This window comes from Coptis chinensis, unplaced genomic scaffold (genome assembly GCF_015680905.1).
Source record: "Coptis chinensis isolate HL-2020 unplaced genomic scaffold, ASM1568090v1 utg8721_pilon_pilon, whole genome shotgun sequence".
NCBI classification, from domain to species: domain Eukaryota; kingdom Viridiplantae; phylum Streptophyta; class Magnoliopsida; order Ranunculales; family Ranunculaceae; genus Coptis; species Coptis chinensis.
The window spans coordinates 1-69898 of record NW_028238186.1 but is presented as its reverse complement, the minus strand read 5'-3'; the positions used below and the strand labels follow the sequence as shown (position 1 = coordinate 69898).

General features: G+C 36.3%; 7 protein-coding genes and 1 pseudogene across 12 annotated transcripts; 5 read left to right on the top strand and 3 right to left on the bottom strand.

Moving 5' to 3' along the window:
* The first annotated feature begins 9247 nt into the window (after positions 1-9247).
* MOD1 (NAD(P)-binding Rossmann-fold superfamily protein) lies at positions 9248-11980 on the top strand. The gene is made up of 12 exons (XM_086588304.1): positions 9248-9448; positions 9540-9649; positions 9731-9786; positions 9874-9958; positions 10051-10098; positions 10285-10359; positions 10431-10542; positions 10649-10700; positions 10775-10826; positions 10926-10983; positions 11382-11480; positions 11601-11980. Exons 1-12 carry the CDS (start codon positions 9268-9270, stop codon positions 11756-11758), a joined length of 1086 nt encoding a protein of 361 aa, XP_086444430.1. The 5' UTR covers positions 9248-9267; the 3' UTR covers positions 11759-11980.
* Positions 11981-12597: 617 nt separating this feature from the next.
* On the bottom strand, positions 12598-15259 carry LOC147472749 (Nse4, component of Smc5/6 DNA repair complex). The gene is made up of 7 exons (XM_086588303.1): positions 14812-15259; positions 14625-14702; positions 14064-14313; positions 13858-13951; positions 13356-13569; positions 13158-13249; positions 12598-13021 (listed from the first exon to the last, which is right to left on the bottom strand). The coding sequence occupies exons 1-7, from the start codon at positions 15026-15028 to the stop codon at positions 12770-12772; spliced, it is 1197 nt and encodes a 398-aa protein (XP_086444429.1). The 5' UTR covers positions 15029-15259; the 3' UTR covers positions 12598-12769.
* A 3803-nt stretch (positions 15260-19062) lies between these two features.
* Positions 19063-23011, top strand: POLD2 (DNA polymerase delta small subunit). 3 transcript variants are annotated; one of them, XM_086588307.1, is made up of 13 exons: positions 19063-19465; positions 19556-19662; positions 19730-19856; positions 20074-20181; positions 20767-20882; positions 20961-21044; positions 21503-21571; positions 21655-21726; positions 21812-21903; positions 21981-22108; positions 22322-22423; positions 22498-22565; positions 22661-23011. In XM_086588307.1, the coding sequence occupies exons 1-13, from the start codon at positions 19285-19287 to the stop codon at positions 22718-22720; spliced, it is 1314 nt and encodes a 437-aa protein (XP_086444433.1). In that variant the 5' UTR covers positions 19063-19284; the 3' UTR covers positions 22721-23011. The 3 variants fall into 3 exon arrangements, with proteins under 3 accessions (XP_086444433.1, XP_086444436.1, XP_086444434.1); XM_086588308.1 differs by having other exon boundaries at positions 19151-19465; positions 19730-19820; XM_086588310.1 differs by lacking the exon at positions 22661-23011 and having other exon boundaries at positions 19098-19465; positions 22498-22583.
* A 414-nt stretch (positions 23012-23425) lies between these two features.
* Positions 23426-28061, top strand: LOC147472747 (uncharacterized). The gene is made up of 9 exons (XM_086588306.1): positions 23426-23528; positions 23653-23862; positions 24355-24483; positions 24584-24623; positions 24728-24810; positions 25331-25408; positions 25607-25660; positions 25792-25926; positions 26018-28061. Exons 2-9 carry the CDS (start codon positions 23653-23655, stop codon positions 27890-27892), a joined length of 2604 nt encoding a protein of 867 aa, XP_086444432.1. The 5' UTR covers positions 23426-23528; the 3' UTR covers positions 27893-28061.
* A 4056-nt stretch (positions 28062-32117) lies between these two features.
* Positions 32118-46948, top strand: LOC147472746 (E3 ubiquitin-protein ligase BRE1-like 2). 2 transcript variants are annotated; one of them, XM_086588312.1, is made up of 19 exons: positions 32118-32349; positions 32414-32575; positions 32818-32905; positions 32981-33205; positions 33375-33542; positions 34311-34504; positions 34629-34712; positions 34815-34934; positions 35013-35199; positions 35268-35428; positions 37597-37668; positions 38534-38610; positions 39764-39958; positions 41217-41289; positions 41387-41473; positions 44617-44754; positions 44815-45017; positions 46145-46307; positions 46548-46948. In XM_086588312.1, the coding sequence occupies exons 1-19, from the start codon at positions 32224-32226 to the stop codon at positions 46677-46679; spliced, it is 2655 nt and encodes an 884-aa protein (XP_086444438.1). In that variant the 5' UTR covers positions 32118-32223; the 3' UTR covers positions 46680-46948. The 2 variants fall into 2 exon arrangements, with proteins under 2 accessions (XP_086444438.1, XP_086444437.1); XM_086588311.1 differs by having other exon boundaries at positions 41193-41289.
* A 151-nt stretch (positions 46949-47099) lies between these two features.
* On the top strand, positions 47100-50233 carry LOC147472745 (uncharacterized). Of its 2 annotated transcripts, XM_086588314.1 has the most exons (4): positions 47100-47540; positions 47623-47688; positions 48170-48261; positions 49695-49869. In XM_086588314.1, exons 1-3 carry the CDS (start codon positions 47249-47251, stop codon positions 48259-48261), a joined length of 450 nt encoding a protein of 149 aa, XP_086444440.1. In that variant the 5' UTR covers positions 47100-47248; the 3' UTR covers positions 49695-49869. The 2 variants fall into 2 exon arrangements, with proteins under 2 accessions (XP_086444440.1, XP_086444439.1); XM_086588313.1 differs by lacking the exon at positions 48170-48261 and having other exon boundaries at positions 49695-50233.
* Positions 50234-51073: 840 nt separating this feature from the next.
* LOC147472744 (dirigent protein 22 pseudogene) lies at positions 51074-51947 on the bottom strand (annotated as a pseudogene). Its single transcript, XR_015210703.1, has one exon. The product of XR_015210703.1 is annotated as a dirigent protein 22 pseudogene (transcript).
* Positions 51948-55799: 3852 nt separating this feature from the next.
* Positions 55800-56393, bottom strand: LOC147472743 (uncharacterized). Its single transcript, XM_086588305.1, has one exon. The coding sequence runs from the start codon at positions 56391-56393 to the stop codon at positions 55800-55802; it is 594 nt and encodes a 197-aa protein (XP_086444431.1).
* Positions 56394-69898: the final 13505 nt, after the last annotated feature.

Below are 69898 nucleotides of genomic sequence, written 5' to 3'. Positions count from 1 at the left end.
AGCTAGTGGGCTTTGTGTATCTACTTGTGCACGTAAGGTGACGCTTTGCCCGAAGAGTGCAATTTGTTCGTTCATGGTTCCTAGCTGGCCGGCCAAAGAGTTGAATTGAGCTTCGAGGCTTGCCATGCTTCGTGGGCTTGAGAATCTTTCTGGTTTGGTTTTTTGCTAATGATTAGTGTGAAAGTGGTTTGGTTTCTCAAGTAATCGAGACCACAGACGGCGCCAATGTAAAGGTGTGATATGATATTCCCTTACAAACAGTCTCTGGGGACTGGTATGAATGGATAGGTGAGACCGAGTTCGGCTTTTGGAGCGAACTGCCTACGTATCTTGCTCTGGGGGCTGGGCTCAGAGTAGAATCAGGTCTGGCGTAGTTCATAGGAGTGGTATTTATAGAGATTCGGAGTGTATCCTCACCTCCACGCAGAGGATATCACCAACGCGGGGGTGGATCATGGGAGCATGTGAGAAATATCTACATAGGTCCGCTGTGATGATGAGGAGTGATACCGAGAGCAAGTAGCTTGCGGCCGTGTCGGATGATCGATCGATACCGATTAGTGCAAGTACTCCGTCACCATGATTGCTTATGGATAGGGAGTATGTGTCACCGCCTCGATGTAGTTCGCGGATGATGCGATCTGTCTTGTGGCGCGTTGTTGGCTCGTGGATGCGACCTGATATCACAGGTCGGTGCCTTAGTTCCACTATGCTAAGCGCGTGCTGTATAGAGAATATCACTCCCCTACAATCATGTAAGAGCCCTACTGATTTCACTTGCGAACTTGTGGATATATATGCAAGGCAGTCAATACATGCCTTCATTCATTGACCACAGTCCACACAAATGACCAAATGTAAACTTTAGTACCAAGCGCAAAACATTGCTAGGTATAAGTAGTTGATTATAATATAATGCACATATATACATAAATCTTCAACTGCCAAGTTGTTTTTCTCATTTCTCATTTTGTTTGTTTCAACTGCTGAATGTCCTGTTGGTTCTGGTTGCTTATAAATTATGAAAGGAATTTGGTTAAAATGCTTAATTGTGTGTCGAATCTTAAATGTTGAATGAAAGAAGGAAATTCACAGTTGCAGTAATTTGTAACTTACATGTGCTCTCTGCTCTTATTTCGAATTCACCTTTCGTACCCTAGTTTATAGTTGCTTCAGGCAAAGTTTATAGTTTGATGTACGTACTACATGCTCTTACAATCTGATACAGGTATCAGCACTTCCCTATTTCATTTTCTCCTCCAAAGTGTATACCTGGTATCCTACTACCCCAGAGAAAACCACCATAACCTCTCAAGATTTCAGTATTACTTTGTCCTTAGTGATTGCAACTAACTCTTGGAAAGCCGGGATATGCTTTCTCACAAAGTATAAGTATAAACCCTCACCCTCTCTTTCACAAAGTTTCCTACATTTGTTAATCTAGCAAAAAAAATTGATCATTATAGTTTTTCGTACTTCTCATTCTTCCAATTCTCTTTAAGTGATTATTAAGCCTATACTTGTATTTGTGAGTGACCACTTAGCTTTGGCACACTTATAATTATAAAGATGTTCATTTCAATAGCAACAAAAGAGAAGTTGCCAACGGAATCAAAGATCGACCAAATTGTTTCAGTACGTGGCGAAGGTTTATATAGAGCGTGCGTGTCCTACAATTCAAACAGGAAAAGAAAATTGCATGCCGGGACTTCTTACTCCAATCTTTCAACTCCATAAATTCCTCGGGATGTTAGTTTCCTTATTGTTAGTGATACGGCTACTATACTGAACGTCTCTATCTGCTTGCAAATAATCTTTTTTGGTATGCATGTGGCACTGTTGTTTACTTCCTGATCGCGGGCAACTAATGTCTTATGTAATAACCAAGACTTCATCAATAAGTTAAGCTATAGTTGTGTTTCTCTTCACATTCTTCACATTCTACATATTGACTTTTTTTGTTCGATCAACTAAATTGTTCTTTGCCCAATTTTGCGGCTGGGATCTCATCTACAGCTCCCTAATCCCTTGCCTTAAGTATGCACAAATGACAATGACCTTAATCAAGCAATCAATGATCCAATGAAATATTTAGCTAGGAGCACAACTAAGTACTTTCTAGGAATAGATCAGGACAGTGTATGGTCGCATAAAAGATCGATTATAGTACCTGCGGTTACTTGAAATAATTTGTTCTTTCAATTCAATGGAAATTAAACAAGAAATTTGACAATTAAGTAGTACTACTTCAACCATAAAAATAAGTTATCTGTATCAAAAGCAAGCTGTGTGAAGAAAAAAAAGGGGTTGTAGGTATTATATACCTGCAGTGAAGGATCAACACAAATGTCCTTAGTGTACATGTTTGATTGTAAAGTCATGTCGCTGCTCATTGAACTTGATCCGGGTTGATCACAAGACACCCCCAACTTCAACGTACAATCTACTTCAGGATCATGATTCTGTCCAGGAAAGTTCTCATCAAGTTTACTGATGAGATCTTGTTCCTTGATTTCAGTACTGCTTCCATCACTCCAATAAAGATTGTTGATTGCGCTTGGGTCCATCGATCACTAAGCACTTTTCCTGCAAGAATGAAGGTGGTGAGCCTATTCTGTTGCCATGCAAAAGCAGATAAAGAACAGAAATGATTCCAAATTTGAATATATGAGAGAGAAGAGGAAAGAATAAAATGTAAACTGTCCACATGTTTATACATAGGCTAGAGTAACTGAAGTAATCGATTATCATGTCAGAATGAACAAACAATTTGACAAACTGTCACCACTAAAGACAATTTTTCAACCATGTATGAGACTGGGAGCTCATCTAAATGATGATTTTACTAAGAAACCCACCTTCATGCATGGACATTAGAGACAGGTTAATAAATGCTTAGATTCTTCTCTACCTAGCTGCATTCTTGTTTAATAGCTAAAAAAATTAAACACAAAAGTCCCAACGAAGGAAAGAGTAAAAACAACACAAATGGCCCCTATTTTCTTGCAATTTTTCTTTGTAGAACTTAGAATTTTGTTCTGATTGTATGTACTCAAACAGTCATTGACTAAAAATTCAATGAAAATAGCATAGAGGGAAAGACTTCATAACCTTCATTCTATAATTATTTTTCTATTTATAAAGAGGCGAGGTCTGGAACCCGCCGCCACTGGTGGTAACGCGCGCTACAATATGGTATACTGATTTAGCTATGTAGGTATGGTATATTTGAACTAGTACTGACTTTTATTCACATTTGAATTTTGCGCTAAAATTTGTACTGTTGGAGAGGTCATTGTATTATTATCTAAATATTTCCCCTCTCAATATGTTCATATATTTGATTATATATTGATAATGACACATAATGCTGCCCAAAGTAAAAACGTACAGTTTATCTGAAGAACAGAGCTGAGTATCAAAAAATGTTTTCATCAAATTAAACATTAAAATTGCTTTCTTCCGCTCAAAAGTAAAAATATGATAGAATTCTAGTTCAGATGTTTACAACATCAAGAAGAAATGGAATCATGAATTTTCTTACTCTCCAGACTCCATAGCACATAATCTGCAAACGCAGAAGGCCAAAACGTGTGACAGCAAGTTACATGAACTGTTACAGGACAAGTGGAACTTGGAAGCATGTGCTCCGGCAGGGCGACTGTTATACAGTCTCTTGCACATCCTCCACACTGGCTGGGACTAGGGATAGATACACCTTGCTTCACAATAGAATCAGAACTTCGAACAGTACCACTCTCTTTAGCAAACCAAAGTTTTCCTGATTGGAAGAACATCATTGAACATATATTCTCGATAATTAAAATTGAACTTAAAATGGTTATAATTAAGTTTCGCTAATCAATATTTAAAACTTAGTAACCTTCCTACTTTTCTTGCAATCAATGAGCCAATGGTCCAACTCATAATACTTATGATGCAATGTAAAGATGTCCATCCTGATATGGAATACGTAGAATTAATTCAGTCCTCATTTACAAATATTACTAATCAAAACCTGATAGGCTGATATTCTCAATGATCCAGAAAAATACTAACAACGTGACAGCCCCCATGCATACTGTTGATTGCGCATCGAGATGCAGAGCAGTATCTTACAACTTGAGATATATGACCGGCGTGCATTGGGCTGTAATCTAGATCATGAAAGTCTATGTACATTAGTACGACAGCTCATGAGATTATCTTGCATTGAGTCAATTTAATGGTCCAACTCAAAAGGGATATATTAGGACATGTAGTAATAAGTACAGTATAGAATGTACTGCCATGTATACACGAAAGATTTGATCTTGATGAATTATTTTGTTATATAGGTAGTCATCTTCTAAATGTTCTAAACACCCAAGTTCAATCGAATGGCAAAAAGGTTGTTAAACTCTTCAATGGAAGCCAAAATCAGAAATGGTTTTCTTTCACCAAAGTCTGCAGATGTTGTAACCAATAAAAAAAAATCAAGGAAAAAGCTCAAGTATGAGACAGAGTCTGCACCCACGATGCCAGCCCAACCGATTGTTGAACAGGATGGACCTAGATATTTCTCCTGCAGACAGTGTCCTGAGATGTTCTATAATGAGCATTCTCTTCGTGAGCACCAAAATACTCATAGACAGGAGCAAATGGAGGAGTGGAGAAAGCTAATGATATGCCATTGCACCAACCAGTACCATCACGAAAGTCTTCCAACTAAAGTTCCTATAGGTGATGTTGATCTGGCCTTAAAGTTGGGATTGCCTGGTAGTAGTCCTGCAGCTGCTGTACCATCTAATACTGTGGCTAGTAATACTGGTGGTTTTCGACCTTGGGAGGAATTTTGCCGTGAAACTAATCGAAACTAAGGTGTCAGCTAGTGCTGTAAGCAAGCCAAGAGCCAAACCCCAAAATTGAGTCTGTGGAGCTTGGGCTCTAAATAGTCTGTTATCACCCTGCTTATTTTATTTTCTTGTTTTCTATTTTCATGACTTTCATCAATCTATTTTCTTTAGTTATGCCTGTCTGCTGGTGTCATTGTTACTTTGTTAACTTTACATGATTTATTTTTCGTCAAGTACATTAGCGACCAGTGGACTTTGGTCTCACTGTCTCAGTTTTTTCTTGTGTTATTTGATTTAGTTTTAGCAAATTAAAAATCTATCGAATATAGTCACGCCTAATTATTCGAATGGCTAGTGACAAAACAATTATGTACATTTAATATGGAAAATATATAAAATATATGATTCCTTTGATTTATTTATTAAGGGAATAGGATCTATACGATCCGACATGATGATAATTTATCGTAATTAATTAGACTTTATGTTGATCTACGTAAGCGCCTTAACGACCATTTTCATGAAACCCTAACATTCTATGTCCTTTCATAGGAGTGTGAATCACTGCATATTCACATAGATGAAGTTCATCCTAGGGTTTTGTATTTTAATAAAAGTATTGTCCTGGCTATTTCTTACAATCATATCATTGTCGTATAATAAGCTTGCAAAGCCTCAGTTTCCCAGATATTAACAAGTATTGGATTATCAGATTCAGAACGCCAGCCCATATGTACCAGTATGTAGAGTTCAACTATTAACATATCTGACAAGTTCAACTATCCTTTAGGCATGATGCTGGACATAAATTGAGCACATTAAGCCAGAACTTGTGTTCCTATCTAATATCAGATTTGATTTTGAGCATGTTAGTTGATCGATCAATTGGCTTTTCCTATCTAATATCAGTTGGTAGCTGCTAGTCTCATAGCACTGAATGTTATGGATGCATAGCCTAGTTTTTGTAGGTAATTTCAATAGCAACTCTGTGAAGCACGGAATTTTGGCTGGAAGTAGTTATCGAGGCTAAACTAATATCAATTTGCACCAAAACCTTTATGTTCCACACTTAAAGAGTACTCCCTTTATCCTCATGGCACTGCATTGTCTGTTGCCATAACGCAAAAATGCGATATTAACATAGCTAATATCGCTCAGTATGTTTTTTTCAGTGTTTGTGCCTGATTGCACAGCTAGTATGTTGTTTTTTTCTAGCCCGCCCTCCTGCTTTCAGTACTGGGCCTCTCCAAGACAGTCGAGTCAGTGTGTGTTTTTTCAGGTTGCTTTCTTTCCAGTACGTGTTTGTGCCGTGTCTGATTAAGCAGCTAGTATGTTTTTTTTCCCCAGGTTTTACTATTTCCGATGTTTTGCGTCTGTTAAACGTGTCTTGACAGAATTTGTTAGAAATTAAGTTTCCAAGCTAGTTCTATACGAGTATACGTACAAGAGTATTGGATGTTTACATTACATTGTTTAAGAATGGTTTTGCTGAAGGGAACTGTCAGCACAATCTTAATTTGTGCCTACTAACCTACCCCTCCCCTGCCGAATTGAAATTATGAAGAAGAAATTCACCATCATGTTGTCATGATAAAATCAATAGGCAATTTTCCACATAAACACGAAAAAGCTAGCTTGGTTCACTTCTGGATAAAATAGGGAAGAAAGGACCCTGACATCAGACACTGGCAATGTGAGACAAAATCACACTGCAAGACACCTACTACGACTTGAGATCACGGAAAGAAAAATGAAGACACAGTTTCCCTGGCGGGTAACACAATGACAGACTAACAACTGAACTGAAGAATGACTCCTAGGAATAAATAAAACTAAACTGATGGATATAAGGAGAGATAACATGGAAGTGAACCCTTAGAATCAAATCATTATCCTCGGACTCAATACCTTTCTAATCCTGGTCCTGACTTTCGCTCCCTCCGACTATATCACGCCAACTTGCCCCCTTTGGATCTTTTTCATTATGTCCTGGCTCAATTGGATTATTTTCAGGACCACCTGGTGCCACAGAATAACCAGCAACTCCTTTAGATGGTTCTGCTGCTACAGCAGTAGGTAGATGCAAAGTTAGGGACAGATCAAGATCAACATAGCCTTCTGCAACCACGGAAACATCAGTAGTACGCTCTCCCAACTTTAGGGACAGATCAATACCATTTCTTCGGGATGAAGAGTTCCCAAAAGTGTGGCGTGAGGCATCACGGTTGAACCTAATGGTCACTGTTGGCTGTTCCAGGACTTCTGATGTTGTTGAAATTGAACCATCTCTAGGCTGAACCGCTGCATTAGAGTTGCCCTGTGAAATGCCGGTTGTAGGGAGAACTGTTGTTTTCAGGCTGACTCGTGGAGTGGCTTTAGCGACTCCTGATGGAGCTGAAGAATCACCAAAAGTGCAGGGTATATCCCTAACCACTCTTGGTGATCCTATGCTATTATAATGACCACTGGAAGGTAGAGAGAGGCGCGGGATGTTGAACCCTTCAGTGGACTGTCCCCGCGGAGCATGGGTAGCGAGAGTTCTTGGATGTTGATCTGATGGACGGAGATTAGATAGGCTCGGGATGTTGAACCCTTCATTGGACTGTCCCCTCGGAGCATGGGTAGAGAGAGTTCTTGGAAGTCGATATGGTGGACGAGCTAGTCCAGATTGCCTCGGGATATTGAACCCTTCAGTGGACGGTCCCCGCAGAGCACGGGTAGAGAGAGTTCTCGGTTGTTGATACAGTCGACGATACACTCTAGACATCCTTGACCCTGTGTACCTCCCTCTTCCACCAGAAAGCCCATTAAATACTGATCGATAGGTATGGAACTCGGGTTCATAGGGCTCATTCAAGTCGTAAAGCATCTCCCCACCAAGCATCCTCTGCGTTGCTTGTTCTGGCACACGCTCATTTTGGGGGCCACTAAGCGGTACTGAATTGAAGAAATCTGGAAAATGAAGTGTGTAGTTATCAGTGTTGGTCATGGGGGACTGAGCTTCAATCAGCCCAGGTGAGGTAGCCAAAGGAACAGCTGATGGCTGGAGTCCAGGCATCAATGTATTAGTCTCACCATCAAGGAATGGTAAGATAGGATCAGCATCTGCATTTTGTGTCTCCATTGAAGAATTATTATTGGTGATCAGCATTGTGTGTGGCAGCGAAATAATGTATGTATGTGATGAGATTTGGTGATTTGTAAGAGTTGAAGATGACTATTTAATACTAGTGAATGATTAAGACAGAATCTTCAAGTTTGGAAATACATTCATTTCTGTAAAATTATTACATATACTCTTGCCACTTAAAGTCACACAATTAATTGACTGAATTCAGATCATTTAGACTATCAGGTAAATCCTTTGTCTATCTTTTTCCTTTTCAAAAACATAATAAATGGTAACGAAATTATTAATGATTTCAAAAATCAAAATTCAAAACAAATTTTGCCTTGGGCCTCCACGAAATGGGTCCAAGTCTTGTTCGACCCATTTGGAAGTTAATTGCACCCACTTGAGTGATTACTTCTAGGGGTGGAATTCGCGGGTTGAGGTATAACCTGAGTTACAAATGCTTCAACCCGAGTCCGGGACCAAGCCCTAGTCGGTCCTTAAATTTTCAGCCTAAGCCCTAGCCCAACCAATTCGTGTTGGGTCGGGTTAGTCAAATTTTTCGGGTTTTTTTTTTGGAATTATGAGATAAAAAACACCAAAATTAAAATCTTCTAATTAAATAAAAAAGATTTGATTGTTTGAAAGGGAAACTAACCTTGTTGATTACATTATTCTCTCTAAAATAAAAAATTTCAACCTTATTTTTATAAAAATAGAATGTTTACACAAGAGCTTCTAGCTCAATTGGTTGTGTACTCCTCCTCTCATGAGAGATGTTGCAAGTTCGAATCTCACCAAGTGTTGCTGCTACGATGGGTGGATCAAGGAGCGAAAGCAAGTCTTCATGGACAAGGTGGAGGCGGTTGGGTCTACTAAAAACTGGCGCATTAGCGAGAGCCTTCGGGTTAGATTCCCTTCGGGCAATGTAATCTTTCGGGCTAGGGTATTTCAATGTAACCGGTTATGTACATATATGCACACGGGCTTGGGTTTTTTGGTTTTTTGATATTCTAACCTAAGCCCGCCCAATACAAAACCGAGTCGGGTTTTCATTTTACAAAACCAAGCCCGACTACAAATATGATATGTTAGCCCAGGCCCTATGACCAACAAAAGTCGGGTTTTAATCCATCGGGCTTGGGCTAACCCGACCCAAGTTCCACCCCTAATTACTTGTCTCATCTCCCCTAACAAAACCCTTCTTCTTCTTCTTCTTCTTCTTCTGCATATAACATTACAGGAGAGAGAGATGGCGGCATCTGGCTTGCAAATGGCGACAGTGAGACCATGTGTTTCATTTTCTGCAAAGAGTTTTTAATGACAAAAGCTGCATATTGTGGGCTTCGGAATGATGGAACATCGTGGGCTAGGCTTACATTGCAACCTTTCATCCGTAGCTTTACATCCACTCCCGTCAAATCTGATAAATTTTCCACAAAGGCAATGTCTGAAACTAGTGAAACCAAGTCTTCTCCAGGGCTGCCTATTGATCTCAGAGGTTTGTCAGCTTTATATCAAATAGATCAAAATATATGTTTCTGTTAAGCAAAGTTGAATGATATAAACATGTTGTAGATTTTGGTTTGTAGGTAAGAGGGCATTTATTGCTGGAATAGCTGATGACAATGGATATGGTTGGGCTATAGCAAAATCTCTAGCTGCTGCTGGTGCTGAAATCCTTGTTGGCACATGGGTGCCTGTACGCTACATATCCCGTCCTCCTTCTAATTTTATAGCAATGTGCCAATGTGTATATCCTGATACAGTTTTTTCGCTTCAGGCACTCAACATCTTCGAGAGTAGTTTACGTCGTGGAAAGTTTGATGCGTCACGCGTGTAAGAATGTGGAATTATTTCTTAATTACTCTTTGGTAGGTTGATGCTTGAAGAGCTATATTTGATGGAGATTTTGATATTTCACAGGTTGCCAGATGGTTCTCTCATGGAGATCACCAAAGTATATCCATTGGATGCTGTTTATGACACCTTAGAGGATGTGCCGGAAGATGTAAAGTTCAACTGCTTAAATACAGTACTGTAGATGATTGAGAGATGCTTCAATCATATCCCTTTTGACCATGAATATTTGATGATGTGCAGGTTAAAGCAAATAAACGCTATGCAGGGTCCTCGAAATGGACAGTTCAGGTATTACATTTGCTCCTTTTTTTATCTTGACATTGATGCTATATAGAAGAGTTGGTAATTATTTTTACTTGTTTATGCCATATCTTCGGTAAAAGATTTGTCATCATTGAAATATCAATTATAGTTTATCCCACAACAGCAAATGAACCAATGTATCTATTCACATGGTTTCTGAACTGCTCGCAGGAAGTGGCTGAATCTGTAAAACAGGATTTCGGAACTATTGACATCCTCGTGCATTCGCTTGCCAATGGACCAGAGGTACGACTGACTTCTTCTGTTCAGTTTGCTATCTATTTTGGGGATTATACTTCAGGATGTGTTTAAAACAGGTCACGAAACCTCTGCTGGAGACATCTAGGAAGGGCTATCTTGCAGCAATATCTGCATCAAGTTACTCTTATGTTTCTTTGCTCAAGCATTTCATTCCAATAATGAATCCAGGTATGCTTTTCGTTTGGAAATTTCAGTACGTTACTCATCTCCATTTGCATTTTATTATACTTATGAGTCATGACTTCTGAAATACACTCTGCTGTCACTGTTGCAGGTGGCGCATCAATCTCGCTTACGTATATTGCTTCCGAAAGGATCATCCCAGGGTATGTATGCTCTGCCTTATCTACTAAGTGGTTGTGTTGCTGGGATAGATCTTGATTCAACTGTTTATGAGCAGATATGGTGGTGGAATGAGTTCGGCTAAAGCCGCATTAGAGAGTGATACTCGAGTTAGTTATTTGTTTCTCATTTCCATACTTACCTTTTACTTGTGGTTTGTTTTTTTAATAAGTTCAAGACACTTATACAATGGTTCCTGCTTAATGCAGGTTCTTGCTTTTGAAGCTGGGAGACGCCACAAAATCAGAGTTAATACAATATCAGCCGGTACACTCTCATTTTATAACGCTGTATTCACCACGAGTGAAACCTTTTAGTACCTATAGAGTATACACACTTACATAAACCTGTATGAAATTCCATGTCATCTCTGTAAATGCCATTCCTGTTCGTAATATTGATGGTAGGGAATATCATTAATAACATTAATCACATTCGTAAGTGGTTGACATGGAAGTTTTATTTCCTCAAACGTATAAAGTTGCTCAGATACTAGACCTCCCTTTGACTTCTAAAATCACTTGGGTTATGCAGTTGATCCAGTTTGTATTCTGATTTTTATTTGGTTGTGATTCTATCTGAAAATAGTACATTCATTCAGTTAATCCATTTGTATTCTGAGGTTTATTTGTTGTGATTCTATCTTAAAATAAATCAATACTCAGGACCACTGGGAAGTCGTGCTGCAAAAGCCATTGGATTCATTGATAAAATGATTGATTACTCACTAGCCAATGCTCCCTTGCAGAAAGAACTGTCTGCAGGTGAGTTCACTGAGAACACATTGTTAAGGATACAAATCTGATCACTCTTTTTTCTCAGTCCCAAATTCCTCTTGCTTCTTGTTTCACTTTTCACCAAACTTGGAACTCAAAATGGTACAGATGAGGTGGGAAATACTGCTGCCTTCTTGGTGTCCCCATTGGCTTCAGCGATTACAGGTGCTGTTGTTTATGTTGACAATGGTCTCAATGGCATGGGAGTTGGAGTTGACAGCCCAATATTTGGTGAACTTAACATTCCGAAGGGCAACCAGAGCTAAAAGGGGCTCACTGATGAAGCTGTTGATTTAGGGTAGAGTTTCGTCTGGGTGTTAATTTTGAGGGAGGGGTTTTTTCCCTTCTTTTTCTTTTTGTAGAGTGTTAAGAAGAAAGCTCGGCCACTACCTCCTTTTTCATATGAGAATCTTCAACTTCTTTTCGGCACATTTGCTTCTTTGATGTATCAATGCTAAAGAATTCAAAGGTATTGATTTCTCTGATAAGCGTAAAATGTGTTGAATAGATACTCCCCCTTTTCCAACTGAATGAAAGAAATCAGTACAGAAAAAGGAATTTACTCGGAATGTGAACTCTGGAGGGAGGGTAGAGTGTTGTTCAGTCAGTAAAGATTGATCCAAAGAATATAAAAACAAATACAAAAAATGAAAATAGAAAAACCATGTTCTGGCTTGTACTGGAGATAAGTCTGGAGGCAACTATGAGAAGATATCATAGGTTTTCTAATTTTCCTAGTTTAAGCATTTGGTATTTGCTATTAGCTACTTTGTCCATGGTAAAGAGAGAGTTATGTCCTTGTGACAGAAAAGTTAACAATTTCAATCTGGATGGTGGCAACAGAACCAGAGTGGTAGAAGACCTTAGATCTATTGGTTTGTTCTTAATGTAGAGAAACTTTGGTAAGGGATGGCATTTGCAGGCGTCTTGATTTCCGACTTGCAAGGTAGTTTGTGCGCTCATTGAAGATGGATAATTGGTACCTTTTGTAATACGGCTTGCAGGCCCATTCTGCAGCAATACCTGTTTAGCGTAATGACATCCTTTATTTTTTGGTAACTTACCGTAATGACATCCGTTAGCTATAACTGTGCAAGATAGTAGATGAATCAATGATGATGAATGTAACGCCAGCAACGATTTCAATTGGAAGAACCAAATGAAATAAGTTTGAAATCTACCAAAATCTATATACATCAACTAGAGATGGCCATAACTTAATAAGACCCAGCTAAAAACTAAGCAAAACCCATCTAACTGTTCTTTACTACATCAATCTATTGAAGCTTGCGCTTTCCCTTTCGTATGGCATAAGCTTTATCCGCAGCACTGTTGCTTTCAGGTGAGTCTTCTACTACTGACTCTTCTTGTACGACCAAACCACGGTTCCTACACAACTTTCTGATTGGAGTTGTAGGAGCAGCAGTCTGAGAGTCAGGTATTGGCTCCCTTTGAAAATCATTTGTGATTTCTGCTTGAGCACGATGAGGCATCAACTCCTCCCCATTCCGCACAGAGTCCATCATCAACTACAAACAATGAGCCCGATTAAAAGAAGAATACCTTTAAGGTAAACCTTTACTTAAGTTGGTTATATTATATCAATATAAAGGATACATAATCAGAGTGAGAAATGAAAGTTATTTTCAGGCATTGGTTCCTTACCTTCCAATCCTTAAAATCTAATCTGAAAGTAAAATGGCTATAAGAAACTTCCCCTGAAGCCACTGCAGCGGCAGCTGGGGCATTCTTTGGCGCTGACAAATAACAAAAACTATAGGTAAATAAAACCAAAATAAGCAGAAATGAGATAAAATGCGGGCATAATATATACTATTCAAAAGTGTGCCTGAGAAATCTTACAAACTAAGTGATGACCATTGTCCTTCACTGTGATTTCAACCCTTCCATCTTTAACCAAAAATGATAGAGCAAATAAATTCTCCACCGTCTGTGCAAAGGATAGCCTGTTCAAAAGCAAATGTTCTAGCCTCACACTTCTCTTCTTTCTCAAGATATTAAACATAGTTGACATGTTCTTATCGGTGTCAGTTTTTTCTTCTGCATCATTGTCAAGCTGCACACATAACAAAGAAAACCATGTAAAAGAATGATAAAAGACAAAATCAAGGAATTCCTTCCTACATAGACTCATTAGAAGAAAATACAAAGTCAGCTCTATACCAAATTGACTGCATCAAGTTGGCGTTAACAATTTGGAGTTCAACCTAATACATAGAAGGCAAACTAATGCACATAACAGACTACAGTCTGATTTTGATTCAACAGGTATCAGGTGTATATGCCTTTTCCCAAGAATAAGCGGTACTATTAAGTACAACAAGAACACTAAAAACTAACTAACCTCCTCAGGATGACAAGAGCTTTCAGCAGGAGGTCTCGCACGCTTTCTCTGAACAACCTTCCGCTGCTTTATTTCCATATCCATAGGCCCAAGCCTAAATTACATTAGAAACACATATTTAAATGAAGATTTATTGAATTAAGGAGGGAAAAACTTGAAAATTATTTCTATTTCAAAAAGATAATAAAAAAAAGTAAAGCACTGACATGGTTGAGCATCCACCGGCCCTTCTTATAATGTGACAGACAGCAAAACCAAAATTACCCCAAGCCATTGAGTCCCTTGGATTCTCAGTGCTCAGTTCACCATTTTGATGTGCAAACTTACTAAGCAATGAAGTAATGAAATCAGATGGAGTAATTCCATCACTGTTTTGTGATTTGACAGAAGCTACAATGGTGTTGGCAATATCTAACAAAGCTTCGGCATCTGCAACTTGTTCCCTGGGATTCTGAACTGAACCCAAAAAGCAAAGAGAGAACATATAAGTGGAAGAAAAAGCGCGGTGTTTTCTCCATATTATATTCATAAGCAATATCGAGTGTGGTCATACATACGCCAAAACATCATAGTGTTTTACTAAGCTTAATAAAGTCCTACTTACGTTGTACTTCAAGACAAGCGGGTGCCAGGAGCATTGTAACAATGAAATCAAGTATGCTAGGTACATCAAAATCTGTAACTAATTCAATGATACATTTTTGTTTTATATTGCAAGCTAGCCACTGAAATCGACATAATAATAAAAACAAGAGGGGGAAAAGTACCTTGACTATGTAGGCTTTCAACTTGGTCGATAACAGATTTGAACTTATCACTCTCAGCAGAAATATTATCTCTCTCATCTGAAAAAATAATGAAATACACAAAATTAAACACCCTTAATATAATATAATATAATATAATATAAAAAAAAAAAAAAAAAAAAAAAAAAAAAAAGGAAGATAATAATACCATTAATCATATTCTTAACAGCGAGATACTTGTACCGTAAAACACGACGTGCAACGACATCTTGGCGACCGACACCACCGTCGTGGTCAGGTCTTCCTTTATCCCCCCTGGTGCTTCTTCTTCTAGTTCCTGGATTTGCTTCTTCTTCTTCTTCTTCTCTTCTGGTGGTCCTATTATTATTAATAGATCGAGACTCACGTTTCACCATTGTTTCCATTGTTATTAGTAAAACCCTAATTCATTATTCAAATAAAATGTCAAATTGAAAAACCCTAATTATTTGTTTTCTGATTTTTTTGTTTCCCGCCTGCCTCAATTTTTTCGTTTCTCTCTCTTCTTTTTTGGCTGTTGGTCCATAAAAATTTGAAAAGCTTGCCAGGGAAGATTTGTGGGGGATGGACGGCTCTGATTGGTCTACTTTTACATTTTGAACTGTCCACGTTAACCCCTAATTTTTTTGAGTTGAATATTTTTTTTACAAATTTTATAAAATATTTTTACACAAAATATGTTAATTAATAAGCAATAATTATAATGCATAATTACTTAGAAACCAATTGATCAAATTGAGATAGTCTCTTCACTTTGTGGTTTATGATATTAATCCATAATTTTCAAATTATAATTATCTTAAAGTCGATTTAGCTTGTATAATATTTTTCTTATATTTATGGTGATTTAGTGGTAAATTTTCAAATCAAAATATATTTTTGTTTAAAGTAAACCGAAATATGTTAATAAACAATGATTATGGTGCATAAGTACTTGGAAACTAAGGGATCAAATTGAGATAGTCTATTCACTTTGTGGTTTAGGATATTAATTCGTAATTTTCAAATAAGATTATCTTAAACTCGATCTAGTTTGTATAATAGTTTTATTATATTTATAGTGATTTAGCGGTAAATCATCACCGCTCAACTTACGTACTAATGTGTACAAATCACTAAAACAAATTGATATATTGTTTCCATATCCGACCTCAAATAATACACTACTCCCATTTGAAAATATTTATCACATTAACGTGTCCTACAAACGGATGTCGTTATATTAAATTATTCTAAAAAAATATTAGCAACTATACATAGCTATGATATAAGAAAATTATATTAATTATTTATTTAAATTTCTTACACCACTCTCTATAAAAAAGAAACATCAAACCTTTATAAAACTCATCGACTTATTTTTATTGTTGGGTTTAACAATAGAAATTTGATTGAAGTTTTGTGAGAATGCCCAATGTGGCAAATATAATATTGAAGTTATTTGAATAGCAATGCATTCTCAATCATAATAAAAAAATTATAATAAACACTACTTAAAATGTAAAACTACATTTGTTAAGACATTTATTCCCCCTACATATAATACAAATATGATTTCTCGTTTTAGGGTTATTATAGCTCGATCAATGCATTTGCATAAAGTTTATGATTTCCCATTAATTATTCTTTGAGGTTATTTTAATGTAGTACGCGTAGTTTCCAAATTCTCATTAATTATTATTTGATGTTAGTTTAATGCAATTGCATCAAGTTTCCAATTTTCCGTTAATTATTATTTGAGGTTAGTTCAGTGTAATTACATCCACTTTATTATTTCTCTTTAGTTATTCATTAAGGTTAATTCAGTATAATTACATCCAATTTTTGATATTTCGTTAATTAGTATTTGAAATTAGTTCATTGCATTTGCATTCAGATTCCAATATCATGTTAATTACTCTTTGAGGTTAGTTCAATACATCTGCATCCAGTTTCTGATTTCCCGTTAATTGTTTTTCTAACTTAGTTCGATAGTTTACAATTTCTATACAGTCTGCATACATGTAAGAGTCTGTTTTTATAAACTCACTTTCGTTTTGGTTTCTTAATTACTTATGTGAGAAGGCTACAAAAGTGGACATTTATGATTTGAGGTCAGTGCAATATAGTTACATCCAACTTCCGATTTCCAGTTAATTATTTTTTTAGGTTATTTCAATGTATTTGCATCCAATTTTTGATTTCCCGTTAGTTAATATATGATTTTAGTTTAATATAGTTGCATCCAGTTTTTGGTTTTCCATTAATTATTATTTAAGGTTAGTTCAATGTAGTTGCATCCAATTTATGATTTTATGTTAATTGTTATTTGAGGTTAGCTAAATGCATTTGCATCAAGTTTTCAATTTTTAAGTTTCCAATTGTTTGTTAATTATTTTTTGAGGTTAATATAGTTACATCAAATTTATAATTTCCCGTTAATTATTCATTTATGTTAGTTCAGTGCAGTTTCATCCATTTTTTAATGTTTAGTTAATTAGTCTTTGAGACTAGTTCATTGCATTTGGATATAGTTTTTGATTTACCGTTAATAACTCTTTAAGGTTAGTTTAATACATATGCATTTAGTTTATGATTATTTATGCTTTGAGGTTAGTTCAATGTAATTATATTCGGTTTTTATTTTCCGTTAATTATTCTTTTAGCTTATTTCAATGGATTTGTATTTAGTTTCCGATTTCCCACCAATTATTCTACGAGGTTAATTCAATACAATTGCATTTGGTTTTTTATTTAATGTTAATTATTTTTTAGTTTAGTTCAATGTATTTGTATCTAGTTTCTGATTTCCCATTAATTATTATATGAGGTTTGTTTGATGTATTTGCATACCGTTTTCCGATTTATCGTTAAGATTTGCATCCAATTTATAATTTCCTTTAGTTATTATCTGACGTTAGTTTAATGCAATTGCACCCATTTTACGATTTATAGTTAATTACTTTTTGAGTTAAATTTATTACATTTGCATAAAATTTCCGATTTATAGTTAATTAATTTTTGAGTTTAGTTTATTACAAAACCTAACTATATTTTGAAATTAAAATCTTAATTATTCAACATAGTGGTGGACATAGTGGTAGTTGATGAAATTGTGAAATGGGCAAAAAAAATATAATGGGGATGAAGTTGATAAGTAGTGGTGGGTGTTATTATAGACTTATAAAGAGAAGTACCCATTAAAAAAAATAAAAATAAAAAACCTTTTAGTGATAATACATTGATACTAGAGGTCTTGGGCTCATAAATGCCATCAAAGTTTTTTACTTTGAAAGAGTTATCTTAATCCCATTTAAAACATGAAGCAAATTTTGTACATTTGCGACATAAAAAATTTATTCAAATTTGAAGTCTCCAACATAGAGATGCTCTTATTATAGACTTACAAAGATAAGTACCCATTAAAAATAAAATAAAATAAAAAACCTTTTAGTGATTACATTTAGGGTTTGAACTTTAAAAAAATATAAAGTTATTTCATTTAAAACATGAAGCAAATTTTGTACATGACATAATTACTCTAAGTCTCTAACGATATGGCCACACCGTTTGGACTAAGTCCCCAACGATATGATCATACTATTTGGGATTTGAACTTTGAAAAAATATAAAGTTACTTTTTTGCCCTCATATCGTTGGAGACTTTGGGACTTAGTCCAAACAAATGGTGTCTAATATCATGGCCATATTGTTTGGTTTTATGATGAAAAACAACCCAAGCCGGTCGTTTAAGCTTAGGGTTTTCGAATTCAACTTTTTTGGACCAATGACACACTTATAATAATTGTTTTTTTTGGGACCAATGACACTTGTAATAATTGTTTTTTTTTTGGGTCTGCCCAACACATTATGGAGTTCATCAGTAATAGGACTCTAGTATAATTGGGAATTTAAGGGTGATAATTTAGACCTCAAGCCCTCAGCTTGGCCCTCAAAACTACATGTTCAAGTCCTCAAAAATTGGTCCTCACAGATTTGAGGGGCAATGCGGCCCGACCCTCATGCTTATAAGGGCGCGGCCTAGGGCCTAGGTTTTGAAGCATGAGCTTTGCCCTCACTTGGGCCTCATATGTTTTATTGTTATTTAATATTATATTTATGTATTATACTATAATTATCTAAATTGTATAAAAAAAAAACACTATATTAGTTTTCAATATGGGATAGATTAGAACGTTACATAATATATGTGTTTTTTGTAATTAATTGAATGATAGGTATATAAGTCATACATAAAAGCAAATCCAAAAATATAGATGTTTTAAGAATATCATCTTTTCCACCATGTCTATATAAATTTTTTAAAAGCATAAGAATTAGTTTTATATAATTTGTTAAAATTGATATACATAATCAAAACATGATAAAAAAAAATCACTAAAAAAAATATAAACTAGTTAAATATAATTACACGGGCCTAAAAATTGAAGGTCCACGGGCGGGATGACCCGGCCCGGCCCTATCATGAGCGCTTTTATGGTTTGAGGGCCGGGCTATCCCTCTTTTTCACCCCTAGTTGGGACGCCAAATTAGGCGAGTGAAGAAGAAAGAGCGGACCTATAAACTTTGTTTCTTTCTTTCTTTTGCTTTACCCCGCCGAAGCCGATTCTAATTCCCGCCAAAAAAAAAAAAAAAAAAAAAAATGCCCCACCTGGAAATTCTGGAGAGGAAACAGTCCCTCTACCGATCTCTGGACGAGATTTTTGAGATTCAAAAGGACAAGTACACGGGACAGCAATACAGCCAGATTTACTTCGCTCGACTTCACGTCATTAGGAACCTTCTCTATTCCCTTGCCAACACTTGGAAACCCCATTTGCCCAGTAAGTTTCGACTTCTCTTGCTATTACATTCTTTTATATATATGCTTGGTTTCAGCCACCCCATTAACCACGCATCTTAATGCATGGCAGTTTGTACTATTTTGGGACTTGAGAAGGGCAAGGAATGCATCGTAGTCGGAACTTTATACAAACACATGAAGCTCAAACCTTGTATTCTCAATGACTACTCCAAGGAGGTAACAAAAGAATGAATATTTATTGTGTTTGTTTTTCATGGATTAATTCAACATTTTTTCTTCGCAGAGATCCGTGCTTCCTATTGTTAAACCTCACAACTTCATGCATGCCGATGATCGACTTATACTGGAAGACGAAAGTGGAAGAGTTAAACTCGGTGGGACTATGCTTTCCCCATCTTTCTTTGTCACAGGTATCTTAGACATTGCTTTAGACAGATATTACATTCTAAACTGAGTGTGTGTAGGCTACATTTATTATCCTCTGTATCATCATCCCAAAGTGACTACAAATGAAACACATAAGTATCTTTTATCTTAGAAACTTTGGGTTACACAGCGAGTCATCAACAAGGAGACGCCACTTTTCATATGTTATACATTTTTGTTCTACTGTTGTTACTTTGACAGGAGTTGTGGTGGCTCTTCATGGAAGCGAAACCAGTGCTGGTGAATTTGTAGTTCAGGATATTCTTGAAGCGGGTCTTCCGCCCCAAATTGAACTACCACTTGATTTAGGTAATGCTTCAGTTTAAATGCCATGTCGATTATGTTATGGTTTTTTTTATTGTAGAATAGTTCTAAATGAATTTTTGGTCTGTCATGCTTGTCATTAATAGTTAATATTTTCCTTCCTCTATAATGCATTGAATTCGACTAAACTGAAAGGTCTGCTATAAGAAATTGCATGGAGATCGGTAAGGAAACAAGATAGATTACATTCTTTACTGTGAATGTAAAATTATGTTTTAACACCTTGCATTAACTTCATGTTACTAAAGTTTGTAACTACATTGGTCATGCATATTCAAACCTTTAGGATTCTAGAACATCATTTTAGAATCCTGATTTATTTATTGTTAACATTTATCAATATCATGGACACTTGTCAGAATCCAATATAGGCAATAGTGTCCAACATACTGACCTGCAGAAACACTATAAACTGAATTGTTATGCATGTTACTAAAAAGTTGGTTAGGACAGGGTCTTTGACAGAGGATATTCTTAGAAATGGCAGTCCTTTACATGTCCCGTTTTGAAGTTTTTGGAAATATTGCTTCAACTTCATAGGTGTAATGTAAAATTTGGATTGCATATCAGGAGAAGACAAATATGTGGTTTTTGTATCGGGGCTGAGTGTTGGGAATGACATGTCGAATCCTCTTGAGTTCCAGCTTCTAGTTGACCACATTACAGGACATTTAGGGGATGACAAGGTGATGACAACATTATTGTCTTCTTTCTGCTGAGCTCAATTTTTGCTCTGCTAATCTGTGAGAACCATGATTGAGCAGGAGCAACTGATTGCATCACAAATAGTCCGTGTTGTTATTGCTGGCAATTCTGTTGAAGTTCAACATGGACTTCTTAATGGAAAGGTAATTGTTTGAGTACAAGATATGCCAAAGTTTATTATCTGGATGGCATTTGGTCCTAGTCTTAGTTGTTGTATTCCATTCGACACTCTTTAACACCGTGAATACATCTCAGGTGTTCTTCATGTGTGTGTGTGTGTGTGTTCTTATATAGTCAAATTTTCTCAAGTAAAGTCATCACCATAGATTTGGGATTGATGTTCTCTCACTCAAATGGGAAAAAAATGTGAAGGTCAATGTAGAAAGATTAAAGAACAATTTGCAAGTGTTGTTGTTGGGGTGGTTGCTGTATATGCGGCAGAGGGAGATTTTTAACTACTCCACAATGGCATAACTTGTGATTGTATAGTGTGTAAATGGAGTTCATATGAATAAGACATAGATACAGAATACAGTTTTGTATACATAGAACTTGATTGTACATCCATATGACTTGAGTAATAATTTCTTATTCTTTGCAGACATTGGCTGCAAAGGAACAATCTAGGTTGTCTGAGCCGGTCAAAGAGCTTGATATTTTGTTGACACAGGTTATTTTTAATTTCGTTTTAAAATTTCTAGAGATGTTTTTTCTTTTCTACATTCTTTATTAGTGTGACCTCATTATATGCAGCTGGCTGTAGCTGTGCCTTTGGATATCATGCCAGGGCTCAACGACCCTGCAAACTTTGCCTTGCCTCAACAGGTCTTGCATATATCTTTGCAACTAGTGCATTGGTACCATAAATGCTTCAAAAAAATATATTTATTGGGATTTTTTTTGTCTTCAGCCTTTGCATCGATGTCTCTTTCGTGGGGCATCAGCGTATAACACTTTCCAGTCATGTACGAACCCACATCTTTTTGAGATTGACAATATCAGGTCTGATAAGGATATCACTTGACTGCAAGTTATTACAAAAACATATCTACTGGCATATGTAATTGTGTTGTCTATAGGTTTCTAGGGACGTCAGGTCAGAACATTGACGATCTAGACAAGTACGCGGAGGCAAAAGATAGACTTGATTTTATGGAGAGGACATTAACGTGGAGGCATATAGCACCAACAACTCCCAACACTCTCGGTAGAAATCATTGATCCAATGCTTTCTTTTATTCTCCTGTGTGTGTGTTATAGTTGGATTATTCGTAGTGTCAAAATGTTTTATGTATGTTAAATCCCCCAGTAATAGTCTTATTTTTGGATGAAAAGACTTGGGTTGAAAAAGTTGCTAGTCTGTGTCCTATGACTGTCTCATAATTCACTTCTTGATATTATCACTATTTTTTCATTCCAGGTTGTTATCCCTTCACTGATAGGGATCCTTTCCTCATTGAAAGTTGCCCTAATGTCTACTTTGTTGGAAATCAGAATAAATTCGAAACACGTCTAGCAAAAGGTACCTTTTCCATATACGAGACTGCCGAAAATCATTGTTTGACAGGAGACTTACCTTTATTCCCTTCTATGCAGGATCAGAGGGTCAGTTGGTAAGACTTATTTGTATTCCTAAATTTTCCGAGTCCGGCGTGGCTGTTATGGTAAGATTCTTGACGTGACCTGTAGTTTTCAGCAGAGTCATTTGTTTTCTTTTGCTTTAAATAATAGGATTAAATCTTCTTTGTACATTCTGCAGCTAAATTTAAGAAATCTTGAATGCCACACACTCAGTTTCTCAACTCAGATGGTCTTCTAAGGGATGGAGTGGCCATTTCTCGTAACTGTAGCCATGCTTGCAATCTACCATCATTCTTTTGGTTGATGGCTTGATTTAAACTGAAGGCGAGAAGAAGAGAAGTTAGTGTTGATGTAGTTTAATTTTCTTACTGAAAATCAAGGCATTGTATATACTTTCATATTTGTAACAACAGTTTGTCCCCTCGAAAGTTTTCCTGAACTCAAATCTCAACCTTGTAGGTTTACTATGCTTGTCAGCTGTTACTTATGATACTCCTATTTGCTTGGTAATGGAAAAATCTTTTTAAGACATGCATCTAGTTACCTAAATGCTAACAGCAAGGGGGATTCAAGGATAATATTGCAGGAAAAACTGCAAGTATCGTGGTAAAACAATTAAGTCATGCATGGAATTAAACTTCTGGCTTGGTTCAGGGACAAGTCATGCGTAGATTTAAACTTCAGGCTTGGTAGATGTTGGTTATTTGAAGTTCAAGACAACCTCAATTGTGTATAAAATCTCCCAATAGTTATTTTATATTATATGACAACGTGCGTAATCATAGAGGTGCACCGTATATGTCGACCAAAAAAACTCAATACTTGGGCCGGTGATGGCCCATAAGGCCCAAACCCTCAATACTTGGGCCGGTGATGGGCCATAAGGCCCAAAGTATGGGCCTAAAGTGGTCCATTATTAAATTAAAGAGGAGAACGTCTTCATTCATTCGTTCATTTATATTCGAGAAAATTTGGAGCGCACTCGAATCTCCCTCTTCTCTTCATTCATTCCAACTTATAATAATAAATTTGCAGCATACGAATCAGTAAGTTTCCCCTCTCTCTCGATTTTATATTTTTATTCATTGTCAATAAGAGTGTCTATGGTTTCTGTGATGTGAATTTAATGGAATAATAGAATGAAAAATATCTGTCATTTGATGGTCTCAGATGAATGTAAATTCCAAGGTGTCCAAGTTTGGAGTCAAGTCTGGATTTCTCATACCAAAGAATAAACTATCAGGATCCCTGGTTCCTGGAAAAGTGGAAACTGATTCAGTAAAAGAAGAAAGTAGTAAAAAGATCCAAAGGAAAACAAAATGGGGAAATGATCTAACAGAAGATGATTCTGTTCGAAAAGGAAGAGCATTAGCTTATCAGGTATATTGTTTTTTAACATGCACTTCACTTCTATGCTCATTGTTATAAACCTTCCGTAGTAAGTGGCATCTATGTCCTCATTAAAAGTAACGCGATTGTTTTTCAGTTGTTCACAATTTGATTAGTCAGACACCTTATTCCTGTTTCAGAAAGAAAATTATCACTCATGCCACTGAAACACGGTCAACATTTCAGTTGAAATTCATCTAGTCTTTTTCATATCTAGCTTTTAATTGTTCTGGACCTATTATCTGCAATTCATAGGTCTTTTCTCATTTAGTTTCTGATGACATAAGTTTTAAGAAATGGGTATCAAACATTTTTAGCTCCTTTCAATGAGGAGAAATTTCACTTGTGGCAAGTGAATATTTTCTCGACCAGGTTGGGTGCTAAAATGTGGTATCTTCCTTGTGAATTCTCACATGGAAGGTTCCCATTCCAGGTGGCATTAAGTGATATTACTGCCTGTGTGCTGGAACATATTTTGAGCAGACTCGAGTGGAGCAAATCACAAAACAGTTGAAGTTGGGTATACTGGAAAAGGGAGAAAGCGATCTTAACTCACACTCACCAAACCATGTTCCAGATGACGAGTCTTCTAAGCACCGAGTTGATGATCAGGTAGTATTGCGGATGAGGGTTGATTAATTTCGGTCACTCCTTTTTATTGAATCTCAATGTTTATCAAGCTTGATCATTTACGCGAATTTGGCATTCACAGAAGTTGGAGATCTTGGAGTCGGAAAAAGGGGAAGCTATTGGTAAATTTGTTTAGCACTCTTTCTTGATATTTTTTCTTCTGTTTTATGTCTAAATTATTTTTGGTGATGTGCACACTTTGGTCAAATTATATTTGGGTGTCCAGGTGAGATATTGAAGTTAAATCCAACTTATAAGGTTCCACCTGATTACAAACCGCTGGTGAGAGAGGCCAAAGTTCCTGTTCCTGTAAGTCTGTTGGCATTGTCTTCTCTTCTTTCCACATCAGAGCTTACTGTTTTTCTTATAATGTGAAATTGTAAACAGTTTTTCTGTATTTACTATGATACTGTCAGTGTTTTGTTATATCATATATCTTATCGGAGGGTTATTAATGTCTACTGCTTTAGTACAAGTGCAAAACTAGTGATTTACTTGAAGTGGTTTCCAAGGTACCTTTTATACTGTAACCTCTATGTCAATCATAGAAGTTAAACCGAAATATTATGAAGATAAGTAGAAGCTTAGCATTAAATTGTCTATGTGTTTAAATCGAAAGTAGTGTATAGAAGCGATTATGCTCTGTGATTGTAACATTAAAGCTTATCAGACGAAAAGCAAGTTGCCAGTTTAGTTCACTACTTGCTTTTTTTTTCCTCTCGTTCAGTGGATGATTTTTTTTTATTAAAAATCAAGATTTAATTGTTGTGGGAAACATGTCAAATCAATTATGCTTCCTACGAAATTTTTATCCTCGCCTCTTCTGCAGGTTAAGCTTTATCCTGGATTGAACTTTGTTAGCCTAATATTGGGGCCTGAAAGCAATACTCAAAAACGTCTTGAAGTGGTAAGCTGGCTGAGAGTCATATGTTATTTGTTTTTGTATTTATTTTATTCTCAATGATTGTTTGAATCTGTTTGATATATTGTAAGTGTTCTGCTATCGTTGCTTTATCTCCTTAAAGTAACTGAGACTGGTCGCATGAAGGGTTTAGTGTAGAATATTTTCTCTTTATCCCGATTCCTTTCACTTCTCATGGCTTAGGAAACTGGAGCTAAAGTACGAATCCAAGGCACTAAAGCAGGTTCAACAGAGAAGGTAGTAAAGCTAATTTGTTGTTTAAGACAGAGTTTAATGTTTTTTCATCAAAGTAATCTGGTAAATTGTTTATCTTGGATTAAGTTTTAGTGTAGTGGTGGTGCTTTAATGAGTAATCTATTGATGTCCAGGTTGAGATTACTTTGTCAGATAGAAATGATGATCAAGGTTGTTATGAAGAGCTCTATGTCCATGTATCAGCTGATACATTTGAGAAGGTTGATGCTGCAGTTGCCCTTATTGAGCTGCTAGTCACCCCAGTATCTGTGAGTTCACTATGCTAGATAGCAACTATATTCCTTTACACACAACCTCGTTTTATAGCTTATCTCATGGTATATACATTGTTTTCTCTAGGGGAGTTCAGGGATGGCTTCCACAACTCCATCTTCAGTTTCTCGGGACGGTACAAATGTGCTTGAACAGAGTCAGAATACCACCTCCAGTTATGTGATGCCTAGTACTATGGTTAACCAGGGGTTGATGCAGTCAATGGTGGGATCCATGCAGCCTGGTCTTTTTCCACAAGTTCAGTTACAATCATACCCTGGTCCCTGGTTTCCTTCTGGTCCAATGGGTCCGCCTAATAACTTTCGCACCCCATTAAATTCTTCTTCTTCCATACTCAACAACACCATGCAATTTCCTTCATCCCCTCTAAATTCCTCAAAAATGCCACAGTTTTCCATTGGACAGCCTCCCTCTGCAGCTGCTTCTGGTTTCACATTGAAAAATCCTTCCCTGGTTTCTCCTGGACTACAGTCACCACTGCAAGGTTTTCAGTGGCCTTACTTCCACGAAGCACCTCCCCATAGTCAAGCTGCCCCAGTGAGAATGCAGCCTATTTCAGGTTCTCAGGCCCATTTGGCATATCCTTCCCTACCTCCACAATCTAATCCTGCTTTGCCACATCAACCAAGGACTACTGGACCAGGCCCTGGGTTCCCCTCGCTGTCACAACCATTGTTGACTGCTCCATCCGGGCAGCCACCTTATAGACCATTAGCGTCTTCTGCATGGTCTGGTTCAACTGTACCTACTCCAGCACAACCAGTTGATCTGTTTCAAAGACTTCCGTTAGTTTCACAACCTCTAATGGCATCGGTGACAGCTTCATCGAATGCAACGGGAAATATATCCAGAGGACCTTCTGGTAATATGGTGGTTCCTGCTAGCTTTCCTTCTCGACCTTCCACTGCCCAGCTACCGAATACACCAGTTAATCATACTGTTACAGGCCCAAATTTTTCTTTTGTAATACATCAAAGGTCTGCATCAACTCCTACAGCCAATGCACCAGTCTCCTCTATCCCAGCATCTGTACCTTCAAGTGTGCCTCCATCCACCTTAGGACCTTTACAAGCACCTTTTTCAATGATGCCACCCTCGGCTATGAACCAGTCTTCTCCTTTGGCACCTAAGCAAACAGTTGGGCCAATAGGGCCAACACCTTACCGATCAATAGTGGGGTCTGCTCTAGTTCCTTCACAACAATCGGTAAATGCGAATTCCATCTCTGGAAACCTACCTAGTTTCACATCCTTAAAGCCACCAATGAGTAGTCCCCAAAGTATTCCAGCTACAACACCAAGACCCCAACGACCGAGCTCTGGTGATTTCACTTTTCAGCCTCTTGGGTCGCCTGTAGCAGTTTCTCAGACAGTTCTGAGGCCGAGTGATCAACTGTTAAAAGGTTCATCAATGCAACTAAATAGAACAGTGCAGCCTCCTTCGGGACCATCTTATCAGCCAGCTCTGCAGAATTCAGAACAACAGCTTGTCATGCAAGGGTTTCCAGGTACTCGGCCGAGGAATCAGGCGCTTCAATCTCAATTTCAAGTTCCATCTCCCACACATCCACCAAGGTTTTTGAACCCCGTTTCACCAACAGCTTCAGGCCTGCGTATGGGACCACGAAACCTTACACAAACACCGCAAATACCCAATTTTCCTGCACCATTGCCTCCCCAAATGATGAATTCATTGCAATTGCAGCCGAACCAATCAAATTCAATAATACGATCAGGTGGTTTCTTGGTGCCAAACCAACATAACCTCGCTTTCTCATCTGGTAAGCCAGCTCTGTCTCCTAGTGGAAACCAAGTATATGATCCATTCTCCCCCACTTCGGCATCTTCTGCTCCTCAACAGCCAGAACACCATGCCAAAGTCGGGAAACAGGAGGATGATCCTGAGTACGTTGATCTTATGGCATCAGTTGGTGTGAGATAGTTGAAAAGGTTTATTAGTCCAGTTGGTTTGATGATAATGTACCAATCGGAAGAACTAGGAGAATAAATGTGGAGGTGGTTGATGTAACTGGGATTTCTTCAGCTTTGTTTTATTACTGGGGATATCACGTAGGCAACATTATCTGAAGCTTTCTTATTTGTTTCCACAACTAGTATTTGCCTGACATTTTTTTTTTTTAAGTGAGCCTATATTTATGTTTTCAGAGCCCAATAGCCCAAAAACAATCCATGCATTTTTTGTTTGGGGTGGGTGAGGTGAGAAATATTTTTAAACTCACCCCAAAAAAACTTGTTAACTCACTCCAGAAAAACATTTTAGTGGCTAGTGTTATATCTTACAAATAGGGCATGTCTTGTCTAGGCAATTTTTTTGAAATAATACCTTTATTCCCGTGTCTTCCAACTACCTTATCACCTACTTTTATTTCACGTTTTTGTGAAATATATACACGGATTTTTTTTGGATTTTTTTTTCTGGATCCATCTCACATCAATAACTCGGCCTCTGTCACCTATAGGTAGTTTTAGACAAGTTTCCTTTGCAGTGAATACCTAAATGCCAAGTATGGCTCGTATACAATACTTGAATTATCGATATAGATGCTACATAGTTGGTTCCCATCCTTCAGAGACTGCGAGTGTAATAGGAGCATCCGTCGACAAAGGGATCACCCTAAAATGATCATCTCATGGCTATTGAGAACGAATCAAATAAGATGGTTCTATTTCTCAATACGCGCATCTTCGGCGCCCCTGATGCGCATCCGCCCTCTCCCCGGTACGACACAGATATGCGTACCCCCGATGCACATTCGCCCTCTACTCATGTTTCCAGAGTACATCACAGATAATAACTAACGGAAAATTAAAAATTGGATGCAAATCCTTGAAAAATATTTAACGGGAAATCGGAAACGGTATGCAAATACATCAAACAAACCTCAGATAATAATTAATGGGTAACAGGAAACTGGATGGAAATGCATTGAACTAAACTCAAAAACTAATTAACATAAAATAAAAAACCGAATGCAACTGCATTGAACTAACCTCATAGAATAATTGGTGGAAAATTATAAACTAAATGCAGATGTATTGAAATCATCTTAAAGAATAATTAACGGTAAATCAAAAATCGGATATAATTGCATCGAACTAACTTCAAAGTATAAATAATCAAAAACTAGATGCAGATGTATTGAACTCACCTTAAAGAGTTATTAACGAAAAATCGGAAACTGAATCCAAATGCAATAAACTAATCTCAAAGACTAATTAACGAAACATTTAAAAATGGATGAAACTGTATTGAACTAACCTAAATGAAAAATTAACGGGAAATTATAAATTTGATGTAACAGCATTGAACTAACCTCAAAAAATAATTAACGGAAAATCGGAAACTTGATGCAAATGCATTGAACTAACCTCAAAGAATAATTAACATAAAATCATAAATTATATGCAACTGCATTGAACTAACTTCAAATAATAATTAACGGAAAACCAAAAACTGGATGCAACTGCATTAAACTAAAATCAGAAATTAACTAACGATAAATCAGAAATTGGATGTCAATGCATTGAAATAACCTCAAAAAAATAGTTAACTGGAAATCAGAAGTCAGATGTAACTGCATCACACTGACCACAAAGCATAAATGTCTACTGTTTTAGTCTTCTCACGTGAGTAATTACGAGTAATTATGAACCCAAAACGAAAATGAGTTTATAAAAACAGACTCTTACATGTATGCAAACTGTATAGAAATTGTAAACTATCGAACTAACCTAGAAAAACAATTAACGGGAAATCAGAAACTGGATGCAGATATATTGAACTAACCTCAGAGAGTAATTAAAGGGAGATAAGAACCTAAATGCAAATGTAATGAACTAATCTCAAATACTAATTAACAAAACATTGAAAACTGGATGCAACTGTACTGAATTAACCTTAATAATAATTAACGGGAAATCATAAAGTGGATGCAATTATACTGAACTAACCTCAAATAATAATTAACGGAAAATCGGAAACTTGATGCAACTGCATTGAACTAACCTCAAATAATAATTAATGAGAATTTGAAAACTAGATGCAACGTACTACATTAAATTAACCTCAAATAATAATTAATGGAAAATCAGAAACCTGATACAAATGCATCGAACTAATAACCCTAAAATATATTTGCATTATATGTAGGGAGAATAAATATATCGACAAATATAGTTTTGCATTTTAAGTAGCATTTATCATAATTATTTTATTGTGATTGGGAATGCATGGCTATTTAAGTAGCTTCAATATTATCTTCGCCACATTGGGCATTCTCACAAAACTTCAATCAAACTTCTATTGTTAAACCTAACAATAAAAAAAAGTCGATGAGTTTTATCAAGGTTTGATACTTCATTTTTATAGAGAGTGGTGCAATAAATTTAAATGAGTAATTAATATAATTTTCATATCTCATAGCTATGCATAGTTGCTGATATTTTTTAGAATAATTTAATATAACGACACCCGTTCGTAGGACACGTTAATGTGATAAATCTTTTCAAGTGAGAATAATGTATTCTTTGAAGATATGGAAACAATCAATATGTTTTAGTGATTTGTACACATTATTACGTAAACTAAGCGGTGATGATTTACCGCTAAATCACCATAAATCTAATAAAACTATTATATAAGCTAGATCGAGTTTAAGATAATTCAATTTGAAAATTACAAATTAATATCCTAAACCATAAATCTCATTAACGTATTTCAGTTTATTTTCAATAAAAATATATTCTGATTCGAAAATTTGTGTAAGACATTTTGTAAAGCCTTTTCAGCACACAATATATTTAATAGATCCCAGGCGTATGTTTGATTCCAAAATCTACTTACCACTAACTTAGAGCCATTTTCGTCGAAAAAGTGGACCTACCATACACAATGTTTCATTGTTCTAATGAACAATTTATGTAAGTGCCTTCTAGCTTAGTTGGTAAAATATTTTGGTGATGATATCAGAGGTATGGGTTCATAAAACTTTTGGGTGATGGTGATGATACCAGAGGTCCCGCCAGCATCAAAAAGTTACTGATCTCATTTAAAACAGACTTACCAATAAAAATAAATAAAAAAAATGACTGATTTATTTATTAATTTAATTTAATTTAATTTTAATTAAGGGATCCACATAATTCCACCTAGCCTCATTCCCACGTAGGGGTGGGAATTTGGCCCTAACGACCCTAACCCGGTCCTGACCGACCCGACCTTAAGGCCTTCTAGGGTAGGGCTAAGGCTAAGGTTCTGAAACATAGGCCCGACCCTAATTCAGCCCTAACCAAGCCCTAGTTATAGTTTTACATTTTCACTATAAATACACGTACCATAATTGTCCAACTATTTGTTAAATATTTTAAATTAAAATAACATTGTCCTTTGTAATTGATCACTTACATCCAAGTGTACTTCCAATAACTTGTCTTATATAACAAAAACTTGTCAACCTATTTAGCAGCCATGAAGAACAATGAGCACTAGCCTAATAAAAAAAGAATACTTTATTTTTTTGATCATCAAATCAAAGTCTATAACTTATTATTCTCAATTTATTTTCCCACTTACTTCTTATAAATTATATTTTTATTCACATGCAAGCCAAGTCTAGAATTAAAGGTTTCCGTCCACACCATTAAAGCGAAATACATAGCAGACATTTGTAACACGGAAACCAAAAAAACAACTTTTGTCTGAAAAATGACATTTGTAAAACGAAGAAAATATATAGGCCCAGCCCTAAAACCCGACCTTAAAACTCGGCCTTAAAGCCTTTAAAGAGGGGTTAGGGTAGGGTCAGGGCTTGAGATTTAGACTTGTGACCCGGCCAAACCCCCTATGTTGACTTTAGGGCCGGGCCGACCCGGCCTTAATATCTAAAGGGCTTTTAAATGTTTAGGGCCGGGTTAGCCCAACCCGGCCCATTGCCCACCCCTATTCTCACGCAACCCGCTATACAGATTCCATATCCACCAACTAACCAACATATAATAATCACCGTTCGTTATAAAATAAAGCCAAATCTCGATTCCCATCAACCGCTTAAAGTAGTACGTGTTGCTTAACTCGAACACAACACGTGCCTACCCAATCCCCAAACCCCCCTCTATATAACAGATTACCAACACTCTCTACTTAAATAATTCCAACAAAAACAGAGCAGGTCTGTTTTTTTCTTCCGACACTTTTTTCTTCTCTTTCAATTTCAATTAGGGTTTTTTTTTTTTTTGATGGTGGAAAAATAAGTAATGGAAAAGGAAGATGGTAGTGAAGAGCCAGATTCCAAAAGGCCTCATCATCATTTAACATCATCTGTGTCTTCCACAACAAATATAATGGCTCGAAGTTCACCCACTTCTCCCGATGAACGTCATGTAAGTGTTTTCACTAATTAATAGGGTTTAATTAGTGTTCGAAATGATTTATATAGTTTTGCAGGTTGATGCGGCGGTATTGCAATACCAGAATCAAAAGCTAGTACAGCAGTTAGATGCTCAGAAACATGAGTTGCATGATTTAGAAGACAGATTAAGAGAGTTGAGGAGTAAACAGTCTTCTTATGATGATTCTTTAATTGCTGTGAATAAACTATGGAATCAGGTATTTTTTGTTTTTATTGTATTCTTGTTTCTAAATGGAGAATTGATTTTTTTTATTTTGTATTGTTGTTGTTGTTGTTGTTGTTGTAGTTGGTTGATGACTTAGTTGCTCAATGGAGAATTGATTTTTTTATTTTATTTTGTATTGTTGTTGTTGTTGTTGTTGTTGTTGTAGTTGGTTGATGACTTAGTTGCTAAATGGAGAATTGATTTTTTTATTTTGTATTGTTGTTGTTGTTGTAGTTGGTTGATGACTTAGTTCTTCTTGGGATACAAGCGGGTGGAAATGAAGACCGCTTACAAGCTATGGATTCTTCTGACCGCTCTAGAGGTATATTAGAAAATTACAATTTATGTGGAAGATTGTTTGACAAAGATTGATTTATTTGCAACACTTGTTTTCTAGGTTCTACTATGTCTTGCCCCCCAGAGGAGATATTTCTTTGTAGAATTCTAGATTCAGGGCCATTTGAAAGCAACGGAGATGTTGGAAAATATGTTGAAGAGGCTCTTTCTGCACGTCATTCATCAACTCTGGATTTAATGAAATCCTTGGTGGATACTCTTGATTCACGAAGAGCTAGGGCCAAGAGCTTAGCCTCAGCATTACATGGAAAGCTATCTGAAGAAGGTAAGGACGTTTTTTTTTTTTTGGCTCGAGGGTCAAATTATATTACCACTACTTTTAGTTTCTAATCCTTTTACGATAGCATGTTCTCCTAGTTGCTTGGTGTACTACTACTACTACTACTAGAGTTTTTGACTTAAGTGTAATTTAAGATATCGTTTTGGCTTCTCAGATGCTATCATCCAATTACATAATATTGATGAATCGATGGGGAAAGAAGCTACCAACCTCCGAAAGGTGATTGATATTCTTCAGCAGAAGCATAAAGATTACGAAGATGAGATACAAACTTTGATTCACAGCCACTCTACAGATCAAGTAGAGATAAAACGTATTGCAGGTATCGTGAAAACATATTCTTATTTCATTTGACAATTCTTTTAAATTGCATGATGCATGCAATTACATTGACTAACTATATATAGGTTTGTTAAAAGAGTCAATGTGCACTTGAGGGGGGGCAAATCAAGGTTTATGCCTAAAGAGCGGGAATTGTTGTCAGTTATAGTGTAGTTTCCTATCACATAGAAATATTAAGTTAGGAAGTAATTGACGAGCAATCACAAAGATGAAAGATTACACTTTAGAATCCAAATGTTGTCTATTAACGCAAAGTGTAGCACATAAAACATACGGCATGGATCTTAGATTTGGAAAAGTCATGTGGTGCATGCGTGGTAACAGGATTTATTTTATTTTTAAAAAAATTTCTTTTTCAAATCAGTATGGTTAATGATTTTTGGTTTTTTATGTTTTTTAAAAGTTATTATTATTATTATTCACTAATATATAGTTACTTATATTATTATTGTAAATATATATGGGCTTTACTCCACTTTCTTCTTGTAGGAGTCGGGCAACACATACAACTTAGGGTAATAGGTGCTAGGACTTCTTCTTCTTCCTGGTTTAATATAAATATCACGAGTTATAGGGGGAAGTTGGAAACTTTCTGGTATTGCTTTTTCTTTTATTGTGTATCAGGAAAAGAAAGGCTTTATCCTTTCAATCTTTCATATATATGCTTAGGTTGATCTCACTAGATTAGCAGTTCCAATAAATTATGACTTTCTGTTGAGTGTGGATTGTTTTCTTTTTGTGCTGAAAGCCGAGCTTGAGGAAAGCATGGCAGAGCTGGAGGAAAGTAGAAGAAAAATAGTTAATCTGAAAATGCAAATGAATGTGCTACATGGACTGCATCTTCCAGCACTGAACACAGTAAATGGAAGCACATCACCAGAAAAGTCTTCAGATAGGAATATGGGAATTCGGGAATTGAAAATATCTCTAGAAGAGTCTAAGGTATTTTAACAAATTAGGTAGCTTGTCCTGGGGGCATACATAGAACTGCTTGTAAATTTCTCTTCTCTAAAGGTAGTTCTTGGTTTATACCTCAGGTTACGTTTTTACTTTTCTTTTCCTGCAGACGCTTGCTAGTACCCGTCTCTCAGAGCTTCAGGAAGCACAAGAACATACTCTTAGCATATCCAAAAAGTTTCAAGAATGTCAGGTCAGTTTCCATGTTATCTATATTGATCCTTATCTTACTTCTTTTGCCATATATGTATTCTTCTTCCGAAATCTGTAACACTAATTTCCCACATTCTTACAGAATGAACTGATGGATGAAAAGTATGTAGTTTCTTCAAGGCCTTACACTTTACTAAGTGACCAGCTTCAACATTGGAATGCTGAAATGGAACGATACAAAGGATTAACTGATTCACTGCAGGTAATAATGTTTCTTACATCTATTTCCATGCTGTAATCGTATCTTTGGTTTGTGATTATCTTAATAAACGCTATTCAGGCTGACAGGACTCATGTCATGCGAAGGGAAAAGGATCTAAGTGTAAAAGCAGAGTCAGCAGATGCTGCTAGGAATGATATTAAGGACTGCGAAACCAAGATAGAAGAACTAGAGTGTCAACTGCAGCGGTGCATAGTTGAAAGAAATGATCTCGAAATGAAAGTGGAAGAAGTCGAGCAGGATTCAGGTGAGTGATGGTGTATACTTTCTGCAGTGTACATAGCTTCAGATGTATGAAGGTGCCCATTGTGTCAGGTCGCAAGGACATCAAGACGGAGTTCCATGTAATGATTTCTGCATTTTCTAAAGAAATGGATATGATGGAAGCCCAACTGAATCGGTGGAAGGGAACAGCTTGTGAAGCTCTTTCTTTGCGTGAAGAAGCTCATTCACTGAAAGCTCAACTAAGTAGAAAGGTTTTTGCTCATACCTAACTTGTATTGCTCGCTTCGTCATTATTCTTTTATGTACTGCAATCCTCATGGGTATCCCTTATAATATTTTCTTATGGTGTGTGCGTGTTTCTTTATGCACTTTATTTCCTATCTGAAGAATGCTTATTTGACACCGTGTCAATCGATATCAGAATTAAAGGGCCATCCCATTTCATTAATTGAACCCTCATTGATGTACATTTATAGGCAAAGAACGATTTGGTGGATAATTTTGCATTTGGTGGCTGAGTTTCAGCCCCTTAGGAGGTGGAAACATACTTTTGGGAGTCTTAGTTGTTACATTGGTAAAATAAATTTGGGATCAGAAGCTGACTGATATGATATTTATAAAATTTATCATCCAAGCATATGCTTATTGTTGAAGAACAAATTTTTTGAAGCATAGCTTAGGGCATCCCCTCTGCAGATCTATATAAAGGGCCAAGTCATAATTTTAATGGACTTTTAGGCTTTATATTATAAGATATGAAGGAGAGACCTCTTATACTGAATGAATATCAACGTTATCTACGTATCTAATTTGCCTCAAGTTGTTTTTGCTTAAGGGCATCTCCAATGTGTGTGTGTAGAGTTACACCTCCACATGTGCATCATTAAGATTTTACAACTCCCACTATACACTAATGTCCAGTATGAAGACACCAATGGGGAAATTTTACAAATTTGGAAATTTAAAACACGGAAGTCACTTGGAATGACGTCACTCCAAGAGACGTTCGGATTTAGTTTAAACCCGAGTGTCACTTCAAGGGAGACCCAAGTCTTTTACAAATTTGTATCCGTGGAAGAGAATTCTCCTCTTGGTTTACCTTCAGTTTTCATCTCCCAGTGGGAGGGTATTTTTTAGATTGGGGGGGGGGGCGGGGGGGAAGGGTATAAACTTTACATTTACACCCCCGTTGGAGATGCCCTAATGGCAAGACTCTGTGACGCTCACATGTTGGTTGTGGGTTCGACCCCACTCATCCACACATTCTTTTATTTTATTGTGGGACATATCTATTTATAAAAGTATGTAAATACATGGAAAAGCTTTAAAATGTGTTAGGAGGAGCAACAAACCCTCTTTGAAAGAAACCACTTATTTGGTGACCTCCACCAACAGTCAACTGACCAATCCAACTTTTATGTTAGAAATACCGTGTGGCAAAAAACGTTACACATTTTAAAACTGGATGCTGACGTAAATGATGAAATGACATTCTGAGGAACCTAGTGCATGGCCAGACTGATCGCCCATCAAGGTGCGCGTTTGTGTTCCAAAGGGTGATGAGGAGAGCATCAACTTGGGTGAACCAACTTTTGTGATATGTGGTTTGGTATAGTCATAATATGTGATAAAATTATCTTTTTGTCAATAAACAAAAAAATACCTTTCTTTTACATCCACACTCCATCCATTGAAAGGGCCTCTAACTCTGAAGCCGTGTTTCCAGTAATTGTGAAATTTGCAAATTTGAACCACCATATAGAGGCTGCTTTCAATAGGTGTTTCTTGTGGTACTCCCTCAAATTTAAGGATAGAGGCCCATAGAAGGGGTGCAAGAGTTGATTGATAGAGAATCTGGAGAATTATAAAGAAAATCTTGAGAGGAAATTGTTGAACTTTGTGAATTTGACCTCCCAAGTCTTGAATCTTGAATGCCCCAGGCATAGATAAAAACTGCTAAGCAGTCTTAACTCCTAAGAATATTATAGAGTAAGGGAAGATAATTTTCTGAGTCATATACAGGGTGTCAAGTCCCCGAAAATTGGGTTGTAGCATGCCTTAGAGCTTGCAGATAGCATGCCTCCATTAGAGCTTGCAAGATAGCATGCCTCCTTTAGAGCTTTCAAATAGCATGCTCCTAATAATATAAAAAACTGTGGAGTCTGTCCTGTACCACACACCGGGAGTCGTATCCTATTGGCTTTTCATATTGGAATAGTCCTTCTTGACCTTTATATATATTTGTTTTCATAATTTTGAAAAAGGAGAGTTGAGAGGGAGTCTAGCGCTTCTCTTCAGAAGTTATCTGAAGCATGTTATACATTCAATCTATTGACAAACTATAGACAATACCCTATACGGAGGTTTAACAATAAGTGGCATGTCTCTCTCTCGTCTGACTTTTACAATTGGGCTGTAGACGAATGAGTGCAAGAGTTTGGCTGATAGATGTGCTGAACAGATGACACTGATCAAATCCCTTAAGGCACTGGTATGTTTACTGATCTATGTACTTTTCTTCATATACTTCTGATGTCTTGGTCTTAAACTTTGGAGTCCAACTTAAAACAAACTGGCAATGAGTGGAGCAATCCAGGAAAATATTACGCAAGGCTAGAAACTCCCAATATGCGATTCTTAATCTTAACATGCCCACACACGTGGCGTGGCTTGAGCCCACACGTGGACTTTGATTTTAGTGGGTGATGTGGAGCACACAGGCGCGCTTTGGGCCAAATACTGAAATAGCATGCTCGTATACCATCTTAAACTTTGGAACATCCAACATGAACCAATTGGCAATGAGTGGAGCGTCCCCAAGAACTAATATATTGTTGTGCAAGACTTGAAACTCTCGATATGGGACTGTTGAGATGTTAGTTTAGTCCCACACGGGACAATTTAAACCTTGCATTACAGTATATAGTTCCTGGGGCCTCTCCACTCATCACCAAATGGTATTGAGTTGGCTGCCCCTAAAGTTTAAGATGGTATCAGAGCATGTTGTATTGTGTTTGGCCCAAAGGGCCCGTTTACTCCACGTCACCCAAATATGTGGTCCACGTGTTAGGCTCAAGTAATGCCACACATGAGGGGGCGTGTTGAGATGTTAGTATATTCCCACATGGGACAATTAAAGCCTTGCATTGCAGTATATAGTTCCTGGGGCAGTTGGGCCTCTCCAATCATCACCAGTTGGATGCTCCCAAAGTTTAAGGGGGACCATGAATCTCAAGACTATGCAGGAGTTTGCAAAGTCTATTTTTTAACCTCTTTAACTAAAATTTGACCTTCGGCTATATTATGATAGTAGGATTGAGCTTCTAATGAGCCATTATTAACGGATGGTCTTGCAGGTTGAAACATCACAGAAGGAAACACAAGAATTACAGGTCTTCTTGGAGATGCATGGACAAGAGCATTTTGACAACAGGTACATTTGAGCATGCTTACATGTGCTCTTCAATATCTTAAAATCAGTGAAAAACATTTAGTTTAAATGGTTTAAGGCTGAAGGAAGCTGAGTATGTGTTTGTAACACAGTCAAATCTGTATAAAACAGGTAAATTGATTTCAATTATCACCTAAATCTGACGTTTCCTATGACCTTTCTTTAATCTAATGCCACTTGGACGCGTGATGTCACTGGCAGTAATATCCAACAAATTCTCAGCAAGATATAATGCATTCACGTCCAATTTTTCCTCTTTTTTTCCCTAATAAAAAACTCAAATTTGACGTCTCGGTACTGGCTCTTAGCCTTGAAGATAAAACCAAGGGAAAAAAGGGTTCAAGCAAAGGATTAGTATAATTTTTGTTTTTGTAGAAAGTCTTGAAGTTACAGCCAATCCTTATAAGTTGGGGTCTGTAGTGCAAAAGCATTATAAATATACTATTTTCTTGGTATATTAAACACATTGATTGACGATCAATACATTAATTGAGAATTGATGGTATTGCCTTTTATTTATTGTTTAACCAATTCAATAATCTGGACAATGATTTAACCTAAGAAGTCCATGTACTTGCACTAGTAAGATTATGGAGATGAAGATGTGGCTACTTGTTTTGAGTGCAGTACTCTCCAAAATATGATCCATGCTTTATGTCTCACCCAAATTAAATGCTGCATATTTCCGCTCTCATAATGTACCACATAGTATGAAACTAAGAGTGTTGGGAAACTTTTGCATTCTGACTTCTAATGGTATAGTGTATGCCATTTTTGTATAAGACAAATAGGCAAAAAGTAAGAGATACAAACACTACTATTTAGATTATTCAGAACTGTAAGTTAGTATCCGGTAGTTGTAATTGAGTTCCTTTACTGAAATTTTCAGATATATCATTGCAAGCAGTTAAACAGTTGTTGCACAGCCTCGTAAGAGGTAATCCCCTACAAATTAAAGTTTTGGTTGGGTCAAATAGTTTGAACCTGAAATGGCCAAATCCCAGCCTTAAAGAAGAAAAGAAAGGAATAAAATAAAAATCTGCATAAACGATATAGTTGTTTACACTTTGTTTCTCCTGTATAAAGTTATTCATATCACATCAACAGATTATTAGTTTCCATGGTGTGCATGCAGAGACGTGATGGAAATCAAGGAGTCAGAACGTAGAGCTCTTGTGCAAACTGAAGTTTTGAGAAATGCTTTAGAAGAGCATAGTTTAGAGTTACGAGTAAAGGCAGCTAATGAAGCTGAGGCTGCTTGCCAGCAAAGGCTTTCTGCCGCTGAATCTGAAATTGCTGATTTAAGAGCCGAATTGGATGTTTGTGAAAGGTCAGTTTCTATGTTTCCTTTTATCCAAGAAGTTGCAAGGCCTAGGTGCATGTGTAAGTTGTTTTGTGGATGTGTGTTGTCTGTCTGACTTCTTCTTCATTTTTTTATATTTTTTTTGGAAGAAAAATATTTATTTATTTGAGTATCAAGTCATTATGTGCTTATTATGAATTTATCATAGGGTAATACAGTGGAATTGTGTACTTGTGGTGAAGTCATTTTATATTATGTTTCCTTCTTCCTGAAATACTTCCGTTTGGACAAAAATACTAGGAGGTACAACGTACTATCCGAAAAATGCACTTTGATACAATGTACTATTTTTTGTACCAATTTACACAATGTACTAAATGAATTTGGCCAATTGATACAACCAACACTATTCAGGCCAAATTAGAGTGCCGGAGTGAGGGCGTGTCAAGTGAAGAAAAAACCCTAAATTTAAAAAACTCTAAATTGAAACACACAATTGTAAAGAAGAGGTAAAATAAGATTTGAATATGATGAAAAAGTGAAAACTTACTTCAATTGATGTTGAAGTGATCTTAAATTGCTTGTCAATTTCAATTTAGGGTTTTTTTTCACCTGAATAGTGTTGGTTGTATCAATTGGACAAATTCATTTAGTACATTGCATAAATTGGTACAAGAAGTAGTATGTTGTATCAATGTGCATTTTTGGATAGTATGTTGTATGTTTTAGTATTTTTGTCTAATATAAATCAAGATGTTGCCTCTGGTTTTGTTTTGATTATTACTATTAGATCATCTTCAAAGGCATGACACTATTTCTGTTGTAGCAAGCCTGTTGCCAGAAAACACAAATTCAGCCATATCTTTTTTGCTTAGTTGCTGTATCTGAGTTTAAAACCAGCTAAATTTCTATAGAAATATATTGATAGCTTATACGGGGAAATAGCACATCAGGAGGCCTTGGTCTAACCACCGTCGGCTCTGTTGCATTGATATACTTGTATCGGACATTTCACTGTTGGAGATACTCTTAAAACTTACGAATTCTCCTTGTCATAGTGCTATCGCTATTGTTATTACTGTTGTTGATAACATGTATTCTTTGTACACATGTGGACATTGTGGATTAATTTTTCATGTTATGGGCATCTATGACAATACAACTAGACTTAGGGATGTACTATAGTTTCTATAATTACGTACTCCTGAGAATTTCGGATGCAGTTTATACTCATGGGATCTAGTACATTTCCATCTCATAGTGGTCATTGCAATTCACCTCACAGAGATGTTCTGGAGCTTAGAGAGGCCATAAAAGTTAAAGATGGTGAAGCGGAAGCTTATATTTCTGAAATCGAGGTGCTAAGTTGATTCATAAATTGTGATATTTGTGGTCACCACATTCATAATTTTATATTCTGGACACTTACATAGAAAATTTGTTTTTCTTTTGCAGACCATTGGTCAAGCATATGAAGATATGCAAGCTCAGAACCAGCATTTACTGCATCAGGTTGCTGATAGAGATGATTACAATATCAAGGTTCGTCTCTGTTGCCTGGTTCACTTGCTTTGAACCTCTGTTTGAATTTTTTTACTGACTAGGTGCATCTTATTTACTGGGTTGGGATCCCAAAAAATCTTGTGTCATCCAATCACATTCCTTAAATACTTATATAACGTCTTATTTTCATCTGCAATAATCTGTAAATGAATCTGGTCTCTGCCTGGGATCCACCAATATTTATGCAACTATCTATAAAGACTAGGGTTGTCATCATTAGAACTAAACTCAGATTAGGCTCCAAACCCCAGCATACCAGTGCCAATCTTATCGTGATCAAGGTCTAACACGATACTTATTGTGAGAAGAAACATTCTAAAACATTCTTGAAACTTTATCATTAATGTCGAAAATTGAACGCTAGTTCGAGTTTGGTGAATTTTTTTGTTGATTCTAAATTTCTAATACTGTTCTTCCATGTTTGAAAATAATAGCTTGGATTTGATTCTGATACTTTCATTTCGTAACTGTAATTGTGCTGAAAATTTGTGTATTTACTTCATAGTTTACATTTTGAAATAAACAATAAACCTCGACGTTGAATGTTGAAATTGGAAGGTTAAGATTAAAATGGGTTTGTTTCTGGACTTGTGGTGCTAAAGATATACTCCTAGCGTCTTGGGCTTGCTGCTGATAATTTGTTTTCTGGATAAAATGTTGTGAGAATTTGTCATTGTTGGTTTTTGAAAGATCTACTTAAAACTTGTTTTAACTCATCTTTGCCGTCTGAACTTACGCGTTCGGGTTGTCTGTTAGTGATGAGATGTTGGACGGAGTATGTTGGGTTTTTAGGACGAGAACGAATTTGTGGACAGACATAGAAATCTTGTTCACGGGACAACAACAACTGATTGGTCCACTTCAACCTTTTTTTTGTTCCTTTTCAACAAATAAAGAACAAAAATGAAAATCAGAAACTAGTCATCTCCACCAGTGCTCTCTGATCCTTAATCTAGATTTCTGTTATTTGAATCTGCTCCGACAACAAATTTCGGTTCCAATGTCGTTATTGCGTCACTTTGTGTGATTAAAATCGTGCATAACGCACAATATCAGAATTTATCATTGAGATTTCAATGAGAGCTCATTTCCTTCCCTTTCTGCAAATTCACAACTTTTAGGATGGAACTCAGAGAATGAACATCACTATACGCCAAAATACCCAAACACCCAAAATCATGGTTTATCCAACTTGATAGCAACCCAATCATCAATTGGTTCTTTAAAATTCAATTCTCCATAGTGATTTTCTATCTTGGGTATAGTTAGCTAAGTTAGCTTCTTGAAGTATTGCATAATGCATGAATTATCTATAAATGGGTCTTGATTTCTTTTCATTGTAGTCTAGGGTGGAAGAGTGGTCAAGTTGTCATACCTTACGGTTGTGGTATTTGGAAAGGCGTTCAGAGAGTAGGAGAGATGTTTCACAAACATATTAGATTTGTTTTAGGCAAAGGTGATAACGTCTGCTTTTGGGAGGATATTTGGCTAGACGAGAGGCCTTTGTATCATGTTTTCCCTAGATTATATGTTGTTTCTAACCTAAAGAACATGCCAGTTCAATCGTTCATGAGGGAACACAATGGTTTTATTGCGTGGGACCTGGGTATTCATATTGCTCTCTTTGACAGGGATATAGTGAGTGTGGCTACTCTCACGATGATGTTAGACTCTATTCCTTCTGTGAGACCGGACAAAGATAAGAGGCTTTGGTCTATCGACAAGAAAGGGAGATTTTATTCTAGATCTTTTTACTTTAAGCTTCATTCACTAATTCCCCGTTATAAACTTTATGCCCTTCTTAACTTTCCTAGCCATGTTATCTAGGGTTCTAAAATTCCGTCAAAGGTTACTTTTTTTGTTTGGTGTGTATCTCTTGATAAAATCTTGACTATTGACAATCTCAGAAAAAGACGTGTCAAAGAAGTCCTTGTCAACTTTTGTCTGTTGTGTTTAAGTGATGGGGAGTTTGTGAATCATATTATTTTGTTTTGTCCTTTTTAATGGCGGATTTGGTGTCATTTTATTCTCGGTGGTTTCTTGGGTTTGTCCGGTTTCAGTGACGATGTTATTAGCCTCATGGGACTTGAGAGTCCACCCAGAGAAGGGACAACGACTGTGGAGCATGCTCCCTTTGCTATTATGTGGGGCATTTGGTTGGAGAGGAATTAGAGACATTTTGAGGGAGCAACATTGCCTATAGAGAAAGTTGTGCTGACCATTAAAGCACTTTTATGTTTTTGGTCGAAGGTGCATATTGAGACATGAAACATACTTTATGGCACACGAAACATACCTTATGGCGTTTGTGTTTAGATGGGAGTCCATAATGATGAGATGATCAGACTGGGACAAGCCACATACTTTTTGTTTGTTTTTTTGTGTATGTAATGTGGGATATCTCATCCTATTGTAGCTATCTTTAGTTATATTAATAATATTACACTTTACCGATTAAAAAAAAATAAAAAATCAGGGAATTAAGATGATTTTTCATATTATCTTATCAATTTAGAGATGGGTGTGTTTGAAGCTTCAAATTGGCACCAGAAAAAAGATTTGGCTTCATAGTTTTGAACTAACTATCAGAGAGCAATGGAAGAGATGATCAACTTATATTTTCCATTTCCATTCTCCTTTGTTTTAATTGTTTTCCTTTTTTATTTCATTTGTTGAAAATAAAGAAAGAGGAAAAATATGTGGTGCTCTGAGTTGTTACTCTATTGACTTGAATTGTTGAAGTGGACTAATCAGCTGATTTTGTCTCATGGACAGGATTTCTATGCCTGTCCACAAATTCGTTCTCTTTTAGGAACCCAATTTTTATGTAGGTGTTCTAATGAACAATTCCACTTTTTTCTATAGTGTAGTTTGAGTTATTGGTGGGTCCTCGGCCAGAAATGGATGATATTTGAGTAGTCAGTCCTTCTGTTTTTTATGGTATATTGGTGTATGATCCCCGAGTTGAGTTGCTTGATTTAGAATTTAGAGGGGAATAGACCTAGACACATGAAGGTTGAAACAGGCTTTCTTGAAGTGGGTTTCATTAAAAGAATGTATACTGTATTTTGGGTGTCTGGGAGAGTGAGTGAGACAAGCTTCCTAATTTTCTTCTTTTGCAGCTTGTTTCTGAGAGTGTGAAAACAAAGCAGGGGCAGAGCTTTCTTCTTTTTGAGAAGCAGATGATCGCAAAGCAACTCCTGCAAGCAAAGGCAGCGCAGGAGTCCTTCAAATTGAAGATAAGCTGCAGTGATGATCAGGTAGGGCTCTTTATCTTTGACATGCTTCTTCATTTACTTGTACTAATTTGAGTTTTACAGTTGAAATGCGATCTTATCGAGGCCAGCAAAGCTTCATCAGAGAACAGACACATCTCCTTGATCATAGAGAGTGCAAAGTGGGAATTAACGGATGCTGAGAAAGAGCTGAAGTGGCTTAGGGGTGCTGTCGCTTCCTCAGAGAAAGAATTTGAGCAAACCCAAAAAAAGGTTGCCGAGTATGAGATGGAGTTGGAGAGTGAGAGGTGTGTTCTCTATGTTTTATACTTGACTTCACATTCTCCTGATGATTCTTTAATGTATCAAGCTATACTTTTAATCTTTTTCTTAAGGTATAGAGAGAAGTTTATACATTTTCGATTGGAGAAGTATATTGCATCAATAAGCAGCATGTTTTTTCACCTCTTGGAAAATGCATCATTTATCCCTTAAGAAAAATTTGTCCATGATTTTGATGACAGGACATTGTCAAGGATGTGTTAGTCCTCATTGCATTGAGAGTTGAGACAATAGACCAAATATGGTGTGGTTCACCTTATGACCATCTCCATAGCACCCGAACTTTCTTTCTACTCTAGACCAATCAGCAAGCCGTTATTATCATTGTCAATAAGCTTTGCAAATTGTTCATTTTCCCACCTTATTAACATTGTTTTGATATAGAAAAAGCTTTACGAGTTTCTAAAATTGAAAAAGCCAGATGTGCAGGCCGATAAATTCTGAAACTCCATTGCTTTTGTCTCGATCTGGAAGTACATAAAATTGTTTGTTTGTTTTTTTTTCTTCTCTTTGAGTTTGAAGTTCAAAATACCTACGTTGAATCTGAATGGGGAGTTGACCTTTTGTTTCAAAAAATAAATTCAAGTAAATAGGTGAAGATTATGACAGTGGCCTCTTTGGTATTCTATGTAAGCGAAGTCTCCTTTGTGAATTCTACATGTTTTGAAACTTATCTAGTTGACATATTCCACTTTTATGACGTCATGTGGCTGTGTGGGTCACTACAGTTTATACTATCAGTAACTTGTTCAGAAATTTTAGATGTTAGGAAACAATGCATTTTATCTCCCTTTTTTAAATTGTAATTTAGCATCATTTTATTGAAAAATTCACCATCTTTGCGTCAAGGCTCCGGATGTTCATTTATGTGGAGTTACCTGTGATGTCTTAATTTGTATATTACAATTTAGCATCATTTGGTCGAAAAGTTCACTACCTATGCATCAAGGGCCCGAAAGTTCTACTTTGTGGAGATAACCGTGATGTTTTATGTTTGTGTCGAGCACTCTAGCAACAACCAATTGGCTTGAAATATTTTATGCTTTCCACGCACAAATGTCACAAATGTCTAAGGTTAGTTACTCCAAAGCAGAGATGAGAGGAAGGGGCTCGAGGACGAACTTGCTGGAGTTAATAATGCTATATTGGAGATGACTTCAGAAAGCGGAGAGGCTGCAATTCAGAGACTTCAAGATGAGGTGAAGGAGTGCAAATCAATACTTAAATGTGGTGTATGTTTTGACCGCCCAAAAGAGGTATGATTTGTTCACCTGTCACGGTAATTAGCTAAACACTCGTGCTCCAGTGCAATCTGTTTAAATATGGAAATATGCCTTGAGTGAACGCTGACAGATCCCAAGCTCTGCATGCATCTTACTCTAATAGTCTTTAATTTCATCTGATGTGTTTATCAAGTAGGATTCACACTTTCATGATATTTTTTGGTTTTCATGCTGAAGGCCATTGATGGAATTATGATTTCATTGTTTTCCCAGGTTGTAATTACCAAGTGCTTCCACCTTTTCTGCAATCCATGCATTCAGAGGAACTTGGAAATCCGCCATAGGAAGTGCCCTGGGTGTGGAACTGCATTTGGCCAGAATGACGTTCGTTTTGTGAATATCTAGTGTAGTTGTAGTCACGTAGTCTGGTTTGTTTTCATCTGGGCACTGGTCTGTTTTCTTGTATGATCTACACATCCATTTTTGGGAGTGTTTTTTTTTTCTCCCCTAGGCCTTGAATCATTTAGTAAGGAAGTAGGAGGATTTTCCGAATAGTCAAACAGGGCGTTAGCGTTGGTTGTAAACTTGTCCCATTTCGTTAGGGAGGCTTGTAATTTTGTAACATTTATAATTTCGTTAGGGAGTCTGTTTTATAATGCTTCCAGTTCCTTCTACTTCTACTAGTACTTCAATCGATTGAAATCAAAATTAATCATATTCGTAAAAAGAACACTTGTACTATAATGAAACAAAAGCAAAGCCTGTTATTGTTGTAAGGTAATAATTTTCCTTGTTTCCCATTAAAACCACATAACGTATGACCAGAAAAGAAGTCCGCGACCCACGGCCACGACAATGGTATTCTCTTATCCGGATATTATTTGCGGGTCCCACTGCAGATGAGTGATCCTATTATATATAAGGAGTAGTAGTCTCTCTTGTTTCTCCATTCCGACCGAGGAAGGGAGGAGAAGATGTCACTCTCACTGTGTCAAAGCTCATTTTCATCACCTTTTCAAGAAATGAAGTATAGAAGAGATCCCAGCCTTGTTTTATTACCCAAATCACTTTTCCCTGGCTCTGAAGGAGCACTCAGAAGATCATTCCCTACTACTACTACTACTACTAGAAATGGAAAGGCTACACAAACTTTCATCAATGCTTCTCTGATTGAAAATCCTGTCGTTTGGGCTAGTAGGCTTTGCATTTATTATGCTCTTCTGAAAGCTGGTTTAGTTGGATCACCAGCTAGCCCAATCTTTTCAGGTGGTCTGGTTTATTCTCTTCATTTTGGTTATGCTTGGATTTTAGGAATATGTTAATGGGTATTTGGAATTTTTTTTTCAAGATTCACAAGGAAGCATTGCTGATTTGGGGTTTTCTAAATGGCTTGAGGGCTTGCAAGGAAGATCAGGTTTTTTGAGTTTTCTCCACTGTTATCGATAGTTTTAGTTTTTTTTTGGAATTTTTCATCTATTTATTTAGATCATTAGTTAAGGAGGGAAAAAATGAAGTTGGATTTATTGCAGATCTCTTCAAGATTTGACTAAGTAGAACAAGGTGTAGTTTATATGCACCCTTATTCACATTCTTAACAAAGGTTTTTTGGTTATCTGTTTTGCGAATAAAAACCAATGTATATATCTCCATACATGGGTGAACACGGTTGTAGGGGGTTGATCCCTTAACCCGGTGATGGAGGAATTGGATTCTATGTTTGTGTGCATGTACAAACATGAACAGAATCTGTGCCATCTAATTTGTAATTATAAAAATGAATATGTTCTGATAAGCAAGTTACAATTGTTACTGCAATGCCCATAATTGAAATTCCTGTGCCCGATTGCATGATACTATTTGTTTATCTACTTTTATTTCTTTGATGCTATAACTAGTACCTTTACCGGAGCAACAACCTATATCTTTGCTCCATGAAGAAGTGTCAGAAGTGGACAGTGAATGTGTCTTACATCAAGCTGAAGCTTAGGTTATCTACTTATCTTGGAAGTCCTTTCTATCCTCTAAAATAGATTTTTGACTTTATCTTAGGTGTAGTTATTGTTTGTTTCTCATACCAAGTACACACTTACGAGTTTACTTCACAAGGAATATTTATCATGGAAACATTATTTTCAAAGCTGCTAGACAGATCAAGATACTCCTATATTAGCAATATGTGTGGATGTCCAGATTGTCACCATGTGCCAACTCTGAGGAGGAGGTTTGCAGTTCTACGTAAGTTGATTCAATAGTATCTCAAATTGGACAAAAAATAATTTTTCAGATCGAATTTCTAGAGTGTAGGTAATATGAAGTCATAAAAGCAAGTCATAAAAGCAATGATTTAGTTTGATCATCGTTCGATGTTGATGCATGTGTTATATTAAGGTGAGGTGAGGAAACCTGGACCACATCCCAGACCATCAGTTTGACAAGATGATGTTGACCATGTATGTAATAAAACAAATTTGCCCTTTAGTTAATAAAACAAAGTTGCCCTTTAGTTAATATAATCAAAGGTCATACACAGAAGATTTATATTGCAAGGTTGTTGTGCTATGAAACTGTATCCATCTGTCTCAACAATGGGAAACAAATGGCTCCTTGCAGTTATTGGTTTCCATTTTAAATGAGAGGCTTGTCTCAGATTTTTGCTTGAGGTGGACCCTTTCCTAGCATCTGCAGCATTGTAGCGGTGTAATGAAGTTCAATACATTTGAATCAAATTGTAGTGGAATAGGAGTCGCAGAGAATTTGAATCTTATGGAAACCTTGCATGTGCATCAGATAGATTATAGAATCGGTTAATAGTTCTTAGGTGTTGATTGTCAAGGTTGAGAAAATTAAATCCCTTTGCCACCAAGCATTCCCAATTTCCCACCCCAGACGTGGATTCTGTACATGCTAGTTGTGGAAGATGCTTATATGTGAAGCTAAAATGGTGGTGCTGAATACATCATCTTGAAGGTTAAGGATATTCTCATATTCTTGTAACATGATCAACCTCAAGCACATGTATGGAGTGAAATCTAAGATGAGGATGTTCAGTTGTTTTATTCATAAAAAGCTGTTTGAAACTTCCATCATCTGTTGTTCCCACAAGGGGCGAAAGTGAGAAATGAGAGTGAATTTTAGATTAGCTCTGATATAAAACATTCATGTCCATCTTATGTTGTTCCCGCAAGGAGGGAAAGTGAGAAATGAGAGTGGATTTTAGATTTAACTCCAGTAGAAAACGTTCTTGGTTGGATACAAATGACTCAAACCACTTTGTTTTATAGATTTTGACGATGCAGCTCTTCTATAACATGTTTTAAGATAACGGGCATTTTAATTTATCTTCTAGAAAGAGTTTATCATGCAAAGCTTCTGTAGGGAACACAGTTTAGAACTCATCTGTCTTATCATGTGTTCGAACAGAGGAGAAGGAAGCAACCGACAGAAGGAAACTGGTTAGAAATTGGCATCCTACAACCAAGGGCACACTTAAGAGGAGTTATAGAGTACCTTCCAAGTCTGCAGGCCAACGCCTTCTTAAAGGTATCGCATCGTTGCTCTCTGATGACGATCAGTTCATAGACGCCGATCTCACAAGGTAATTAAATTGATATCATGTTTTCTTATTCCAGTTCAAGTTCAAATGAATTTCTAGTCTGCCTTTCCATTGTTGCAACTCTTGTCAGTATTGAGAGCTACAATTTATCTACTTGCACTGGTTAACTTAAAGGTTTTGATATTGTATATAGGGTTGCCAGATTAGAAGAGAAAGTGCTCATGGAGAAAGTGTTTGCTGTAACAATGTGAGAGCTCTGTTTGATGAGCTGCCAACTCCACACCTGGTGGTGGAGATTACAGCCTTTCCTGCTGGACCTCTCACGGAAAAGGATTATGCCAAGGCTGAGAAGCTTGAGAAAGTTCTGAGATCTGGTGCCTCGATATAGATCAGTTTTTGTCTCTCTCATTCTCCCTGCACTCATTTCATGTATCTATTCTCAAGTGTATATACTTTCATGGATAGAAGCTTACTCTACTAGTTCAAAACTATCACTACCGAGTTGTAACTCGTACACATTCTAACACCTTAAAGACCTTTCATTTTGTTTTACCTTATTAGTATTTGTTAGTAATTTTCATCCTTTTTTTGTGGTTTTCACACTTACCATTTGTCACAGGGATGGTATGTGTAGGGATCGTAAGTGCCTGCCTTTATTTCCATTTTCGTCTGTTTATTTGTTCATTTGGGTGATATTTTTTTTGTTTGGATGAGATATTGAACTAATGTGGACTTGAAGGCAGTATTCTATTTGAACGACAAATCATGTTCTCCAGGTTGAATTATTTTGCACTCAACCTTATTGTTTTCTTACTAAACCTTAGCTGGTCAAGTTTAATCATCGGAGTCTTGATTTGACAGTAGACGCCTGATGAAGTCCTTTTCTCATTGTTGGATATTCCAGAAGAGCAATCTTATGGTATGCACATGAGGGGTGAGCTCTCAAAATTTTAGCATGAGAATGTTGAGAAACTACCTGTTATGAGAAACATTATTTCTCTCTAAAGACAATGTTTCATGTGCTTCTTAGGTATCTCAATGCGTCTCCTGAGAGTAGCTCCTCGGTACCCTTAGAAAGACTTGCTGTGAAATACGTTGAGTCAGCCAAGCCACATATAGAGATTGACGAATCCCTTTAATCTACTCGTCTATGTTCCGTGACATAAACAAGAGCTTTGTCAACCTGGACGTGGATTGGCCGCTTCAAATCACTGCCCTTGCAAGTGTTTTCGCTAAATTGATACAATTTCTTGTGACAAAGGAAAATGATTTTACCCAAAGACAAATATAAAAAAAAACAGAAACGAAAACATCACTATGACGGTATCGTGGTAGGTAATATGTCGTAGTACATCAATAATAGTGTCACTAGCTCTCGAAGAAGGAAATTGAATAGAAAAACCAAAAGAAGCCAAGAGAAAAAAGAACACCAGAATCAGTAATTAGTAGTGCATGACATAGACATTATACTCAACACAGGCATCACCGGAGTTGATATCGAGAGAATGAGTCCTGGCCTGAACATATCCCCTAGCAAATCGGAAAAGCCCACTGCCTCCAATAATAGGCATCTCCCTCACTTTGGAAAAGACTGTATTCCTTCCCAATATGCTTATTGTACTACCATTATACTTCCCTTCCATAATTGCAAAGTTCATTGCCATCAGTAAGCCCACTTCAGTTTGAGAAGCAAGAGCGTAAAATCCTTGTGAACGCCCAACTAGCTTGGAATTCAATTCTGGACGCATGGTTAGCGCATTATCGGTCATTGTTACAGATCCAAATCCACCATTTAAGGTGCTGTTAGGTGGATTTACAACGATAACAGCAGTTGGTTTAGGACCTCCTAAAATATCATGCCAGTAGACTTTAAAATGAGTTAGCTTCTCTTTCTTTAGCCCATGTTTTGTTGGGCTTAGACGTTGGCCGAACACGTCTTGTTTTCCGTAGATGGCGAGGATGAGACACTGGGAGATGAAGATGGAGAAAATTGTGAAGGAAAAAGCTGATTTCAAAAGAGTTTTGGCCATGGAGATGGATGTTAGGAGATAAAGATTTTGGTCTGGCCTTGGAGTGAATGGTGCTGATAGCCAGTGTCACATTGGGTTGGATCCAACCATGTGCCTTTCTTTTATAATGTGCAATATAGATGTGAATGTGACTCTTTAGTCTTTACCAAGCACGCATGTGGAAAAATCGGGCTTTGAAATCACGCATGGAACTAAAAACTAAGGAATACTTTGCGACTAAAAAAAAAAAAAAAACGACTCCAAGGTCCAAGGTGGTAGGCAGGAGTAACGAGTAGTGCTACAGGCATACTTTTTAGGCATACTTTTGCAACTCACTGTTTGGATAATTTGCATTGCAATACATATAAATACGTATATCTATGTAAATCAATAATTATTACTTTTGATATATCAATAAAGCTGGGTGCAATGGCTCTCTATTCCCTCAAGAGTAGAGGGAGTGGCGGTGGGTTTTTCTTCCTCTCTCAATATAACTCTCTATATATAGAGAGTGTTATTGAAGAATAGAGAGTGCATTCCACGCCACTTGAAATGACGTGGTTTGTAAAATCCAAACGACACCACTTTAAGTGGCATGGAATGGAGTCAATTGTTTTGTGTTCCCACCAAGTCAGAAACTAATTATGACCAAAATTATTTTGTGTTCCCACCAACCCAAACGGCACAACTTGAAATGGCATAAAATAGTCCAAACCATTAGATATCAAAATTGACTCCCCATCCACAAACAATATTTTTTAGTAGAATGGAGATAGAGGGTGGATGCACCATTGGACTTAGCCTAAGTACAAATAGTAGGTCAAATAAGTGTGGTCGGTCTAGCATTACTCGGTAGGCAGGGGACAAAGGAACCACTCTTCTCGATTATTTTTTCTTTTTCAATCATTCTTTCTATCTAAAATAAAGGCAACTGCCCGAAATAGATTACATATGCTGATGGTAGCATGCTATGAATAATTAGTTACAAGTATTTAGCAACCAGAACCTTATTATCATGATGTAGCTGGCTTCCGTTCAGTGTGTAACTTAACATTCAGGATTACCATTCGCTACCTAAGCTTCTACCTACGGCATCACTTAACTCCGTGTTAATCTATTAACTGCAGTGATTTAAGGTAAATTGCTCCACTTAAGTTTAAACCATGACAAACTTGTGAGAGTCCGGTTCCTCTATAACCGGGTACAGAGATTAATCTCTATAACCATGTTATTTTACTGTTAAAACTGTGTCAAGATACACAACACACTAAATTCGAGGTCGAGCTCTGTATTTCGAAGTAAATATGTGTATGTCAAGATGATCCAACGGTTAAATAACACGATTACAGAGATTCATCTCTGTACCCGGTTATAAAACACACGAAATTCGAGATCGAGCTCTGTATTTCGAGATGATCCAACGGTTAAATAACACGGTTAGAGAGATTTATCATTGTACCCGGTTATAGAAGAACCGGACTCAACTTGTAAGGGGGTTGGTTTGTTTATAAGCTATTAAGTTAGAAAATTTAGTGTCTGCCCGACTGCCCATATAGAAAAATCAATTGTATGGTCAAAAAGCTGCTTTAAAGTGCTTAACATTCTAGTGGGTTGTTGGGATTTATTGGGTCATGGGTCACTTGGGTCGTGATTGTTGACGAATCATAGATTTTGTATTGATGTTCTACATAATAATTATCAGAGTCTTTTCCATGAAATTCATCATCGACAGGCCTCAAAACTGCAACCAGCAGCACCATACTTTATATTCCAGGTCAAGGTCTCAAGGACCAACTGTTCGGAGTTGGAAAATTTAAAAGTTAGATTCTAACTTTTTTTTGACAAGGAGAGATCTTCAGTCCCAGGGAGTACTCCGGCCCAGATGAGCAAAACTGATTTTCTCAAAGGTGCTTGCTTTTCGCCGCAATACCTCCAGATACTTCACCATCCTAGGACATCGAGCCGTGAACCCTCTATTGACCTGACATACTACCAAGTTCAAATAAGAATATACTATCAACTCTCGCACACTCAGATCCCTTACTAAGTCCAAACCTGTTATCACCACCTCATATTCAGACTCATTATTCGAAGCAGCGAAGCCCAACTTCATTCATAACTCTAGGCGAGTATTCTCGGGGGTTACCAGCACCACCCCAATTCCATTCCCCGTATCTGTAGCGGACCCATCTGCAAAGACTCTCCATCCATTCCGCATGTCCCAAGGGTCCAGAGGGTCGTGGTTTTGTTCTGGTTCCTGTTCCATGACCATCTCCTCCCCCAGGTAGGGTCCTCGGCCGGAAACTAGGCCAGAAATTCTGCCATTGCCTGGGCCTTCTTTGTGGTCTTGGTCTGGTACTCAATGTCGTATGAACTAAGCAGCACAGCCCATTTCAACATTCTCCCTGATTTATCTGCCTTTAGCGCCTGCTTGAGTGGCAAGTTGGTCACCACTACCACCGAATGAGCATCAAAATAGGGTTTCAACTTTAGCGCCGAAAAGATCAAAACCAAGGCAAAATTTTCAATTCTACTGTATCTCGTCTCTGCGTCTAACATCGTCTTGCTCTGAAAGTACACCGGCCTCTCTGTCCTGTCCACTATCCTTATTAACACTGAACTGATTGCCCACTCAAACACCCCTAGATATAAATACAACTTCTCCCCCTGCCCCGGGCGCGATAGAATAGGGGCCTTCCCCAAATATTCTTTTAACTCCTAGAAAGCCTGTTCAGATGCCACGGTTCACTGAAAGTCGGTCGTCCTTCTTAGGAGTAGATACAGAGGCCGACACTTGTCCGAGGACTTAGATATGAATCTATTGAGAGCTGCGACCCTACCTGCCAATCTCTGAACCTCCTTTACATTCTGCAGAGACGGCATTTCTAACAGTGCCTTTATCTGATCCGGGTTGCCTTCTATTCCGCGGTAGGTGACAATATACCCCAAGAACTTTTCCGAAGTCACACCAAACATACACTTTTTTGGATTCAACATTAGCTTATGTCTTCGCAGTATATAGAACGTTTTACTTAGCCCCGCCAAATGCTCCTCCTTGGTCATACTCTTCTCCACCATGTCATCTATATAGATTTCCATTCCCTTCCTGATTCTGCTTTCAAACATCTTCTCCCCCAATCTTTGAAATGTGGCCCCAACATTCTTTAGCCCAAATGACATCCTGGTATAACAGTACGTCCCCCCCTCTACTATGAACGCGGTCTTTTCCTGGTCAGGACTATACATCATCACCTGATTATAACCCATTAATGAGTCCATGAAGGAGAAGATCTTGAATTCTGCGGTTCTGTCCACTAACTCGTCTATCCGTGGCATGGGATAACAATCTTTCGGGAATTTCTTGTTGACATCCGTAAAATCAACGCACATCCTCACTTTCTCATTCTTCTTGGGTACCGCCACTAGATTCGACAGCCAATAAGTAAACTTGCATTCGCGGATGATGCCAGCATCCTTCAGCTTTTTTACTTCCTCTCGTATTCCTTGTGCATACTGCGGCCTCATGCCCCTCATCTTCTGCTAGACTGGACGGGCCCCTTCTCTTATATGTAATCGGTGACAAGCGAACTCCGGATCCAATCCAGCCAAATCCTCGATTGTCCATGCAAACACATCGCTATTCTTAATTAACAACTCAATCAGATTTACTTTCCAATCCTCAGACATACTGGTCCCTATGTTGACAAACTTCTCCTCCTCTGCCTCCCTTATGTTCACCACTTCAATCTCATCCATGATCTTATCCCCGACGATCAGCTCTTTCTCATTGACCTTGTCCCCGGTCTGTAATTGCTATGCTAGCTTGGCAGCCCATTCTGGCGCATCTTTATCTGAACCGCGAACCAAACTCTTTGTTGTCACCTAGTGGATATTCTGTGCTGCGACCTGATCTCCCCTTATCTCATATGTTCCTCCATTTGTCGAGAAGCGGACTACTTGGTATTAAGTCGATGGGATAGCCTTCATCTCATGGATCCATTTTCTTTCTAGAATCGCATTGTATTGCGAGTTGGTATCCACTACCATGAAACGGGTGAAGACCGTCACTGGTCCCGCTATCACCGGCAAAGTGAGTTCCCCTAGCGACTCAGTCATGCTCCCGTTGAAGCTGAATAGGTTAGTCTGAGGCGGCTTCATCTGCTCCCTTTCGATACCCATTTCTTCCATCGCGCCTTGAAATAACAGATCCACTGAACTTCCACAGTCTATCAGAACCCTTTTTACCATGTAGTTACCCATCGCTATTGTAATCACCAGCGCCTCCTCATGAGGCGCAACCACTGACTCCAGATCCTTTGGGGTGAACTCTATCCCCGTCATTCCCTTGCCGGCTCCTCGAACCGCCACGATCGCCACAACCTCATTTATTTGCTGCAGACTGGCTGTCCTTCTCACTTTGTCTCTGTGGGCATTCCTTCCCAGTGTTTCTCCACTAAAAATAACATTTATCGTGCCTAGGATTCTAGCCGCGATAGGAACCCTTTCAACCGGCTGTACTTCCTTGACGAACTCCTTTAACAATCCTCTCCCAATCATTCTCTCCACTAGCCATTGCAAAGCATAGCACTCATTGGTAGTGTGATTTCGACGACGATGATAGGCACAAAAACGGCTTTCCTTCCAACTCTTTTTAGGTGAGTTTTGTGGAGCTTCGTATCTTCGCGACCCTTAATCAATGGCAGGATCTCCTCCAATGGCTTGTTCAGTGGAGTTAAATCCATCTCACGGTAGGGTTTTCTCTCTCTGTATTATATTCCGGCTTGGTCTCTGCCTCTTCCCGCTTTCCGTGGCTCCTTTCTGTAGGTTCCCCCATCTCTTGCCGCTGCTCTTTCCCTATCTCTCATATTCTCTGCTCCCACGACGTGAACTGACTTGTAGGGTTTCTTGTGTTCCTTACTAGTTCTCTGCAAAATGTCCTCGTATCTGATGTATCTCTCTACCTTCAGGTACAAAGCATGTAATGTGGTAACTTCAATCTTTGATACGGATTCATGCACTATGGTTCCCTGCTTCAGTCCATGCTGGAACGCTATGACCGCGGTACGCTCATCCAAAATTTCCACCCTCAACGTTTCTTTCTTAAATCTGCACAAGAAGTCTCTGAGTGTCTCGGCGGATTTCTGCTTGACATTAAAGAGATCCGCTACATCTACTACCCACTTTTTCTGATGGATGAAGTGATTTACAAAAGCTTGCTCCAACTCCTCGAACTTTTGTATACTCCGTGACTCCAACCGATAATACTAGTCGGATGCTCCCCCTTTCAGACTGGCAGGAAACATTATGCAACGGAGGCCATCATACTTCGCCTCCTGCCATAGCGGCATCTGCTGCCTAAAGTGATGCAAATGGTCCGCCGGATCTCCTTTTCCGTCGTACCTCTCGAACCGCGGCTGCGTGAATCTCTTAGGTACCTCAGAATTCCAGATAGAGTCAACAAGTGGATTCTGATTCAGGCTATCCACCAACTTCTTAGTTCATACTGTTTATCCTTTTCCACGCGCGGTTAGCCTCTCTCTTTTTTCGATCATCGTCGCACCATTTCCATGGTAATGCCTCCTGCATTGTTCGCCCCTTGTTCCTGATGAAGTTCCTCACTTTGTACTTCCACTTCACTACCCGCAGGTACCGCTGTTTCCACCCTCCCCTGAGTGTCTTCTCTTTCTCTCCTCAATTCATCATTCTCTCCTCTGAGTCTACCTACCTCCTCTTGAAGCAACCTTGTTGCCTCCACCACTGAATCCTCAACCTCCTCTTCCTCTATCTCTATGTTTTCCACACTCGCAGTTTCATTCTGAACGACCTCTGTCCTCCTAGGTCTTCCTCTACCTCTTCCCCTCTTAGCTGGAGCCATGTTTCGCAACTTCCCCTTCTTTCCAGATCGTGGATTAATTTCGATTCCCACAGACGGCGCCAAATGTGTTAACCACAAAGTTCACTATTGATCTCCTTAGCCTCTCTCTCACTAGTCACTCCCTTTTCCTTTTTTCATCTTCTTTTTCTCTACTATACTGTTCCTATTTATATCACCTCCCCCTCTCTTTCATCCCTTGATCCTTTTTTTATCCTCTGGTCCATCTCCGCCCACTTGTCCTCTTAGGGTTACGCGGCCTTGCTCTGTACCCCCTGTTCCTTTTTCCTTAAGTTGCCTCATCTTTGACTCTGACCCCCTGGGTCGCCTGTCTCTGTATGACCTATACCTTTTTAGGATTCTGCGGTCTTGATCCGGTGTCTCGTGCCCCCATCCTCTGAGTCTACTGCAGGTCAGAGGACATGCCACCTAAGTGGCCACAGAATGGGCTGATACAACCTTACTTCTTGAAGTGTCATAATTAATCAAGACGGCAATGCCAACATCTCTGAAGTTGTTGTACATAAGCTTTTCTTATAACAAAACCACTGAAGACAACAAAAAGAATGTTGAAGTAATTATAACTCAAAGGAATGAATTCTCTCAAAGGTGCCACATGTATAGCTTTGTTGTGATTTTGAGAGGGAAGATAGCTATGTTTGAACGAGGATATTGCAGTCAGTGGTGCGTGAGAAATAGACATCCGATCTAATTGATTTTGTAGTACTAAATTAAACAGATATCGGAGAAGAGATGGCGACTTTCCTTCGATTCCCGTTGGATTGGAAGTTTGGAAACAAGTTTTACTGTAAGTTTTATTTAAGTACTATGTATTCTTTATTAGGCTAAGTTGTTTACATAGAATTATCTTTTAGTGTAGAAATTTTATTTCTTTTATATGTTCTGAAAAAAAGAAAATATTTTCTTTTATTCGAAGAGTATAATATACTACAAAAAAAAGAAGAAGATAGAATTATTGTAGAGAAGTTCTCTAACTTAGATAAAAATTGTTAATTACTTTTGAAAAAATATCTAACGGTCCAGCAATATCTAGTTTTTGCAATCATCTTTTGCCATTGTTAAAAATTGTCAGACAAGTTGAATTTTTGTAAAGATGTTCTTTATAGTTAGTTGATCATATCCACAAAAAATGATGTTTTAAATCAATGAGCATATCCTTTAATGTATGGATTTTTTTCCTTATTGTTGTTAAATTTTTAGGTGAGACTTTTGAACCCCTCTTGAAAATTTTATTTAATTTCTCATTTGAATACCTTAGGATTATTGTTTGAATACATGTACAATTTCAATCCTTTTGTATATGGGATGATAGATCTTGTAATTGTATTGGAATAAAGAAAACATTTACATTAAAATGTTTGTGAGGTGTTGCTAATTTCCGATTACTTATATTAAAACATTTATGGGTATTACTGAGTGCCTTGCTTCTGTAATTGGTCTTCACTTTGTCACTCTATTCTTTCCAAGACAGATGATACATTTACATAGTCATAACATTTTTTTCAATAAAACATTTCTAGACGTTGGATCGGAATATTTGTACTTAATATTTATTTTATCAAAAAGTTTAATTTAAGTTGCGGATAACTTTACCATGTTACGTTGCAAATGCCGCAAGTGGGTGTTAGGCCTAAGCGGGATCCTCGGGATTGGACATCAAGCTAAACTTTGCATTGGGTGTCGGTTTGTTTCTAATTGTCGGTATCATTGCATAACCACTCTCAGAACAATTTACTTCTTATAGTTTCATAATTAATCAAGACGACAATTCCAGCAGCTCTGAAGTTGTAGTACATCAGCTTTTCTTATAACACCACCACTTAAGACAACAAAAAGACTCTTGAAGTAACTATAACTCAAGGGAATGAATTCTCTTAAAGGTGCCACATGTATAGCTTTGTTGTGATCATGAGAGGGAATATGGCAATGTTTGAACGAAGATATTGCAGTCTGTAGTGCATGAGGTATGGACATCCGATGTAATTGATTTTATAGTACTGAGTTAAACGGATCGAAGAAGGGATGATGACTTTCCTTCGATTCCCGTTGAATTGGAAGTTTGGAAACAAGCTTTACTGTATGTTTTATTTCAGTACTTTGTCATCTTTATTTGCCCAAGTTGTTCACATAGGATTATCTTTTAATGTAGAAATCATATTCTTTTATATGTTTTGGAAAAAAAAAAAACATTTTCTTTTATTCGAAGAGTATAATAAACAACTTTTTTTTAAAATTAAAAAAAAAATGAAAAAAAAAGAGAATTCTTGTAGAGATGTTCTCTAACTTAGATAAAAATCATTATCCACATTTGAAAAAAATATCTAGCGGCCAAGAAATTTCAAGTATTTGCAATCATATTTTGCCAATGTTAATTTTTTTCAAAGAAGTTGAATTTTTGAAGAGATGTTCTTTATGGTTAGTAGATCATATCCACAAAAAATGAGGTTTTAAATCAATGAGCATTGCCCTTAATGTATGGATTTTTTTTCACTATTGTTGGTAAATTTTTTGGTGCGACTTTGGAAACCCTCTTGAAAGTTTTATTTAATTTGTCATTTGAATACTTTAGGATTATGGTTAGAATGCATGTACAATTTCAATCCTTTTGTATATAGGATGATAGATCTTTTGTAATTATTTTGGAATAAAGAAAAATATTTACATTTAAATGTTTGTGAGGTGTTGCTAATTGCCGATTATTTACATTAAAACATTTATGGGTATTACTGAGTGCCTTGCTTCTGTAATTGGTCTCTGCTTTGTCAGTCTATTATTTCCAAGACAGATGATTCATTTACATAGTCATAATATTTTTTTCAATGAAGCATTTCTAGACGTTGGATTGGAACATTTGTACTCAATATTTATTTTATCAAAAAGTTTGATTTAAGTTGTGGATAACTTTACCATGTTACGTTGCAAATGCCGTAGGTGGATCTTAGGCCTAGGTGGGATCCTTGGGATTAGACATCTGGCTAAACTTTGCATTGGGTGTCGGGTTGTTTCTAATTACGGGTATCATTGACTAACCTCTCTCAGTTCACCTTACATCTTGAAGTGTCATAGTTAATCAAGACAGCAATGCTTGCATCTGTGAAGTTGATGTACATCACCTTTTCCAATAACACCACCACTTAAGAGAACAAAAAGAATGTTGACGTAATTATATGTCAAGGGAATGAATTCTCTCAAAGGTGCCACATATATAGCTTTGTTGTGATCTTGAGAGGGAATATGACAATGTTTGAACGAAGATATTGCAGTTTGTAGTGCGTGAGGTATGGACAGTCGATGTAATTGATTTTGTAGTACTGAGTTAAACGGAGATCGAAGAAGAGATGACGACTTTCCTTTGATTCCCGTTGAATTGGAAGTTTGGAAACAAGCTTTACTGTATGTTTTATTTAAGTACTTTGTTATCTTTATTTGCCCAAGTTGTTCACATAGGATTATCTTTTAATGTAGAAATCATATTTTTTTATATGTTCTGGAAAAAAAAACTTTTTCTTTTATTTGAAGAATATAATATACAAAAAAAAAATAAAAGAAAAAAAGAAAAAGAAAAAAAGAATTATTGTAGAGATGTTCTCTAACTTAGATAAAAATTGCTGTCCACATTTGAAAAAATAACTAACGGTCTAGAAATGTCAAATATTTGCAATCATATTTTGCCAATGTTAAATTTTTTCAAAGAAGTTGAATTTTTGTAGAGATGTTCGTTATGGTTAGTAGATCATATCCATAAAAAATGAGGTTTTAAATCAATGAGCATAGCCCTTAATGTATGATTTTTTTTTCATTATTGTTGGTAATTTTTTTGGTGCGACTTTGGAACCCCTCTTAAAAGTTTTATTTAATTTGTCATTTGAATACTTTAGGGATTATGGTTAGAATACATGTACAATTTCAATCCTTTTGTATATAGGATGATCGATCTTTTGTAATTATATCGGAATAAAGAAAAATATTTACATTTAAATGTTTGTGAGGTGTTGCTAATTGCTGATTATTTACATTAAAACATTTATGGGTATTACTGAGTGCCTTGCTTCTGTATTTGATCTCTGCTTTGTCAGTCTATTATTTCCAAGACAGATGATTCATTTACATAGTCATAACATTTTTTTCAATGAAGCATTTCTAGACGTTGGATTGGAACATTTTTACTCAATATTTATTTTATCGAAAAGTTTGATTTAAGTTGTGGATAACTTTATCATGTTACGTTGCAAATGCCGTAAGTGGATCTTAGGCCTAGGCGGGATCCTTGGGATTATACATCAGGCTAAACTTTGCATTGGATGTCGGTTTGTTTCTAATTATGGGTATCATTGCCTAATCTCTCTCAGTTCACCTTACATCTTGAAGTGTCATAATTAATCAAGACAACAATGCCTGCATCTGTGAAGTTGTTGTACATCTCCTTTTCCTATAATACCACCACTTAAGAGAACAAAAAGAATGTTGACGTAATTATATGTCAAGGGAATGAATTCTCTCAAAGGTGCCACATGTATAGCTTTATTGTGATATTGAGAGGGAAGATAGCTATGTTTGAATGAGGATATTGCAGTCTGTGGTGCGTGAGGAATGGACATCCGATGTAATTGATTTTTTAGTGTTGAGTTAAATGGAGATCGGAGAAGAGATGGCGACTTTTCTTTGATTTCCGTTGAATTGGAAGTTTGGAAACAAGCTTTACTCTATGTTTTATTTAAGTACTTTGTTATCTTTATTTGCCCAAGTTGTTCACATAAGATTATCATTTAATTTAGAAATCCTATTTTTTTTATATGTTCTAGAATTTTTTTTTTCTTTTATTCGAAGAATATAATATAAAAAAAAAATCTTGTAGAGATGTTCTCTAACTTAGATAAAAATTGTTGTCCACATTTGAAAAAAAAAATCTAATTGTCCAGAAATGTCAAGTATTTGCAATCATCTTTTGACAATATTAAAAAATTTCAAACAAGTTGAATTTTTGTAGAGATGTTCTTTATGGTTAGTATATCATATCCACAAAAAAAAAAAAATAAAAAAAAATGAGGTTTTAAATAATTGAGCATAGCCATTAATGTATGGATTTTTTTTTCACTATTGTTGGTAAATTTTTTAGTGTGACTTTGGAACCCCTCTTGAAAGTTTTATTTAATTTGTCATTTGAATAATTTACGATTATGGTTAGAATACATGTACAATTTCAATCCTTTTGTATATAGGATGATAGATCTTTTGTAATTGTATTGGAATAAAGAAAAATATTTACATTTAAATGTTGGTGAGGTGGTGCTAATTGCCTATTTTTTATATTAAAACATTTATGGGTATTACTGAGTGCCTTGCTTCTGTAATTGGTCTCCGCTTTGTCAGTCTATTCTTTCCAAGATAGATGATTCATTTACATTGTCATAACATTTTTTTCAATGATGCATTTCTAGACGCTGGACTGGAACATTTGTACTCAATATTTATTTTATCAAAAAGTTTGATTTAAGTTGTGGATAACTTTACCATGTTACGTTGCAAATGCCGCAAGTGGGTCATAGGCCTAGGCGGGATCCTTGGGATTAGACATCAGGCTAAACTTTGTATTGGGTGTTGGTTTGTTTCTAATTAGCGGTATCATTGCCTAACCTCTCTAAGATCACCTTACTTCTTGAAGTGTCATAATTAATCAATACGGCAATTCCAACATCTCTGAAGTTGTTGTACATCAGCTTTTTCTAGCTATAACACAACCACTGAAGAGAACAAAAAGAATGTTGAAGTAATTATAACTCAAGGGAATGAATATTCTCAAAGGTGCCACGTGTTTAGCATTGTTGTAATCTTGAGAGGAAAGATTGCTATGTTTGAACTTTGAACGAGGATATTGTAGTCTGTGGTGTGTGAAAAATCGACATCCGATGTAATTGATTTTGTAGTAATAAGTTAAACGGAGATCGGAGAAGAGATGACGACTTTCCTTCGATTCCTGTTGAATTGGAAGTTTGGAAACAAGTTTTACTGTAAGTTTTATTTAAGTACTTTGTCTTCTTTATTTGGCTAAGTTGTTTATATAGGATTATCTTTCAGTGTTGAAATCTTATTTCTTTTATATCTTCTGGAAAAAAAAAACATTTTGTTTTATTCGAAGAGTATAATATATTACAAAAAAAAAACATGATAGAATTCTTGTAGAGATGTTCTCTAACTTAGATAAAAATTGTTAATTACTTTAGAAAAAATATCTAACGGTCCAGGAATGTCTAGTTTTTGCAATCATCTTTTTTTAATATTAAAAATTGTCAAACAAGTTGAATTTTTGTAGAGATGTTCTTTATAGTTAGTTGATTATATCCACAAAAAATGATGTTTTAAATCAATGAGCATAGCCCATAATGTATGGATTTTTTTTCCTTATTGTTGTTAAATTTTTGGGTGAGACTTTGGAACCCCTCTTGAAAATTTTATTTAATTTGTCATTTGAATACGTTAGGATTATTGTTAGAATACATATACAATTTCTATCCTATTGTATATGGGATGATAGATCTTTTAATTGTATTGGAATAAAGAAAAACATTTACATTAAAATATTTGTGAGGTGTTGCTAATTGTCGATTAGTTATATTAAAATGTATTACTGAGTGCCTTGGTTCGGTAATTGGTCTCCGCTTTGTCAATATATTCTTTCAAAGACAGATGTGTCAATCTATTCTTTCAAAGACAGATGATTCATTTACATAGTCATAACGTTTTTTTCAATAAAACATTTCTAGACGTTTAATCGGAGTATTTGTACTTAATATTTATTTTATCAAAAAGTTTGATTTAAGTTGTTGATAACTTTACCATGTTACATTGCAAATGCCGCAGGTGAGTGTTAGGCCTAAGCGGGATCCTCGGGATTAGACATCAGGCCAAACTTTGCATTGGGTGTCGGTTTGTTTCTAATTGCTGGTATCATTGCCTAACCACTCTCAGATCAATTTACTTCTTGTAGTGTCATAATTAATCAAGACGGCAATGCCAGCAGCTCTGAAGTTATTGTACATCAGCTTTTCTTATAACACCACCACTGAAGAAAACAAAAAGACTCTTGAAGTAACTATAACTCAAGGGAATGAATTCACTCAAAGGTGCCACATGTATAGCTTTGTTGTGATCTTGAGAGGGAATATGGCAATATTTGAACAAAGTTATTACAGTCCCAGAAAGTCGGAGGTATGGACATCCCGGCGTAATTGATTTTGTAGTAATCTGAAGTTAAATGGAGATCGAATAAGAGATGACGACTTTCCTTCGATTCCCGTTGAATTGGAAGTTTGAAAACATGCTTTATTGTATGTATTATTTAAGTACTTTGTCATCTTTATTTGCCAAAGTTGTTCACATAGGATTATCTTTTAATGTAGAAATCATATTTTATTATATGTTCTTAAAAAAAAACTTTTCTTTTATTTGAAGACTATAATATATACAAAAAAAAAAAAAAAAAAAAAAAAAAAAAAGAGAATTCTTGTAGAGATGTTCTCTAACTTAGATAAAAATTGTTGTCCACATTTGAAAAAAATATCTAATGGTCTAAAATTGTCAAGTATTTGCAATCATCTTTTGCCAATGTTAAAATTTTTCAAACAAGTTGAATTTTTGTAGAGATGTTCTTTATGGTTAGTAGATCATATCCACAAAAAATATGGTTTTAAATCAATGAGCATAGCCCTTAATGTATGGATTTTTTTTTTTTTTTCAATATCGTTGGTAAATTTTTACATTATGAAAGTAAGTTGAAATTTTATTAATAATGATAACAAGTTAAGTTAATTTTTTCAAATTAAGTTGAAATTTTATTAATAATAATAACAAGTTTTATTAAATAATTAGGACAAGCTGCAAACAAGTCATGGACGCAAGTCCTTTCTCGAACTGCAAATCCTAACCTCCTAAATACAAACACGTTAGAACCAAATATCTTTAGGTTGTAGTCCATAACTATCCGCAATCACTTAAGTAGCTTAACAACATTATTGTGCCAAGAAACCAACAAAGGTCAAAACGTAACGGAATGAAACAATGCCGGTTAACTTTAAAAGCCTCCTCGTGTTATCACACAATAGAAAAGAGAAAGCACATAAATTGAGACATGTGCTTTTGTCTGAACAATCTTATGTGGTATGTGCGTGAAAACTTAAATTTTTCAAGATTGGTTTTTTAACTTCAGATTTCCTATATGAAGATCGTGACTTTGTAATGAGGTAGAACATATGCAAGAATGTTTCACAAGGTAGTTAGACCAACACGATATTTTGAATTGATGGCTAAACTTCAATAGTGGAAGTTGTTTGAGCTTTTGTAGTAGTGCACGCGGATCAGATTTGAAGCGTAATAAGTTCGCTAGCTTTGCTTTTGTGAGTTTTTGATTTGTCTTATTTTTATCGGGTTTTATTTATATATTTTTTTTTTTTGTTTTTGTAGTGGATAATTTACGAAAAAAAGAATATGATGATGTAGTTGGTTTTTTAGTTTTTTTTTTAGTATATGCTTTCTTCTAATAAAAAGAAAATGTTGTTGTTGTTGTTGTTGTTGTTATTTTTATTTTTTTTATTTATAGTATATACTTTTTTAAATATAAGAAAATGTTATTTTTGTTGTATATTCTCTTCAATAAAAGAAAATGTTGGTTTTGTTGTTGTTTTTAAGTGGAAATTTTATTTATAATGATTACAAATTTTACAAATAATTAGGACAAACGCGCGTAAACAAGTCGTGACGCAAGTCCTTTCTCGAACCAAAATCCTATCCTCCCCGAATACAAACTCGTTAGAACCGAATCGGCCATTAGGTCGTCAGTCCATAACTATCTGCAATCACTTGGAAGAGCTTAACAGATTGTTGTGCCAAGAAACCAAATGCGGTGTTGAAACCCAACGTAATGAAACAATAATGCCGGTTAACTCTACAAGCCTCCTCGTGTTATCACAATAATAAAGAAAGAGAAAGCACATAAAATAAGACATGTGCTTTTGTCCAACACTCTTAGGTGGTATGTATGCGAAAACTTAATTTTTCAATCCGAAGTTTTTAACTCATTTCTAGATGAAGATCGCGGACTTTGTAATGAGGTAGAACATATGGAAGAATGTTTCACAAGGTAGTTAGACCAACTTGTATGTTTTGAATTGATGGCGCAAACTTCAATAAATGGAAGTTGTTCTGAGCTTTTGTGAGTAGTGCACGCCGAATTTTATTCGAGCGTAATAAGTTCGCTTAAGCTTTGCTTTTGTGAGTTTTGATTTGTCTTATTTTTATCGGATTTTATTTTTATTATTTTTTTTTGTTTTTGTAGTGGATAATCTACGAAAAAAAGAATATGATGATGTAGTTTTTTTTTTTTTTTTTTTTTTTTTATAGTATATACTCTTCGAATATAAGAAAATGTTGTTGTTGTTGTTGTTGTTATTTTTTATTTTTTTTTATTTATAGTATATACTTTTAAAATATAAGAAAATGTTATTTTTTTGTTGTATATTCTCTTCGAATAAAAGAAAATGTTGGTTTTGTTGTTGTTTTTAAGTGGAAATTTTATTTATAATGATTACAAATTTTACAAATAATTAGGAAAAAACGTAACAAGCCGCGGTACGCAAGTCCTTTTCAACCGCAAATCCTATCCTCCCCATACAAACTCGTTAGAACAAACTGTCATTAGGTTGTAGTCCATAACTATCTGCAATCACTTAAGGAGCTTAACAGATTGTTGTGCCAAGAAACCAACAGTGTTGAAACTGAACGGAATGAAACAATAATGCTGGTTAACTCCACAAGCCTCCTCGTGTTATCACACAATAGGAAAGAGAAAGCACATAAAATAAGACATGTGTTTTTGTCCGAACACTCTTAGGTGGTATGTGCGTGAAAACTTAATTTTTTCAATCTGAGTTTTTTAACTTCAGATTTCCTAGATGAAGATCGTGACTTTGTAATGAGGTAGAACATATGGAAGAATGTTTCACAAGGTAGTTAGACCAACTTGTATGTTTTGAATTGATGGCGCAAACATCAATAGTGGAAGTTGTTCGGAGCTTTTAGAGTAGTGCACGCCGAATCGTATTTGAGCGTAATAAGTTCAGTTAGCTTTGCTTTTGTGAGTTTTTGATTTGTCTTATTTTTATATGGTTTTATTTTTATTATTATTTTTTTTGTTTTTGTAGTGGATAATTTACGAAAAAAAGAAAATAATGATGTGTTTTTTTTATTTTTTATTATATACTCTTCGAATAAAAGAAAATATTGTTGTTGTTGTTGTTGTTGTTGTTGTTGTTGTTATTTTTTTATTTATAGTATATACTCTTCAAATAAAAGAAAATGTTTTTTTTTGTAGTATATTCTCTTCGAATAAAAGAAAATGTTGGTTTTGTTGTTGTTCTTATGTTGAACTTTTATTTATAATGATAACAAGTTTTACAAATAATTAGGACAAGCTTGCAACAAGTCCGTGGACGCAAGTCCTTTTCCGAACTCAAAATCCTATCCTCCTAAATAGAAACACGCGAACCAAATTTATCTTTAGGTTGAAGTCGATAACTATCTCGCAATCACTTAAGGAGCTTAACAGATTATTGTGCTAAGAAACTAACAAGGTCGAAAATGAACGTAATGAAACAATGCCGTTAACTCTAAAAGCCTCCTCGTTATCACACAATAGAAAGAGAAATCACATAAAATGAGACATGTGCTTTTGTCCGAACAAATCTTTACGTGGTATGTGCGTGAAAACTTAAGTTTTTCAAGATGGGTTTTTTAACTTCGATTTCCTAGATGAAGATCGTATTTTGTAATGAGGTAGAACATATGGAAGAATGTTTCACAAGGTAGTTAGACCAACACGATATATCAGAATTAATGGCTAAAACATCAAGAGTGGGGAAGTTGTTCGAGCTTTTAGAGTAGTGCAACGCCATTTTGATTTTGGAACGTAATAAGTTTCGTTAGCTTTGCTTTTGTCAGTTTTTGATTCTACTTATTTTTGTAGTGTTTTATTTTTATTATTATTTTTCTGTTTTTGTAGTGGATAATCTACGAAAAAAAGAAAATGATGATGTTGTTGTTGTTGTTGTTGTTGTTGTTGTTGTTTTTTTTTTTTTTTTTTTTTTTTTTTTTGTTTTTTTTTTTTTTTTTTTTAGTATATACTCTTCAAATAAAAGAAAATGTTGTTGTTGTTGTTGTTATTTTTTTTATTTTTTTTTATAATTTATACTCTTCAAATAAAAGAAAATGTTTTTTTTTTTGTTTTATATTCTCTTCGAATAAAAGAAAATGTTGGTTTTGTTGTTGTTTTTAGTGGAAATTTTATTTATAATGATAACAAATTTTACAAATAATTAGGACAAACGCAACAAGTTGTGGATTTGAAGTCCTTTTACGAATCGCAAAATCCTATCCATCCTCAATACAAACTCGTTAGAACCAACCGCCATTAGGTTGTAGTCCATAACTATCTACAATCACTTAAGGAGCTCAACATATTGTTGTGCCAAGAAACCAACAGTCAAAAACCCAAATGGAATGAAACAATGCTTTGTTATCTCTAAGCCTACTGTTATCACACAATAGGAAGGAAAGCACATAAAATAAGACATGTGCTTTTGTTCAACACTCTTAGGTGGTATGTATGCGAAAACTTAATTTTTCAATATGGGTTTTTAACTTCAGATTTCCTAGATGAAGATCGCGGACTTTGTAATGAGGTAGAACATATGGAAGAATGTTTCACAAGGTAGTTAGACCAACTTGTATGTTTTGAATTGATGGCTAAACTTCAATAGTGGAAGTTGTTCGAGCTTTTAGAGTAGTGCACGCCACTCGGTATTTGGAAAGCGTAATAAGTTCGCTTAGCTTTGTTTTGTGAGTTTTGATTTGTCTTATTTTTATAGTTTTATTTTTTATTTTTATTTTTTTTTTTTTGTAGTGGATAATTTACTTTAAAAAAAAAAAATAATTTTTTTTTAGTATATACTCTTCAATAAAAGAAAATATTGTTGTTGTTGTTATTTTTTATTTATAGTATATACTCTTCAAAATAAAAGAAAATGTTTTTTTTTTCAGTATATTCTCTTCAATTAAAAGAAAAATGTTGGTTTTGTTGTTGTTCTTATGTTGAAATTTTATTTATAATGATAACAAGTTT

Coding starts and splice junctions, on each gene's coding strand:
- MOD1 (XM_086588304.1), top strand. CDS start 9,268: ATGACAAAAGCTGCATATTGTGGGCTTCGGAATGATGGAACATCGTGG. Junction 10,701..10,774: donor TCCGAAAGGATCATCCCAGG/GTATGTATGCTC, acceptor GTTTATGAGCAG/ATATGGTGGTGGAATGAGTT. Junction 10,827..10,925: donor CATTAGAGAGTGATACTCGA/GTTAGTTATTTG, acceptor TGCTTAATGCAG/GTTCTTGCTTTTGAAGCTGG.
- LOC147472749 (XM_086588303.1), bottom strand. CDS start 15,028: ATGGAAACAATGGTGAAACGTGAGTCTCGATCTATTAATAATAATAGG. Junction 14,703..14,811: donor TGTTAAGAATATGATTAATG/GTATTATTATCT, acceptor TTATTTTTTCAG/ATGAGAGAGATAATATTTCT. Junction 13,570..13,857: donor GCTCTTGTCATCCTGAGGAG/GTTAGTTAGTTT, acceptor TTATGTGTGCAG/CTTGACAATGATGCAGAAGA.
- POLD2 (XM_086588307.1), top strand. CDS start 19,285: ATGCCCCACCTGGAAATTCTGGAGAGGAAACAGTCCCTCTACCGATCT. Junction 19,466..19,555: donor TTGGAAACCCCATTTGCCCA/GTAAGTTTCGAC, acceptor AATGCATGGCAG/TTTGTACTATTTTGGGACTT. Junction 21,727..21,811: donor ACTTTGCCTTGCCTCAACAG/GTCTTGCATATA, acceptor TTTTGTCTTCAG/CCTTTGCATCGATGTCTCTT.
- LOC147472747 (XM_086588306.1), top strand. CDS start 23,653: ATGAATGTAAATTCCAAGGTGTCCAAGTTTGGAGTCAAGTCTGGATTT. Junction 24,624..24,727: donor GGAAAAAGGGGAAGCTATTG/GTAAATTTGTTT, acceptor TTGGGTGTCCAG/GTGAGATATTGAAGTTAAAT. Junction 24,811..25,330: donor AGGCCAAAGTTCCTGTTCCT/GTAAGTCTGTTG, acceptor CCTCTTCTGCAG/GTTAAGCTTTATCCTGGATT.
- LOC147472746 (XM_086588311.1), top strand. CDS start 32,224: ATGGAAAAGGAAGATGGTAGTGAAGAGCCAGATTCCAAAAGGCCTCAT. Junction 34,935..35,012: donor GATTAACTGATTCACTGCAG/GTAATAATGTTT, acceptor AACGCTATTCAG/GCTGACAGGACTCATGTCAT. Junction 41,290..41,386: donor CTTATATTTCTGAAATCGAG/GTGCTAAGTTGA, acceptor TTTCTTTTGCAG/ACCATTGGTCAAGCATATGA.
- LOC147472745 (XM_086588313.1), top strand. CDS start 47,249: ATGTCACTCTCACTGTGTCAAAGCTCATTTTCATCACCTTTTCAAGAA. Junction 47,541..47,622: donor AGCTAGCCCAATCTTTTCAG/GTGGTCTGGTTT, acceptor TTTTTTTTCAAG/ATTCACAAGGAAGCATTGCT. Junction 47,689..49,694: donor GGGCTTGCAAGGAAGATCAG/GTTTTTTGAGTT, acceptor GTGTTCGAACAG/AGGAGAAGGAAGCAACCGAC.
- LOC147472743 (XM_086588305.1), bottom strand. CDS start 56,393: ATGATTGGGAGAGGATTGTTAAAGGAGTTCGTCAAGGAAGTACAGCCG.